Source organism: Nicotiana sylvestris, chromosome 9 (genome assembly GCF_000393655.2).
Source record: "Nicotiana sylvestris chromosome 9, ASM39365v2, whole genome shotgun sequence".
NCBI lineage: Eukaryota > Viridiplantae > Streptophyta > Magnoliopsida > Solanales > Solanaceae > Nicotiana > Nicotiana sylvestris.
In genome coordinates, this window is record NC_091065.1 from 76,561,882 (window position 1) to 76,633,970 (window position 72,089).

The window sequence follows — 72,089 nt, forward strand, 5'->3', positions numbered from 1 at the left end:
CCCAGGAACCATAGATGCAGGTGAGGATATGTACCTGCGAACGTGCAAGTGCGATGGAGGAAACCGCAGAAGCGGCCAAAGCCACAGGTGCGTCATGCACGTCGCAGCAGGTGACCCGTAGAAGCGGGATACTGGTCTGCATGTGAGGAAGTAGGACAACTGGGCAAGGGCTGCATCTGCGATGATTTTTCGTAGAAGCGGCCGTCCCTCCACAGGTGCGAAAATCGCTAGAGGCAATTTTTTTTTAATTAATGCGGGACTTAGGCTATTTTGGCTCATTTTCTTTCATCTCTTGGGCGATTTTGGAGCTCTTGGAGGGGGCTTTTCACCTAGCATTTTGAGGTAAGTAATTTCTATATAATGTGATTTAAATACATAGATTATGGGTAGATTTTAACATGTAAAATTGTGAAAATTATAGGTTTAGATGAAAAACCTAGGTTTTGATAAAAATGGGATTTAACCACGAAAATGGATATGGAATTGAGTGAGATTTATATATTTGAGTTTGTGAGGTTATGGATAACAACTTTCTTCAAAAATTTATGAAATTTGGGCACAGGGATGAATTTTTGGAATCCTTCAATTGTGGCTGGGTAATCACTCTAATAGTTAGAATATGAACTTTTGAACATGTATTGATTATTTTATATAACATTTGACTAGTTTTGGATTATTCGAAACCGAGTTGAAGCGTTAGAACAAAATTGTGACCGGAAAGTGAGTTTGAGACGAGGTAAGTCTCTTGCCTAAACTTGTAAGAGGGAATTTACCCCATAGGTGATTTAATTTCATATTTTCTTACGTACGAGGTGGCGAGAGTCCATCCGTAGCTACTAAGTATGCTTATGTCAGGGTAGTTTTGGACCCAAATTATGAAATACTTATAATATTGTGCCCTACTTGTTAATTAAATTATCTAAATCATATTGGAACTTGATAAAGGAATTGTAAGACACCGTTAATGGAAAGTGTATTACATTGTGTATTAGCCTTGTAATAACGTTTAAGTCAAATGCTTATAAATTATTCTTGTAAATATCTAATTTTTTGCTCTTTATACTTCTCCTACATTATATTTGTTTAGGTTTATTATGTATATTTTTGTAGATTTTAGAATTAGATAAATAAATAGTGTGTTAAGGAGTTAGGGAATGAGTATTGTCCTTTTTAAGCCAAAATTGGCCCAAATATTGGACCAAAATTGGTGGCCCATAACCCCAGGACCCGGTCCATATGCTTTGGCCTGGAAGACGTCAAAATGATGTCGTTTTGATTAGTTTGCTAAGATTCAATCTCATCCATTCAATCCGACGGCTAGTATTACATCCCCACCCCAGGTATTTAAAGCCTTAAACCCCTAAATTTTGCCCTCATTTTCCCCTTATTTCTCTTCTCACCTCCCCATTTCTTCTTCCTCTCTACTCCCATTCCCCTCTCTACCAGCTCCAGCCGTCACTGCCCGTCGGAATTCACCACCGGTGGCGGCCAACCTCCAATCCACCCCAAAATTTCACCACTTCTTCCGCTCAACCTCTTCTCCATGAATCCGAACCCCAAATCCCTATAACCCTTCTCAATCTCCATAAATCTAAGCTTAACCGAAACCCTAGCCGCCGCTCACCCCCCAAACTCCGAAAATTTTATACCACCGGCCTCCTTTCACACTCATCTTCTCCATTACCCGCCGCAAAACCTTTCAAACTCCTCCAAAAATCGGTGAACTTTGGCCAACCACCATCGACCACCCCACTACCTGCCGCCTGCCACCACTGCCTCTCCATCTACATTTCTTTCACCCGAGAATCCTCTTTTCCTTCTGGCATAATGTTGGAATCCCTTTGTTTTAGCATTTTCCGAAGTGAAATGAGTGTTTCAGGGTTGGGCAGTTACAACTTCACATCTCTGGCGTCTTCTCGTGGCTCGAACAGTTCAAGTATGTTCGATTGGTATAAGCGTCATACGTTAATTCCTATTTTTTTTAAAATTTTTCTGTTTTGGTTTGTTGTTTGTTATTTAGGGTTTAGGTTTATTTAATTGGTTATCACTATCTACCTTAGTTTTTTATCAGATTGTTATTAACCAAGCTAATCTTTAGTGTTATCAAATCAGTGTTCATCTAGCAAGTTGTTTTGTCGATGTTATCTTTCGGCGACGATTCAATAATTTTTGTTTAACTTCTGCTTCATATAATAGGTTATAGTATTAGTCGCTTTATCTTAACTTGCGTAGGTTGAACTAATTTGATCTAGTTCATTTGAATCCTCATTCTACTTGCAATCTAATTGTGTTTGTTTTAGCAGTTCAATTGGTGAATGGTTAGTTTCTTTGTTTACTTGGTTTAGTTTGAATCAAATAGGGTGGTACTATTTTGCTTAAAGTTGAAAGTTAGAATGTGTTAATCATGAAATAAGTACATGTTAGCTTGCTTTTACTATTTAGGCATGCTGAAAAATACAACTGCTCTGCTTTGTGTCAGCATTTGGTGAAAAGTGGACTGCTTTGGCACACAAAAGTTAGTCCTTTTGGACAGATTTTTGGTGAACCAAAATCTGTTCAAAAAGACTTATTTTTCCTACTTAAAGAGGTCATTCTTCACACTAAAATACGCACCTTGAGAGTTGTTTGAATACACAAAAGTTGAGAGAAAAATTAGCAGCTAAAAATATATAATACTAAGCTGAAATTGTGAGGTTCGTGAAGGTTTCTTAGAGTGAAAACTCTTTCCAAAAGATAAAGTCTTTTAGAATTTGTTCTGGGCTTCTACTCTAAGATTTTCAGGCTGTTCAAACGTCCCTCTTGCTGCTGTTTCCTTGTTGTTCTGCTGCTGTTTCTGCTCGCTTTTCACTGTTGCATCATATTTCTGCTCTTCAGGTAACTTTTGAACCTTTGTAATGCAGATTTTCATAGCAATAAACCAAGATTTGAACCTGTTTTGACTGTTCGAATAGAGCTGAATTCATTTGGCCATTTGTTTATGTGTTTTAACGTAGTGTGCATGACGCAACCATGTGAATGTATAACTGTTAGTTTGAAATTTCTCCTTACATGTTAGCTGAAATACTACCTTGTAGTATTATTTAGTTCTTGGAAAGATAAGCTATCATAGACTTACCACTATGGATTGGATGTGAATATTTTTTTTCCTTGTTTCTTTTAAATTTTGGAGTTCCAATATACTGGTAGGTTGTTTGAGTCTTTGTTATCATTATATCCCTTTCATACTGATAAAGTCCCATTTGAATTATCAAGGTATTTTATTAAAGAAGATAATCGCTTCGCCTATTTCTTTCCATTGTGCCAGTTTAAGCAAAAAATAGCATTTAGAAGTTTCTATCAATCCACTTTATAATTGTTAAATGAAGAAAAAATGAGTTTTCTTTTTGTGAATCTTCCATGACTAGCATGTTATTAATTTAGAGTGTTTGTTAGTACTTGAATGAATTTTATCAAGGTAAATGTTTTGGATTTAATTTTGACATATGGACTGAGCAAATTTAGTTAAAGAAAATTAAGAGGCCACTGATTACTCGTGTTGAGTGAATTGGGCCAAGGGAATAGTGTGCACAAATGAAATTAGATTTAATAAAAAAGGGGGTCACGTTAGATCTTCAGTATACATGGGGGTTGGTCTTGAATTATAATATATTGGGCTGGTTTAATAAAAATGCATATTGACCCAATGCTAATAAATAAGTTAGTGACCCATATTTTCTTTCAATAAGCTGTTGGCCCATTTTCTTTATTCAACTGTTGGTGATTCCTCTGGTGGCTCATTTCCTCAAAACAAATAAAGTTGGTCCAAATTCATGTGCCGTATTTGTCTAAATAATAAATTCAAATAAGTTGTTTTATTTAACTAATTAAAATAATTTAATTGCTTTCTTAAATTAATTAATTTAAACGCTAGGCAATTAGTAGGCGCGCTTTAACTCACGGAATCGCTTGCGTAACGTGATGTTTAACATTCAATAAATTAATTCAATAATCTCATACCATACCCATTAGTTTAAGTTAATTTTTAATTTAGTTAATCCTCTGCTAAAATCGCAGATTCGCTTGCGTAGCGCGATAGTTGAATTTTAATCTTCAAGAGCCAATTTTCTCAAATGTAGTAATTTCTCAAAAGTACTATAAATAATTAATTGTCATGATTTCGCATTCGCTGGCGAAGCGCAATTATTATAAGTTAATTTTGTTATTCGATCACGCATTCGCTTGCGTAGCGTGGTTATGGAAACGTAATATTATCAAAAGCATTTTAATAATTCTAATAATCAAGAGATAAAAGCGGATAGGTAAAACATGAAAATCATATAAATCAAATTTTGTCCAAAATTATTTTAAGCCAAGTTTTAGGTCAATGAAGCGACCGTGCTAGAACCACGGGACTCGGGGAATGCCTTGCACCTTCTCCCCGGTCAACAGAATTTCTTACCTGAACTTTGTTTTCGCGGACCGATAAAAAATAGAGTCAAACCTTCCTTTGACTTGGGATTCAAATAAGTGGTGACTTGGAACACCGAAAAATCAATTCCAAGTGGCGACTCTATAAATAAAATAATCCCTACTTAAATTTGTTACTTCAATTGGAGAAACTCTTTAACCCACAATCCATAACAAATACTACTTATCTTTTTAGGGTAAAAAGGGGTGTGCCAGTTCTGGCGACTCTGCTATGGATTAATTAGAATTCGAGCTTGTACATGTTGAATTTTTATTTGGCTTTATTAATTATGTAAATATTATGATTTATTTGTGCCTAATGTGCTACCTGTTTGCTTTTTACCATTTTTGATATTGTTGAACTGTACATATAAACTATTTTCTCACGCACCCCTTCCGAGTCTTCTTGAAATTAAAAATTGAGCATTTGCTTGACATAGCCTACTTTCTTTGAGATAGCCGAGGTGCTTGTCACCCGGTGAAGGATTTTAGTCACACATTTTTAGACGGGGAGCACCACCAGTTAAGCCGGAAATCAATGCTACCGGTACACTCACCCTCCTCTGCCCGAGTTGTCCGCTCGAGTAAGCTAGTATAGATACCTTCTCCACCAGGATTTAAACCTAGAAGAACAAACCTCATGCCGGATATCCCTAGTAGGTTCGCTTTATTTGCATCACGTGCATTTGACTTAGCGAAATCGGCACAGGGGCCGGGTCCGTAAAAGATAGGTATCCTCCTTGAGACCATCATGTCCACTTATGTGCTACTTTATACATCATTTGGAAGGCTTACTTGCATTATCGACCGGCTTTAGAAAATTAGTGTAGCGGAATTATTAAAAAAAAAAGAGAAAAAGGAATCATTCTCCTAGTTTAGTGCAAATAAACCTTTGTTTTAAAAAAAAATTGTAGTGGTCTGGCATGAGGCGTAAATATTAATTTTCATAAAAATCAAAAGAGAAAAGTATCAGTTTCACCGAACTACGCTAGTTTGATTCTCACCGGATGTGAGATACGTAGGCAACATCCATCGTGTTCAGCCCACATTTTTCAAAAAAAAAAAAGAAGGAAAAGGAGCATAAAATTCTGCATGTGCATAAAATTTTCTAAAAAAAATGCTATTTTTGGTCATCATCCTTTTACTGTTTTGCCCTCGTATTCCGGCTGTTTCACCAAGACAGCCTTAAAATCTTCCTAGGAAGTGCCGAAGTGCCGTTTTTGTAAAATAGTTTTTATTTATTTATTTTGTCTATTTTTATCATTTTGCTCCCATATTTGGCTGTTTTTGCCGAGACATCCTTTATGCCTTCTGTGGAAGTATCAAAGGGCCGTTTTCATAATAATAGCCATTCTTCCTGCTTTTATCATCTCAACTTTTGTGTCCGGTAATTTTAATATATATATATATATATATATATATATTAATAATAATAATAATAAAAAATAAATGAGTCCTAAATTGACAACGAAAAAAAAGGGGGAAAAAAGAATGATGAGAAGTTGCATATACTTTAGTAAGTCCTGACCCTTTCAAAAATTCGGCTAAAACCCCCCCTCTCTAAACGCTCCAGCTTCTCTCTAGGAAAGCTGCTGTGAATAGTACTGCCATCACTATTCACGCCTCATAACTCGGACGTCCGGCAAGGTAACATCACAAGATTGGTATAAAAAGAAGCACCTTCTCTTTGCGAACAATCCCCAGTTGGTTTCATCCTTAAACTCATTTCCATCTGTTATAGATCTTCAAAAGAGTGCGACAGTTACTGTAGCAAAACGCCCAGATTTCAACTGGTCAGTTTCTTTTGAAGTTTGTTTTCACGATGTAGTGTTGTAAAATAGTGTAACGTCATAGTAGCTTCCATGGATGCCATCGTCTCTCCCCAGCTCCAAGCTGTGGGAGAGGCTATTCAAAACACCATTGAACACTTCCAAACCATAACCCAAAATTGTCATATGCATCGCAACTCATTTCAAATCAAGCTGCCGCAAAATTGTCAAAGGTCGAGCTGTACTGTAACGTTTAAGCATGGAGAACCAACTATACAATTTACCATGGATGAGGTTAATGAGTTCATAAAAGAAGAAGGACTACATCAAGCTGTTGTAATAAAGTTTTCATACGGAAAACCAGAGCTACAGGAATTTAGAAAAGTGTTCTCGTCGCAATTCGATGTTCAAGGTCATTGTAATATTGGACTGCTGGATTATCGACATTTGTTGATTAGATTTGATCTCTACAATGACTATGTTCAGTTCTTATCAAGATCAACTGGATATGTCAAGGCAAAAGGTGATGAATTCTTTTTCAGAACTTTTCCATGGACGTTAGGATTCAATCCAAAGGAGGAACCGTCCATGGCAGTTGTGTGGATATCGTTTCCAGGTCTGTCACCTAATTTTTTTGTGAAGAGATCGTTAATGTCAATTGCTTCAGCTGTGGGTAAATCTATTGCTGTAGACAAGGCAACATAAGAATGAACGTGACCTAGTACCGCAAGGTTGAAGGTTATACTTGATCTTTTGGACAAACATCCTAACAAGGTTAAGCTTCTTATTGTGGACAGAGTCTCGAGTAAAAATATCGTGCATTACCAAGAGGTGGTGTATGATAATCTTCCTAACTATTGCACATATTGCAAGCATTAAGGACATGATGCAAAAGTTTGTCGAGTGATGAAGGAACGAGTAGGAAAGGAGGAGATGGCAGAGGAAGTAGTAGTTGGTCGTAATATGCCTGTTGTGGAGGTGACAAATCTTGAGAAGTTGCAAGGGGATGCTAGGGATTATTTGAATGCTAAAAGAGTAGGCCAAAAGGTTGTAGAATCAATAGCAAAGGACACCATTAATGGGCAGCAACAGGTATTGATGAGGCAACCTAATGAAGTTCAAAATGATATGGCTAATGCAGAACATGATTGTGAAGGGGTTATATCAACTGTTACTGGTGTGATGGACAATTCAACAACACCACATGCTTCAGCTCCTATCGTGCCTCTAGAAGAGGTGTTAAATCTCGACAAGGGGCCAACTAAACCTTCCAAAGATGTTCCTGCCACTACTATTTTTGAAAGAATGCATCTAGCTACTGCTGGTGCAATGCAGGCTGATGCTGATCGAGCAAAAATAGTATGGTACCTGGTGGTCAAAATTTTATGGGGCAAGATAAGATAGGTGTAGGGGCATTAGGTTCTGCAACTACTACTGGTGCTAAGACAGATGGTGATCGAGATGCTTCTGGGGTGGCTAAAACTAATGCTGATCGAGCAACCAATGCCAAGAATAATGCAACAGATGTAGTAGTAGGGCATGTTGAGAAATCTGGAATTGAAGCAGTTGCTGTATGTTCAAAGTTGGAGGCTACTGTTGCATTGACTGCAACTGGTGATCGACATATGGTTGGGGCTCCTAAAACTACTGCTGCACTTGTTAATTTAGTTGAAAAACCAATAGGTGACGTGCAGAAACAAAATTATAGGGCTGGGCAACAGGAAACCACAGGAACTTATCAACATAATAATATGCAAGAGGAGTTTTTGAATCAAGCAAACATTGGTAATAATCAACTAAAGGTAGCATGGGAAGGACATATTGGTGTAGGTGCAAATTTGGAGTCTACTACTGCATTGAAAACAGTTGTTGACCGAGTTGGTGCACTTGTTGAACTAGTTGAGAAATCAGCAGCAACAGGTACAACTACTGTAGATGTATCTACTGCTGCTTTAGTTCCAGCTGAAGTTACTTCAAAACCTACTGATGCTGGACAAGATACAAAGGAAGCTGGGCAGCATATTATTAAGGATAACTGGACAATGGTTTCCAGCAAAAAAAGCACTCCAAACAGCAAAAAAATGATACAGATTGAGCAGATTTTGAGAAATTGTTCGAATCCTTTCAATGCTTTAGCCAACGTGAATGACTATCATGAGAAGATTTGGAACACAATATCCTTAAATGATGGTTCTTTTAACCAACAAATAGTCCCAATTTCAAGCAGTAACAAGGGAGGCAGAACCAACAACCAGTTAGCTAAGGTTTTCGAAGAGCGACAAAATGCTATAAATAGCAGCGTAGTAGAAGTGTCAAAGGGCGAGCATGTACCCAATTTCAGCACTCTTACGACTCTTTTTTCCAGTCCACAAGTGAAGAAAATTATCAAAGAATCACAGATTGAAATGATGATGTATGCCAATCCTATATTCAAACAACCATTGGTAACCTTGAACACATCATCGTATGACATTCCTTCTCAATCATGCGAGTCATTTGATGAACATGGGGGTGAATCTGGGCAACCCATACTGTCCACTAGCAATAACAAAGAAATAATACAAGCAAATGTGAGGGACATGGTTAGTAAATCAAAGCTTTGGGAAGAACAATGTGAGGAGGATGATGATGAAGAGAACTTTGCTGGGAATTCGAGTGAGGATGATGATCAAGATAGCGAAGAGGAAAGTGTGCTTTCAGTTGGCTCACCACCATTGCAAAAAACTGGCAGCTCTCCGATTTTAAGTTCCAGCAGCAAACTTAATGCAAAAGCTCCAGTTTTTATGCCTAAATCTGGGCAGAAACAGTTGAGAACAAGCACAACAGGTGTAGGTCGGATGAAAAATGCAGCACCAACTACATCGGGGCAGCAACAGAATAGTAGAAGCACACCAGCTTCCATTCTTGTCAAGGATCAATATGCAGCAACAACTTCAGCTTTTGGACAGCAACAACAAATTGCAAACTCACCACATGTTTTAACATCAAATGATAAACAAAAGCGTCATGATTTGGCACCAGCACTGTCACTTGCTGGACAGCAGCAACATAACGCAAACACTTCAAATACTTTAGTATTACCTTCAAACGATGGAAAGGAGCAGCAGCACTTAAATGCAACAAAGATCATGTTGGAGGACAGAAAACTACTGGACGCGATGGTAAGTTCCAAACCTGTAAACTCGCTAAACAATTCTGCTTTTAGCACTAGTCGTTTGGCTAAAGACAGGAAAGTGATACAAGGAGTAGAACATCAACAAAACAAGTTAATTTTGGCAACTACACAAGGCAGAAATGCCTTGATGACACATGATCTTCCTCAAGCTTTTCCAATGCCTGTCAATGTGGGAAGAGATATTTATGAAGACAGAGAGGAAGATGCAGTCTTGCAAGAATGTTGCGCATATGCAGCAAAACAAGGTGATTTATCACCAATGCACTGGACAAAGGAAAAAGAATCATACAAGAAAGAAAAGTTGGGATGGCAAGGTGAGGAGGAAGCAATTGTTAGGCGATTTCCAATGAGAGTTGCCAAACAAAAGTAGGCTGCCCCAACTACATCCACGAGGTCCAACCGTTCAAAAAAGAAATGATGTTTTTTAAATACATTTTGAAGTGGGTTGATGAAGACGACAAAGAGGTACAACTTGAAGAAGTTGCGAGCATGAACAAGAATTTAATTCCTACTACATTCTATTTTATCATTTTATAAGCATTATCATTTGTAATATCATCACAGAGTATTTTATAAACTCTGTGATGATCATTGAATATTTGGTACTTTCCAGTTCTTATTTTTTACATGCATGCTAGTAGGTGAGGCTTTTTATGCCTCAATAGGATTAGTAAGGTAAGGTTTAGCCCGGTTTGTGTTGCCTTGGTCCTATGCCTTTGGAACTGATCCACACGGCTATGAGATTATATGACCTTGTGAGACTTTGCCGGCAGCTACACCATGAATTCTCTACATAAGGCTGCCATCATAAGGCAATGTGAGGCGCAGAGGAGTGATTATATAGCCAAGGCATATAGGTAACAATATCAGTGCTATTGTCCCCCTTATTTGTACTTTTCCTAATTGTTGTATTTTTATTTTTTTTATTAATAAAAAAACTAGCCCTAGGTGCTTGCCTAGAGGATTTCCAAAAAAAAAAGTCCGGACCCTTTTTATCTTATTCTTAGGTTTATCATGAGTTCTCCACAAAGAAGCAGTCAGAAAAGAGTAAGGGACGAGACATCTCCTATGTTCTTGATCAGAGATAAGGCCCCGAGTAGTCCCTGTAATTGGTTGGCTAGTTTTGCTACATGGACATGGAATCAAGTATTTAAGCACCTCAAGTTCCTCACAAACATCATGAGAATTAAGCCTAACAGAGATTTAATCGAGGCTCTAGTGGGTTTTTGGGACCCTGTGAACAATGTCTTCAGGTTCAAAGATTGTGAAATGACGCCTACATTGGAAAAATTAGGTGGGTTCACCGGATTGGGGAGAGACCTTCGTGGGAAAAAGCTTATTGCTCCGAGAAAAGTTGGTGTGAACAACTTTTTGAAGAAGTTATGCCTCCGTCGAATTCCAATGGTTTGCTTAAATGAAGGTTGGGTTCTGTTGGAATATCTTTATGACAGATTTAGGGACAAGAAAAGGTTTGAGAACTTCTCGGGCACAGAATTCGTCAACCAGTTGAGTTACGATGCTTGGAGGGAGTTGAGAATCTTCGCGTTCATGATATCATTTCTAGGGATCATGGTCTTTCCAGAGCGTGGTGGACGCATCGAAATTCGATTGGTTGTGGTAGTCTCGTATATTCAAAGTAGCGAGGATCATACCATTCCTCCCATGATTTTGAGAGATATTTTTCGAGCTTTGACCCGTTGCCAAGAAGGTGAAGATTACTTTGAGAGATGCAATATCCTACTGCAGATGTGGTTCATAGAGCACCTTTATAATCATCCAATAGTAGTAAAATTCAATGATAATTGGCTGAACTACATTGGATGTCACCCAGACAGAGCTGCGACTTCTAATCTTCCAGAGGGGGTGAGGGCCTACCGGGCAGTACTCGGTTCATTGAGTGCTGATAGAATCACTTTGAACTATTATTGGTTCCCTTCTGCTAGGGTCATGCAAATGTCGACATATCGGCCGTTCTTTATACTCATGGGTTTTAGAGGTTTCCATCCCTACACACCCCTACGCGTCATGCGCCAGCTAGGGAGAGAGCAAAAGAGGCCCCCGATTGAGGACATGCATCCGTTTGTGTGGGAATTCAAGGGAGAGGAACCTCCAAGGGAGTCATATTCACAAAAGGTTTGGTTTGGTGGTCGATTTTCTGATTTGGACGAGATGGTAGCTGATCATGAACGGGGGTGGGTGGGGGTGGGGGTGGGGGTGGGGGTGGGGGGAGGTAAGCCTTGCATACCTTGAGTGGTTTCATAACCAGGCTATCCCCGAGCAAAGGCTAGAAAGATCCATATGACATGTAGTTGATTGGGAGGAGGAAATCGAGGCCAGAGTTAGAGAATCCAGAAGGGAAGTGGAACAAGAGTTCCAATCTCGTATTGACATTTTACAAGAAGATAAGGGCATTCTGGATACATCCATGGACATACAACAGGCTGATTTTGAGTGGGAAAAGGCTTAGTGGGCACAAGAGAGGCGAGCACTCAAAGCTCAAATTAGGCAAAAAAAAGTGATCACTACCGCTCAACAACAAGAAGAAAGAGAAGCCCAGTTCAAGGTGGTCCGTGATCATGAGCGTAGAGGTTTTGCTCCATTAATCCAAGGCTGAAGGAGCAGATAGGGAGATTTGAGTCAAGCAAGGAGAGCCAGATTGTGGAGTTTGAAGTAGAAAGACATCACTACCAAAGTATGATCAATCGGTTGGAGGGGGAGTTACTAGAAAATCGGCGCCAGAAAGATATGGCCTTAGACCGCGAGCGTGATGCGCTGGATCTAGCTGAGACCTGTGGTTAGCAAAATCAAGAGTTGCATGTGGCATAGGAATACATTAAGGGAAAGATTCTCGAGGTAGCCACATATACCTTAAGAGCATGCAGGAGTTGCCAGGGAATGACGCCCAAGCGGTTTGCAGAAGTATTATTGAACGTTGCTCGTCATATATCTGTAGACTTAGAGAGGATATACCGCAATGTTGGGGGTCAGCTGTAAGAACAAGCACCTTGATTACAGTGATACTGGTGGATTCTACTGCAGAGATCAAAGTCTTCTTTTAGTTATCAATCCCTTTTCATTAATATTTTGTTGTTTTTGAGTCTGTAAGAGTCTTTTGGTATTTTGAGTCATGTTATTTTGCCTTTTATCCTAAAATGTTTGTTTGAGTTAGGTTTAGTCTTGTTTATCTTTATGTAATTCTTGCCTTTTGAGTCTTGTATAAAAAAATATATATATTGAAAATCAATGAAAATGATTTTGTTTAGAAAAATGAACCAAAAGATGTTTGTTTTGTAAATAAAAAAAATGGCCATGAACTACGTAATGATCTGATTCATGCAGCGATATGATATGTAGGCAACCCACAAAAGGTTCGATCAAATATTTGTTAATAACTCTAAAGTAAGGGATCAAAATAAAAGTGAAAGAAAAAAACAGAAAAAGAGAGAGAAAGAAATAACAGTGTCAGTAAGCAACAAACTGATAAGCTGGAATGAAACATGAAACCTTCCAAAAGCATGTTAGAGATGGTGATATTTTAGGAGCATAACATATCTACGTGTGATTCCTATTTGTAAAATACTTAACCCTAACACATTTGTTTCCACTTATATAGTAAGCTTAAGGTGGTTAGTTTGTGGTGAAGCTGACAACACATCATTACTTCACAAGATCTAAGGGAGCGGTAGTAATGGATAACAGTGATGAAATCGAGTTGGTCAGTGACAATTCGCAAGGTCAGTCAGTTGATCAAGAGTCGGAGGAAATAAGAAAATTGAGACAATAACTGTCAGATGTATATCAAGCTTGGGTTGCCGATCGACCTCCACCCCAGGGTCCCTCAGAGTGAACTTTTACTATACCCCAGGCTACTCAACCACCGCTCCATGTAACGAGTGATCCCATTCTACCACCAGGGTATATACCAAACTATAGCCTCCATGTTGCCCCCAGTACATCTAATATGCGACCTCCAGTTACACCGGTCAAGAACACCCCTCTCATCGTGTCTAGCACACCAGTATATACAATCTCGCCACCACCTCCTGTGATAAGTCCAAACAATGAGCCACCATCTCATGCTTATGATGGCCAATACTATTCTCCAAAAACGGCTTTCAAGGTCTCGACTCCATACAATCAGACTCTTCAGTACGAGTCATTAGTGGAAAATGAAAAGCCTGCCATGACGGTTGAACCAGATGAGATGGCCAGGAAAGTGAAAAGTCTTGAACAAAATATAAAGAACATACAGGGACCAGGAGGTCATAGAAGTGTTTCATTCAGTGATCTATGCATGTTCCCTCACATCCATTTGCCACGAGGGTTCAAGACCCCAAAATTTGAGAAATATGATGGACATGGCGACCCTATCGCCCACTTGAAAAGGTACTGCAACTAGTTGAGGGGTACAGAAGGACAGGAAGAGTTGCTGATGGCTTACTTTGGGGAAAGCCTTGTGGGGGTAGCTTCCGAATGGTTCATTGACCAAGACATCTCTCACTGGCATATTTGGGATGACATGGCCCAGGCATTCGTCAAACAATTTCAGTACAACATTGATATTGCGCCGAATCGTAATTCCTTGTCCAATATAAAGAAAAAGTCGACCGAAAGTTTTAGGGAGTATGACATCAAGTGGAGGGAGAAAGCGGCTAGAGTTAAGCCACCCATGGATAACCACGAGTTGATCATTGTTTTTCTGGAGGCTCAAGAGCCTGACTACTTTCAGAACATGATGTCCGCGATGGGTAGACCTTTTGCAGAAGCAATCAAAATAGGGGAGATTGTCTAAAATGGCCTCAAGACTGGAAGAATTGTAAGTCAAGTTGCTCTCAATGCCACCACCCAAGCTATCCAAAATGGGTCGGGAGGTTTGACAAATAGAAAGAAGAGAGATGAAGGGTCCATGATGGCTTCGGGATCTAGGGAAGTTCAAAGAGGGGCATCATACCCTTATGTGCAAGTTTAGCACGGGCAATCCAGCTACCCTCAATATTATTATCCCCCACCAATTCCTCAATACTTTGTGGGCCCACCACTATATACTATGTTCAATGCTCAATCATATGCTCGACCTCTCAATCAGCAGGTACGAGCACCAGCTCCAAGGGCCCCCGACCTCAGCAGCAAAATTTTTGGGCACCCTACAATGCTCGTCCCAGGCAGGATTATGGTCGAGAGCAGAGGCTGGCAGAAAAATTCACTCCATTGGTTGAATCATACTCTAGTCTATTCCAAAAGCTGAAACAAATGAGTATGATTGGAGCCATCGCTCCCCACCATATGCATCCTGATTCAAAATGGATTTTAAGCAAATGCTAGATGTGAATATCATTCAGGTGCCCCGGGGCATTGCACCGATGACTGTTGGACTTTGAAAAGAGCCATAGAAAGACTCATTTTTGAAAAATTGATTGTAGTGACGAATGGCGAGGACACTCCTAATATGACAAAAAACCCGTTGCTATCCTACAATGATGTTCATTTTGTGGGAATGATTGACCGAGATCAAGAATACAAGCCAGTCGGACAAGCAGAAATGATAGTAGGGGCAATTCAAGAAGGAACAAGTCTGGAAGTAAGTCCTAGCCGAGATGTGCCATTGATTGTGAAAAGCGCCCCGAGCTTAGAAAAGGTAACTTTGTTTGTGCCCAAGGTCTCGAGGTTGGAGGTTCGCTCCAATGTTCCAAGCCCAAAGTTGTATGTCCTTGGAGGCCACCCCATCACAAGGCAGAATCAAGATCAACCTCATAATGACAATTGGGTTGGTTGACTTTGAGGTTGTCTTCCAAGTAGTGGACATGGCCACTTCTTATAACTTTCTTCTTGGAAGGCCATGGATCCATACGGACCGAGCTTTGCCATCCACCTTGCATCAGATGCTCAAATTCGAACATGACAGGCAAGAAATTATTGTTCACGGGGAAGACGAGTCTTCCATTTATAAAGACCCGTTAATCCCCTGTATTGAGGCCAATGAAGGATGTGAGTCCATTGTCTATCAGGCTTTTGAAGTGGTTGCTATGGACCATGTTGAGGAAGGAAAGACCATTCTGTATCCGCGTCTTTCTGCCGCATCTGTAATGGTGGCTGCAGTTATGTTGAGACAAGGTTATGAGCCATGAAAAGGCTTGGGAGCATCATTGCAAGGAATTTCGGAGCCTATTTCTCCGTACAGTAACTAGGGTACTTTTGGCTTAGGCTTCAGGCCAACACAAGCAGACGAGAACAAAGCCAAGCACCACAAAAAATATGGATGGGTCTTGCAACAACCTATCCCTCATTTTTTTTACACTTTTGTCAAGCCACGAATCCAAGAGGATCAAAATTCCTCGGCGCATGCAAACATTGATGAAATTTGCCATGGCCTTAGCCAGATGTTTTGTGAAGTAAATATGATCCAGGATGGTGAAGGCACTAGTCATGCCGATATGCAACTAATTGGCCCTGACACCAGGCTCAACAACTAGGAAACAACTCCTCTCCCCACAAGGAAGGAGTCTTGGTAGTTTGCTTTTGCAACTTCTTTTTGTATTTTGGGTTACTTTCAGGGTTTTAATCCAAACATCTCAGTATGATTGTTTTGTTTTGATGTTAACCCTTCTATCCTTTCGAATTCAATGAAATGCAGTTTAGTTTCCTATTAAGTTTTGTATCTTTATCTTTTGAAAAGTTCCTAATTCCTGTCATTTTATTTCCATTTCAGTTTTATTAATTAATAACATGACATGCATGCGAAATTCACGCCCAGATAGCTGTCTAATGTCGAAATAATGCATCAAGAGGTTGAATATGATGAAGATGAGGTTGTTGAGGAAATAAAAAAAGAGTTGGAACAATTTGATAATAAGCCTAAGCCCAACCTCAATGAGACTGAGCCGATTAATATCGGAAGTCATGAGGAAGTTAGGGAAACAAAGATAAGCATTCACACTGAACAAAAAACCAGAAATGCCTTGATTTCAACTTTTATTTGAATATAGAGATGTGTTTGCTTGGTCTTACGATGATATACCGGGTTTAAGTGTTGATCTATTGGTTCATAAGCTTTCTACGTATCTTGATTTTTCACCAGTCCAACAAAAGCAACGAAAATTTAAAACAGACATGAATGACAAAATTAAAGAGGAAATAATGAAGCAACTAAGCTCCAATGTGGTCAGAGCTGTCTGATACACCACCTGGGTGGCAACTGTTGTGCCAGTGCCGAAGAAGGATGGAAAAACCAGAGTCTGTGTTGACTATAGGGACCTACACAAAGTAAGTCTGAAGGATAATTTTCCTTTGCCAAACATCCACATTCTTGTAGATAATTGCGTAAAGCATGAGATATAATCGTTCGTGGATTGCTACATTGGATACCACCAAATTCTAATGGATGAGGATAATGCAGAAAAGACCGCTTTCACCACTCCATGAGGTACTTATTGTTGCAGGGTCATGTCATTCGGTTTAAAGAATGCAGGGGAAACTTACATGAGGGCCATGACCACCATTTTTAACGACATGATGCACAAAGAGATTGAAGTATATGTCGATGATGTCATCATAAAATCAAAGACACAGGTTGATCACGTGTGCAATTTGAAAAAGTTCTTCGAACAGCTTCGAAAGCATGGCCTTAAGCTTAATCCAGCCAAGTGTGCATTTGGGGTTCCACCTGGGAAATTCCTCAGTTTTATAGTCAATCGGAGAGGCATTGAACTGGATCCATCTAATATAAAGTCCATTCGAGATCTGCCACCCCCGAAGAACAAAAAGGAAGTCATGAGTTTTCTTGGGAGGTTGAAATACATCAGTAGGTTCATTGCTTAGCTCACAACCACGTGCGAGCCCATATTTAAGTTGCTGAAAAAGGATGCCGCTATCAAGTGGATAGGCAATTGCCAAAAAGCTTTTGACAGGATCAAAGATTATCTGTCAAAACCCCCCGTACTGGTCCCACATGAAACTGGTAGGACTTTATTTTTATATCTATCGATGATGGATAATTCCTTTAGATGCGTTCTGGGGCAACATAATGCAACAGGCAAAAAGGAACATGCAATCTATTATTTAAGCAAGAAGTTCACCAATTATGAGGTTAATTACACCCTTTTAGGAAAGGACATGATGTGCCTTGACTTGGGTCACTCAGAAGCTAAGACATTATCTTTTAGCCTACACTACTTACCTCATATCCAGAATGGATCCTTTGAAGTACATTTTCCAAAAGCCAATGCCTACTGGCAGACTCGCAAAATGGCAAATCCTACTCACAGAGTTCGATATCGTCTATGTCACTTGCACCACGATGAAAGCACAGGCTTTGATAGATCATTTGGTAGAGAATCTAGTGGATGATGAGTACATGCCACTTAGCACATACTTCCCAAACGAAGAGGTCAACTCAATAGATGAAGTAGTTCTAGACGATAACCTTGTATGGAAAATATATTTTGATGGGGCTGTCAATATCAAAGGAGTTGGGATTAGGGCAATCCTCATCTCACCTATTGGACATCATTACCCTGCAACGACCCGACTTCGATTCTTCTGTACCAATAATACGATAGAATACGAAGCTTGTATCATGGGTTTGAAAATGGCCATCGATCTGGATGTGCATGAACTATTGGTTATGGGAGATTCCGACTTGCTTATCTGGCAAGCCCAAGGCGAATGGGAGACTCTAGACATCAAGCTTATTCCGTACAGACAATGTGTGCAAGAATTGAGCAAAAGATTCAAATCCATCAAGTTCAGGTACATTCCCAAGTTTCACAACGAGCTAGCCGATGTCTTGGCTACTTTAGCCTCGATCCCTTATCTAGGCAACACTCATATTGTTCCACTAGAAATCTAAGTTCGGAATCAACACGGTTACTACAATACAATTAAGACAGAACTAGATGGTGAACCATGGTATCATGACATAAAATGATTTCTGAAAATAAGAGAATATCCAGAGCATGCCAAAGCGGATAAAAAAAGAACTATAAGGCGGCTTGCCGGTGGTTTCTTCCTGAATGAGGAAATTTTATACAAGAGGACCCCAGATTCAAACTTGTTGAGATGCATAGATGCCACGGAAGTGGAGCGGATCATGAGTGAAGTGCATTCGGGGGTATGTGGACCTTACATGAATGGATATGTTTTAGTGAAGAAGATTCTGCGGGCAGGGTATTATTGGCTTACTATGGAGCGAGATTGCTTCAGTTTTGTTCGCAAGTGTCACCAATGCTATGGTGATCTAATTCACTCGTCTCCTTTGAAGTTGCATCCCATGTCCTCTCCTTGGCCTTTCGTTGCTTGGGGAATGGATGTTATCGAGCCAATCGAGCAAAAGGCTTCAAATGGGCATAGATTTATTTTGGTTGCAATTGATTACTTTACCAAGTGGGTAGAAGCCGTCACTTTCAAAGCAGTCACCAAGAAAGTAGTGGTAGACTTTGTTCATTCCAACATCATCTGTCATTTTGGTATCCCAATGACCATTATCACTGACAATGCAGCCAATCTAAATAGTCATTTGATGAAGGAGGTATGCGAACAATTTAAAATTGTGCATCACCATTCTACCCCTTACCGGCCAAAAGCCAATGGAGTTGTTGAAGCGGCGAATAAGAACATTAAGAAGATTCTTAGGAAGATGATCCAAGGTTCCAGGAAATGGCATAAAAAGTTGCCTTTTGCTCTTTTGGGATACTGCACGACTGTTCGCACATCTGTTGGTGCAACTCCTTATCTGCTTGTATATGGAACTGAAACTGTAATACCAGCAGAAGTCGAAATTCCCTCTCTCCGAATCATTGTGGAATCGAAGATTGAAGACAATGAGTGGGTCAAGACCCGATTAGAACAGCTAATGTTGATTAATGAAAAACGGCTAGAAGCAGTGTGGTTTGTCCAATTATACCAGCAAAGAATGGCACGCGCTTACAACAAGAAAGTGCGTCCAAGGCACTTCGAGGTAGGCCAACTCGTTCTAAAACTCATTCTTCCACACCAAGCAAAAGCTAAAGGAAAGTTCGCCCCAAACTGGTAAGAATCCTACATCATGAAGAAAATGTTACCAAAAGGGGCCTTGCACTTGGTAGATGAAGAAGGACGAGTACCAGACATGACTATTAATGCAGATGCAGTCAAAAGATATTATATTTGATATATGGCCACTGTAGAACTTTCACACATTTATTTTCTCAGATCGAGATGACGAAGGCTATCATTTGCTCGCTATTCCAAATAGGTGTCACTATTTTGTTAACTCTTTTGAGGCGTATTTGTCTTCTTTGTTTTGCACCTTTTGGAACCTGTGTACTTGTTAAAAAAAAGAAAAAAAAAAGAAAAATAGTCAAACAACAGATTTTTTGAGTCATTGAACTACATCCGACCTGATTTCAAAAGGATATGTAGGCAGCCTTACCCTAGGTTTGGTTCCATCAGAACAAAAATTCCATCTTCCCAATACTCCAAAACTGGGGCAGAAGTTTGTTTTATTTTACAATTTTTCTGTAAAAACGATTCCAAAAGTTGTAATTCAATTCAAGGTTCATTTTGCCTTTTTACCTTTCAAGAACTTCTGATCGATGTTTTTTGAGAATGTTTGAAGTCTTCATGCCAAGGACATTGGGCAACCTCCCTCATGCAGTATCTTAGTCAAAAAAAAATGAGAGAGTCTTATCAGTGAAAACCCGTACGGGCACTATAAGGTGACAGTGAGCAGAGAAATGAGAGAGTCTTATTGGTGAAAACCCAGATGGGCACAATAAGGTGACATTTATTAGAGAAATGAGAGAGGTTAGTTAGCGAAAACCTGCAAAGGGCGCTACTAGCCGAATGAGGGTCTTCGATTCTCCGGCATGAGCACAACCAAGACAATTTCAAGATGAATATTTGCGGCGGATTTTGAGAATTAGACAGCTTAGACGGATCAGGCGTCCAGTCTAAAATGCATGTCATGATTCATTAAAGTCGGCACATACCTCTAGATAAGTCTCTCTATTCCTTTCCACAAAAGAGACACCTTTTGTTTAAAGCACAGTTCTTTTTCGCTTCCAATTATTATTCTGTTTTTACCCATAATTTTTCTTTGAGTCCCTTTCGGTCTAATCCTGCATCAAAATCGAAGCAAAGAAAGGGCTGCAAAACTGGCTACAATTTTCCCGTAATGTCGAGCACAATTTGGTGCATATATGGCATTGACGAAGGCACGAATTCATCTGTGATCTCATTTGATAAGGGGAACAAAGTGTCTCAAAGAAACTAAAAAGGTCACCTAAGCAAGACCTGCTTCATGAGAAAAGTTGATAAGCACTACGGACACAAACTGATACTGGGTACAAGACAATTGAGTTTGATTTTAAAGAAAAATTGCCTTGCCTTAAAGACCAGGGTAGTGGTGCCATGGACATCTGGGTATGAAATGGTTGGGGGCAACATTGGAAAGCCAAGGTCTCCAAAAAATGATACAAAGTAGCAAAGCATCTCGGTACTACGCTGAAAGAATTGGTTCTTCGACAGCAGTGGCCGTGAATCAAACTACTCAAGGCATCAACGCATCAAGGCCACAAACCAACCACCACTTTAAAAACTCACCAATTTTTCTTTGTTTGAAATAGGAACAAAGCAATGTAGAATGTCTATTCTAAAAGAACGAATGTCACCAAACGTAAGCTCATTAAAATCTCCATTTTCTTTTATTTTCAGCATGTATCACTATTGTTCACACCTCAATTTTTGTAGATTAACTCAGGTAGAGCCATTTCACCTAGGGGGATCCAGCTCATATTTTCGGGTAGAAGTACTTTTCGCTCAGGGTGTTTTACGCAGCTTAACTCAGGTAGAATCCTTTCACCTAGGGGGATCCAACTCATATTCCGGGTAGAAGTACTCTTTGCTCCGGGTATTTTACGCAGATTAACTCAGGTAGAATCCTTTCGCCTAGGGGGATCCAGCTCATATTTCTGGGTAGAAGTACTCTTTGCGCAGGGTGTTTTACACAACTTAACTCATGTTGAATCCTTTCGCCTAGGGGGATCCAGCTCATATTTCCGGGTAGAAGTACTCTTCGCTCAGGGTGTTTTACGTAGCGTAACTCAGGTAGAACCATTTCGCCTAGGGGGATCCAGCTCATAGTTCCGGGTAGAAGTAATCTTCGCTCAGGGTATTTTACACGGCTTAACTCAGGTAGAACCATTTCGCATATGGGGATCCAACTCATAGTTCCGGGAGAAGTAATCTTCGCTAAAGGTGTTTTACGTAGCTTAACTTAGGTAGAATCCTTTTGCCTAGGGGGATCCAGCTCATAGTTTCGGGTAGAAGTACTCTCCGCTCAGGGTGTTTTACGTAGCTTAACTTAGGTAGAATCCTTTCGCCTAGGGGGATCTAGCTCATAGTTCTGGGTAGAATTACTCTTCACTCAGGGTATTTTATGTAGCTTAACTCAGGAAGAATCTTTTCGCCTAGGGGGATCCAGCTCATATTGTCGGGTAGAAGTACTCTTCGTTCAGGTTGTTTTACGTAGCTTAACTTAGGTAGACCCTTTTCGTCTAGAGGAATCCAACTCATAGTTCCGAGTAGAAGTACTCTTCGCTCAGGGTGTTTTATGTATCTTAACTCAGGTAGAACCGTTTTGCCTAGGGGGTTCCAACTCATAGTTCCGGGTAGAAGTAATCTTCGCTCAGGTTGTTTAATATAGTTTAACTCAAGTAGAACCTTTTTCACCTAGAGGGATTCAACAATTTATCAATAATACATGGTGCTAATGCCTGATTCCATTTCCTTTCAGTATTACAGGGTACCGATCCCTGGTTACACAATCATTCGTTGCCAAATTCTATCTCTTTTAGCTAGTTTATTCTACTATTTCTGTTTGCCTTTCAATAAATTAGATAGTTTATAGCTTTCGCTGATAACTCACAAAATTTTCCTAGTCCAAACTGGGGCAGACAATTTTTGTTCGTTTTGTTCGTCTTTGATGGCTTTGCAGGCCTCGCCACAGAGCACAGGTTATGACTATCGAAACTTGCAGTTTCAGTTATCATCAGAAGGACGATCATAGGATAGTTTGGAGTTAACTTTGATAACGTGTCAGCAACCCATCTTCTCAAGATTCATCTTCTCAAATTCTGATCCAGAAAGCAAGCAATCGAGATTGAGTCATAATCTTTTCTTCAAAGAGAATCAAGATCCAATCTAAGGTCAACACAAACGAGCAGGTCAAGAATCAAGATTTGGCTCCTGAAGACACATATCGATAGGAATTTTGTACTCTTAGTTTGCAGACATATGTAGTTCTATCCTCTTTTTATTTTGATGTAAGAAGCGAATAACAATAACAGTAAGAGTAACAACAACATCAACAACAACAACAGTCTTAACTCCAGTGTCTGGTAGTCCCAACTACCAAAATTTTCAGAACTACACTAACTTGATTCCTTTATAGCCAGGGATATGTAGGCAACCTCGAAAGTAAGGTTCAGTCATCTTTTATAGAAATGCTTTCATTGGAGTGATACATGAGCAAAAATTAGCTATGGCATTCACTTTCTTTGCATGAAAACTCTTCATGTTCTCGAGCAAAGAGGGGCAGCTGTAAATATCTATTTTTTGCTCTTTCTACTTCTCCTACATTATATTTGTTTAGGTTTATTATGTATATTTTCGTAGATTTTAGAATTAGATAATTAAATAGTGTGTTAAGGAGTTAGGGAATGAGTATTGTCCTTTTTAAGCCTAAATTGGCCCAAACATTGGACCAAAATTGGTGGCCCATAACCCCAGGACCCCGTCCATATGCTTTGGCCTGGAAGACTTCAAAATGACGTCGTTTTGATTAGTTTGCTAAGATTCAATCTCATGCATTCAATCTCATCTAATCCGACGGCTAGTATTACATCCCCACCGCAGGTATATAAAGCCTTAAACCCCCAAATTTTGCCCTCATTTTCCCCTTATTTCTCTTCTCCTTTCCCCCCCTTTCATTTTCCTCTCTACTCCCTTTCCCCTCTCTACCAGCTCTGCCCGTCGCCGCCCGCCAAAATTCACCACCGGCAGCGGCCAACCTCCAATCCACCGCAAAATTTCACCACTTCTTCCGCTCAACCTCCTCTCCATGAATCCGAACCCCAAATCCCCATAACCCTTCTCAATCTCCGTAAATCGAAGCTTAACCGAAACCCTAGCCGCCGCTCACCACCCCAAACTCCGAAAAGTTTATACCATCGGCCTTCTCTTACCCTCCTCTTCTCCATTCCCCGCCCCAAAACCTTCCAAACCCCTCCAAAAACTGGCGAACTTTGGCCAGCCACCATCGACTACCCCACTGCCCGCCGCCTGCCACCACTGCTTCTCCATCTTCATTTCTTTTGACCCGAGAATCCTCTTTTCCTTTCGGTATAATGTTGGAATCCCTTTGTTTTAGAATTTGCCGGAGTGAAATGAGTGTTTCAAGGTCGGGCAGCTACAACTTCACATCTCCGGCGTTTTCTCATGGCTCGAATAGTTCATGCACGTTCGATTGGTATAAGCGTCATCCCTTTAATTAATTTCTGATCTTTTAATAAGTAGTAGGTTAATTTCTGATTTTTTTTTAATTTTTTCTGTTTTGGTTTATTGTTTGTTATTTAGGGTTTAGGTTTATTTAATTGGTTATCACTATATAGCTTAGTTTTTTTATCAGATTGTTATTAACCAAGCTAATCTTTAGTGTTATCGAATCAGTATTCATCTAGCAAGTCGTTTTGTCGACGATTCAATAATTTTTGTTTAACTTCTGCTTCATATAATAGATTGTAGTATTAGTCGCTTTATCTTAACTTGCGTAGGTTGAACCAATTTGATCTAGTTCATTTGAATCCTCATTCTAGTTGCAATCTAAGTGTGTTTGCTTTAGCAGTTCAATTGGTGAATGATTAGTTTCTTTGTTTACTTGGTTTAGTTTGAATCAAATAGGGTGGTACTATTTTGTTTAAAACTGAAAGTTAGAATGTGTTAATAATAAAACAAGTACATGTTAGCTTGCTTTTACTGTTTAGGCATGCTAAAAAATACAATTGCTCTGCTTTGTGTCAGCATTTGGTGAAAAGTGGACTGTTTTCGCATGCAAAAGTTAGTCCTTTTGGACAGATTTTTGGTGAACCAAAATCTGTCCAAAAGGACTTATTTTTCCTACTTAAAGAGGTCATTCTTCACACTAAAATACACACCTTGAGAGTTGTTTGAATAGACAAAAGTTTAGAGAAATATCAGCAGCTAAAAATATATAATTGTAAGCTGAAATTGTGAGGTTCGTGAAGGTTTCTTAGAGTGAAAACTCTTTCCAAAAGATAAAGTCTTTTAAACTTGTTCTGGGCTTCTACTCTAAGATTTTTGAGCAATTCAAACGTCCCTTTTACTACAACTACCTTGTTGTTCTGCTGTTGTTTCTGCTCGCTTTTCACTGTTGTATCATATTTATGCTCTTCATGTAACTTTTGAACCTTTGTAATGAAGATTTTCATAGCAATAAACCATGATTTGAACCTGTTTTGACTGTTGAAATAGAGCTGAATTCATTTTGGCCATTTGTTTAAGTGTTTTAACGTAGTATGCATGACATAACTATGTGAATGTATAACTGTTAGTTTGAAATTGCTCCTTACATGTTAGCTGAACACCACCTTGTAGTATTATTTAGTTCTTGGAAAGATACACTACCATAGACTTACCACTACGGATTGGATGTGAATATTTTTTTTCTTTTAAATTTTGGAGTTCCAATATACTGGTAGGATATTTGAGTCTTTGCTATCATTATATCCCTTTCACACTGATAAAGTCCCATTTGAATTATCAAGCTATTTTATTAAAGAAGATAATCCCTTCGCCTATTTCTTTCCATTGTGCCAGTTTAAGCAAAAGTGAGCATTTAGTAATTTCTATCAATCCACTTTATAATTGTCAAGTGAAGAAAAAATGAGTTTTCTTTTTATGAATCTTCCATGACTAGCATGTTATTAATTTAGAGTGTTTGTTAGTACTTGAATGAATTTTATCAAGGTAAATATCTTGGATTTAATTTTGACATATGGACTGAGCAAATTTAGTTAAAGAAAATTAAGAGGCCATTGATTACTCTTGTTGAGTGAATTGGGCCAAGGGAATAGTGTGCACAAATGAAATTAGATTTAATAAAAAAGGGGCCACGTTAGATCGTCAGTATACATGGGGGTTGGTCTTGAATCATAATATATTGGGCCGGTTTAATAAAAATGCATATTGGCCTAATGCCAATAAATAAGCTAGTGGCCCATATTTTCTTTCAATAAGCTGTTGGCCCATTTTCTTTATTCAACTGTTGGTGATTCCTCTGGTGGCTCATTTCCTCAAAAAAAAAATAAAGTTTGTCCAAATTCATGTGTCGTATTTCTCTAAATAATAAATTCAAATAAGTTATTTTATTTAAATAATTAAAATAATTTAATCACTTTCTTAATTAATTAATTTAAACGCTAGGCAATTATTAGGCGCGCTTTAACTCACGGAATCGCTTGCGTAACATGATGTTTAACATTCAATAAATTAATTCAATTATCTCATACCGTACCCATTAGTTTTAGTTAATTTTTAATTTAGTTAATGCTCTGCTAAAATCGCGGATTCGCTTGCGTAGCACGATAGTTGAATTTTAATCTTCAAGAGCCAATTTTCTCAAATGTAGTAATTTCTCAAAAGTACTATAAATAATTAATTGTCATGATTTCGCATTTGCTGGCGAAGCGCAATTATGATAAGTTAATTTTGTTATTCAATCACGCATTCGCTTGCGTAGCGTGGTTATGGAAATGTAATCAAGAGATAAAAGCGGATAGGTAAAACAGGAAAATCATATAAATCACAGTTTATCCAAAATTATTTTAAGCCAAGTTTTAGGTCAATAAAGCAACGGTGCTAGAACCACGGGACTCGGGGAATGCCTTGAACCTTCTCTCCGGTCAACAGAATTTCTTACCCAAACTTTGTCTTCGCGGACTGATAAAAAGTAGAGTCAAACCTTCCTTTGACTAGGGATTCAATTAAATGGTGACTTGGAACACCGAAAAATCAATTCCAAGTGGCGACTATGTAAATAAAATAATCCATATTCAAATTTGTCACTTCAATTGGAAAAACTCTTTAACCCACAATCCATAACACATACTACTTATCTTTTTGGGGTAAAAAGGGGTGTGACAACTCTCATTTCTCTTGGAGCGGGCCGAGCGCATCGGCAGCAGAATAGATACATCTATAGATCGTGTTGCACGTCCCTCGGCAGTGTAGACATTATTCTAGATCAGGTCGTACGACCTCGGCATAAATCGTGCTTAATAATACTTGGAGCCTAATTATACTTGATATTATTTTATGGCATGTGAGCTTTTGATTATTAATGATAGGAACTGACTTAGAAATTACTAAATATGGAAAAATTATTCACCTTTGCTTGTTATTGAGTTATTATTATTATTATTATTATTATTATTATTATTATTATCATTTACATGACCTATACTTATTTAGAATTTCTGTATTATTATTATAATTAGCCCATAGTAAGTGTCGATGTCGACCCCTTGTCACCACTTTTTTGAAGTTAGACTTGATACTTACAGGGTACATATTGTTTACGTACTCACGCTACACTTCTGCACTGACCGTGCACGATCTGAGGCAGGTGCATCTGGCAATCACATCGGCGCGCATTCCCGTTACCAGGAGACCTAGTGGTGAGATGCTTCCTGAGCCATTCCGCACCACCTAGAGTCTCTCCTTTACATTCTTTTCTGTCTATTTTTATTTCAGACAGTAGCTAGAGTATTTTATAATCTATTATACTTGTGACACCAGGTCTTGACACACATATTAGCAGACTTGTGGTTTTGGATTATTACTTTGGTTATGATTGCACTCAGCTGCTTTTGTTTTATTTATATCAACCTATTGTTTCCTTAAATCTTTTAACTAAGGAAAAATTTAATTACTTGGGAATTTATTAAAAAGGTAAGTCACGTGGTTAGTTCACTATTGGCTTGCCCAGCGGCCGCACTGGGCACCATTACGGCCTATAAGAGAATTGGGTCGTGGCAGATACTTAGATTGATCGTCGGTTGTCGAATCCACAGATACTTAGATTGATCGTTAACTAAGCAAACTAAATCAATTAATTGTCCAAGATAATCAAGAGTGATGTTTTTCTATTAATCTACTATTGCAAAAATTAAACAAGTAATAACTAAATCAACAGGAATGCAAATGGGTATGGTGAGATTTTAATCCAGAGGAGATGAAGATTCTAGGGTTGTGGTTGGTTTAACAATCTTATAAAGTTCAATAATCACACTCGTTAATCTAAATTATTTATGATTACTAGTTGACTGAATTGTTTATATAAATAGCATGTTCCCACAATACTATCCGTCTATCCATAATATATCAACCCTATATTCCTATGGTCTTGAATCTATCATGAACGAATATGATACGGTATTCAACTAAGTAAGACTGTTAGGTATATTCCTATCTTGACCACGAAATCTTTCCCCGAGCCACAGATTCAGAACAAGCTCTCTTTGATTATATTCTAATCTAAATACGGCTTTCCCATGAATAGCATAGATAGTAGGGTGAATTGGTAGCTACAACAATTCACAAGTTAAAACGAGAATTAAAGAAACAACCACTAGATGATAATCCGAATTAACAGAGATGTAATTAATAAACGTTAATTCAACCACAACCCTAGAAACTAGAGTGTTTAGCCACTCATGTTTGTAACAACAATTTTCCAAGTATTTTGCATAAGCAAATTACAAAGAAACTATGAAAGAATGAAGAACTCGATGATTTTCTCCTCCATAGAATGCTCCAACGTCTTCTCCCTTTCAAAATAGTTTCCCTAGGTCTAAGATGTGTTAAAAGTCCTCAAAATAGCATTTTACATGTATTTATATCAAGTAGGGTCGGGTCCAAATGAACCACCTTTTCATGCGCGAAATAGAACTCTGGCTCTATAATATTTTCATAGGCGCGTCACATGGGGTGACGTGCCACGCGGTGTGCTTGTGGGAAACTTCAGAGAGCATGCAATGTGAGTGCAGCAACAATTTACACAGCCGCGGCGCGCTACGTGGCGCTGCTGTGGAAATTTGGAAAAATGTAAAACATGAAAGTCGTAACCCTTTTAAATTACGATATATTGTGGAGCCCAAATGGATTTCTGAGCGAAAAATATTGTGCATTTTACGAGACAATGTGTGTCACACCTCCTTTTTACATACCCGAGAGGGTACAAGGGAGTTTTTTCCAATTAAAGGACAATCGAAACGGAATTTGCTTATTTACTTCAAAGTCGCCACTTGGGAGATTTAGGGTGTCCCAAGTCACCAATTTTAATCCCGAATCGAGGAAAAGAATGACTCCATATTACAGTCTGCGTACCAGAAATTCGGATAAGGAATTCTGTTAACCCGGGAGAAGGTGTTAGGCATTCCCGAGTTCCGTGGTTCTAGCACGGTCGCTCAACTATTATATTCGGCTTATTTATCTGATTTTATACGAATATGAACTTATGTGCAAATTTTAACTTTTAACCGCTTTATTATTATTGTTTTTACAAGAATGTGAACATCGCTTAAAACACGTCTTTGGACTGCGTCACATGAAATGCACCCACAATCCGGAACGCATTTTATTTGATGTTTTGAGATTTGGATTTGGGTCGCATGAAATGCACACCCAAGCTTAAGAAAGTAAATTATTAAACACGCGCCTAAAGAGACTATCGCGTTATTATTTTGCGGAGGCCGTGAAATTCGCTAAACGACCCTCCTGAATTCTAAGTAATTTTAAACAAGTATTTACTGAGGGCCCCGCAATTTGTGTTTTTATTCGGCGAGGCTCATCTCGTTCTATTTTTTAAAAAAGGATATCCTATAGCAACTACGTTTCTTGTCGCGTTTGTCTCTACTAATTGAAAACAGAGATAGTCCTAGTTAATTACATGCTTGCAGGTTATTTACAGCAGGATTCAAAATGCTTTTATAGAATAAGAAAACGTGACTACGCACACGGACAGCTGATTGAACATTACGGGTCCAAATCCAGCTCATGCGGGATGGGCCAGACCTGGGCCACTGTTTGTTCGATGCGGGCCTGCTTGGTCTGTTTCGACCTGGGCTCGACCTTCATGAGGTTGAGATTGCAAGCTTTGTGTTCTTTGTTCTAAAGTATGGTTTACCAGTTATATGAGACAATTTATCAGAAGGGAAAGAACTTAACTAGTAGTGGATAGTTTTCATGCTTGGCCTACATTACAGAATATACTACACAATTAAACTAAGTCTAAGATACAACCTACTGCATTGGGAATACTTTTATCTACCAGCCTGCATATACAAACTAACATTTAATCACCCTACATTGATATCTACTAGGCATGCAAGCTATCTTCAGTATCCAAACAAAACTGCAAACTATTGTACATTACATGAGGTTTAACATAACAGTCTACGTATGAAAAACATCTTCAGATCTTCTCTTTTGTATTCATGCTCAACTTTCAAGTTACATTGATAGTTTATTAGTCGTGTACCTGGATAGAGAAACAAAAGAAGAAGGAAAATGATCAGCTGAGTGGTACGCAGCAAGCACAGCAGCGGCAGATAAATAGCACAACACAGCAACAACCAAACAGCCACAATGATGAAACTCAACAAGTGATCGAGCAATGAACAGGCAATCCCAGAAAACAGAGTAGAGAGACAGCAGGAAGCCCAGGATGTCGAATGTAACAGCAATAGAAATCCAATGACCACAAAAAGCTTGGCAAACAACCAACAGCAAACAACAAAGACAGCCTGACCACCTTGAACTCTTACACAGTTTTTTAGACAATACTCATTCACAGTATTCTGAAATTTATTTCTGTTTTTCCCTTTTCAGTTTTCTTACTCACAGAATCTCTCTGAAGACTAAAAATGTCCAGCCCCTTTTAAGTTCTGAAAACAACTCATTTATAAGCGAAACAAACCAGTGCAGTCAAGTTGCCTGGATTCTGCCAATTGCAGACTGCTCATACCTATTAAACCCCATGCCTAAGCATCTTCTTGATGCCCGCCATTTTGTTCCCCACGCCTGGCTTATTCCTTTTGTTCAAGAGTTATGGGTTCATTTAAGTATTCATTTTAATTCCCATGCTCTTATGTCTTGTTCCCCATTGACATTAATTTAATCCTAATTCAATACCCTACTTGTCAGCTCACTAAAACTAAGCTTTTTCTGTTCTTTTCGAACCCCAGACTACCCTTGTTAAACCTTGATTATTACTGCCCTAAACCCATTGCAGCATCAGGGCATTTTGAACTTCTGAAAGTTCAAATTCAGAACTGCCCTGGACTGAATCTTTTCAGTCGTTTTGCAATGCAAACACACCCATTTCAAAACAATGTCGGGCATTCAATCAGTGACATGGTTCAATTAGTCATGTGAAATTATTAGTTCATTTGAACATTTAGTCATAGAAAACTAATCGACGACGTTTATCGAGTCGACTATACTAAATATAACAGGTAATAATCAGTCGTTCATATAAACAACACGTACAGGGTCCCGAATGACTTCAAACATCTTTTGTTCAATTACTGGGAACCTATATGAGTTAACTTATTTGGCGATCAATCTAATTGACGAGCATGTATATCACAAAATACATTCAGAATACACACAGAAAAACCAATCAACCAAATAAAGGCCTTACAAAGGTGGAAGGAATTAAGAAAAATACCAGAAATAACAAACAAACCCAACAAAACATGCTAACAACTTAATTATCACTCGAATAAAACAGAAAGGCAAAGAAAAACTTACCGAAAAATGTCCAAACAAAATTGACCCAAGTCTGACTCAACTTTGACCATTTGAGGTCGAACAAACTTTAATCAGGGTGTTCTCAAACGAGAACACCTTGATTAAGGTCTATTAGACCTCAAACCCCTGTTAAGACTAGCCGGATTCCCCAAGTTCTTGTGTTCTAGGGTCTGGATCTTCAGATCTGGTTTTTAGGAGTTGTGGGTAGATTTGGACCAAACCAAGCCTGGTTTGGTCACGAGGGAGGTCATGGGAGTGTCTGGTACGAAGATGGTGAGGTTTGGTATAGGTCAGAGTTCGACTCGAATCTTCAATTGAAGATTCGAGATGAAGGAAGGTGATTCGAGGCAAAGGGATAGCAGATCCATGTTCAGGACAGTGAGGTGGTCCTAGGGTGTTCAGGAGGTGGTCACCGGCGTTCATGCCGCCGGGTTCTGGTGAAAGGGAAATCAGGGCGACTGCTAGGGTTTCGGGGGTTTCAGGGTTTGGTGAAGTGTTTGGTGAAGGGGGTTCGGATAGGGGGCGTGGGGTACGATAGAAAGCTTATATACGATCTAGGGGTTCAGATCCTGGCCGTTGGATCAAATGAGATCTATGGCCAGGATCTATTCACTTAGGGAAGACGGTGTCGTTTGGATGTGATGGTGGGTGAGACCGGGTAAGGCTGGATCGGGTCAAAATTTGACGGGTTTAGGGGGAAGGCCTGGGTCCATTAGATAAAGGGGTTGGACGGCTCATATCAATTGCCAAAGACGACGTCGTTTGGGGTTGAATGAGTGGCCTGATCGGGACCGTTCATTCGAATCAAATCAACGGCTCAGCACAGGGACGCGGATACGGCGTCGTTTGGGACGTACCTGAGCAGCTCATGTTTGGACTGGACCTGTGTCCTGGTTTTGGGCCTGATTTTAATTCATTTTGGGCCCAAACCAACTTCATTACTCTTTTCTTTTTGTTTTCTAAAAAAATGAAATTAAAATCATCATTAATTTAATTACTTAACCTAATTATCACACACATATCACAACCCAGCATAAAAGATGCATATATATTTTTGGATTTTCTTTTAGTGATCGAATTACGGTTTAATTACCATGACATACATACTTTGTATTTTGATCGGTAAGATTAAATGCAAAATGGGCCGAACCACGAATGACTAATAGCACATGTCATGAAAAATTGAAAATTTGTACAGCGAGGTCACTGGTCACTATTTTTGTTTTCTTTTGGAGCGTTTGTCCGTGAAGCAAAAATCACGTGCTTACAACTGCCCCTCTTTACACGAAGACACGAAGGGTTTTCACGCAAAGATAAAGCAGGCGATTTTTGCTCGTCTGAGTACTCCGTGTGAAGCATTTTTTGAAAAAGATTTGACCGAACCTTTGCTTCAGAGGTTTCCTACATATCCTGGGCTGAACAGGAATCAGGTCAATGTAGTTCGGGAAATTTTTGGTAGCTGGGACTACCGTGTGACTGTAGTGCTCGCTGCTGTTGTGCGCTGTTGCATGCTGCTGTAGGATGCTACCGCTCACCGATCTCCTTGTTACATTGTTCTAAAAGGAAAAACAAGAAGCTAAGCTAGACTATGGATCATGAGATCTCATCTATCTTCAACTTGTTCTTGTTGCCTTGCTTTCTTGTCGGCTAGCGCTTTCCTCCGATGCCTTTATTTTGTGAACTTGGGGGATGATACTAATCCTTCGCCTTTTCTGAATGCCAGTTTTCATCACTTCGCTTGATCTGCTGGGAACATGGCCCTCTTCTTTAAGCCTTTCAATGGTTTCTTCAGTGGTATGGCTTTCTTCATCAAAATTGTTATGTTGGGCATGCTATAACGTTCCCAAGCTGCTTCTTTCGAGACGCGTTCCTTCTTCCTTTTGAATCGCGCGCTTGCCTTTGCAGCCTTCTGCTTCTTGGTGCTGGGGATTTTATCGTTTCCTGCTTGGGGATCTCTGTTGTACCCTTCCGCCTTCTGGTGGGGTTACTGATTCCAAATTTGTAATGTAAGACCAAAAGTTGTTAAAGTGCAAAATTACGAAATGCATTCCCGCATTTTACTGGTGGGCGACCTAGAACTTAAATGTATTCCCGCATTTTACTGGTGGGCGACCTAGAACTTAAAAGTATTCCCGCATTTTACTGGTGGGCGACCTAGAACTTAAAAGTATTCCCGCATTTTACTGGTGGGCGACCTAGAACTTAAAAGTATTCCCGCATTTTACTGGTGGGCGACCTAGAACTTAAAAGTATTCCCGCATTTTACTGGTGGGCGACCTAGAACTTAAATGTATTCCCGCATTTTACTGGTGGGCGACCTAGAACTTAAATGTATTCCCGCATTTTACTGGTGGGCGACCTAGAACTTAAAAGTATTCCCGCATTTTACTGGTGGGCGACCTAGAACTTAAATGTATTCCCGCATTTTACTGGTGGGCGACCTAGAACTTAAAAGTATTCCCGCATTTTACTGGTGGGCGACCTAGAACTTAAAAGTATTCCCGCATTTTACTGGTGGGCGACCTAGAACTTAAAAGTATTCCCGCATTTTACTGGTGGGCGACCTAGAACTTAAATGTATTCCCGCATTTTACTGGTGGGCGACCTAGAACTTAAATGTATTCCCGCATTTTACTGGTGGGCGACCTAGAACTTAAATGTATTCCCTACTGGTGGGCGACCTAGAACTTAAATGTATTCCCGCATTTTACTGGTGGGCGACCTAGAACTTAAATGTATTCCAAATTGTTTCCTCGTTCTTTCGAGAAATTTTTTGACAATCGGCAGAAAATTTTCTGCCCCGGTTTTTTGTGATTTCCCTGGCGTTGCGTCTTGCTGCCATCATCAATCCTTTGTTTTCCTGCAGCAGACAAAAAGGGTTTAGTTAGTTTTAATCATGGTGGGAGGAGGTGCCTTTCCGGTGGATGATTTTTCCTCTCTTTCTCTTTTCTCGCTCTGTGCCCCCATAACTGGTTGGTGGACCAAGTTGCTTGCTGGGGGTTTCCGGCCTGCTGGGGGTTGGTTTTCAATTTATCCCCTTTTCTTCTTTCTCTTTACAGTACATGTTGTGGGAGTCTGCTTTTACTCCCGAAACCACTCCCTTTAGGAGTTTACTTCCTCCAAAACTGCAGGGCACAACATTGCATTGCCTGGGGCCAGCCTTTAGGACTGTTGGGGTTATCCTGCATTGGATGAATCCCCCTTCGGTCTCTGGTAGTAAGCTTTGAAAAATCCTTTTCAAGACAAATTTTTAGAAAGAGAAATAAAAGATAGAAAAGGAGAAAATCTTTCTGAACCAATATTTGGTGGGAAAAGAAATTTAGAAGAACTTATCTGGATGACATGACTGGTCCCCGTGATCATGACGTGCGCCATAGATTCCCGACCCAGTCTAGTTGTATCAATCGACCTGCCCGATGGTCTGACTTGCCGGGGATAAATGAGTGTCCATTTCTTTGCGAATGTGGACGCTTTTGTTGATCTGTCTTGTTGCCTCATAGTGCCCTTCGAGGGGTTTTCACTAATGAGACTCTCTCTTTTCTCTCATCTCCCGGCGCCTTATGGTGCCTGTGAAGGTTTTCACCAATAATACTCTCTCATTTTATATCTCTCATCTTACGTCGCCTTTCGGTGCCTGTGAAGGTTTTCACCGATAAGACTCTCTCATTTTATTTCTTCATCGAGGAATCGGGGTGTTGTCGATACGACCCTCTCTTCTGGAGATTCCTTTGACCATCAATTCATTCCCAGTCTTATGATCCTCTTCTTTGCTGGGGATCGGTGTATTATTCTCGGCTTTATTTGCCTGACTTGGCATCTCTTGGATATTGATCGGGAGGTCTTTTGGACGTCGATGTTGGTTTTGGTGTGGGGCTAGAAGAAAGGCTTATCAAAAATGAAATAATTTCGACCGGTGATCTGCTACAACTTTTGGAATCAAACTTTTGTTGGAATTTTAAAACATAGCCTCTGCCCCAGTTTTCTTGCTTGGGGGATTCTACTTTTTACTCAACACTGTGCCTTGTTATGCGTATTTATGTACACTATGCATCCTACATACACTATGATGCACACTATGATCGAGCCGTGAGGCACCTACGTATCCTCTTTGAGGAATCAGGTCAAACGTAGTTCCCACCGGTTTGTGGTTTTTATCTTCTTCTTCTTCTTTTTTTTTTCTTTTTTTTTCATCTTCCCTTAAAAATTTATTTTCTTCTTTCCCTTTTCATATCTTTTCCGTTAGTGATTCCAAAAGAGGGGTATGAAAGAATAACTTAAGGCTCAAAAGGGGAAACAAGGGTTAAAAGTGTTTGGATAGAAGAAAGAATTGCCTCTGTCATCTCATTATCCAATAAATACCAGATACAAACAAACGCACCAAAAATTGCCATAATTAAAGAAATTACGCATAATATCTCTTGACTGCATCCGAATTGATAGCCATGTCGACACATCTCCCCTCGATATCTGTCAAACACAAAGCACCATTGGACAATACTCTGGTCACGATATAAGGCCCTTGCCAATTTGGGGCGAATTTGCCCTTTGCCTCGACCTGATGTGGGAGGATCTTCTTCAATACCTGCTGCCCTACTTCAAACTTCTTGGGGCGCACCTTCTTATTATATGTTCTCGCCATTCTCTTCTGATACATCTGACCATGGCACACTGCTGCCAATCTCTTCTCGTCTATCAAGCTCAACTGTTCCAATCGAGCTTTGACCCATTCATCATCATCAATCTCGGCTTCAGCGACAATCCGGAGGGATGGAATTTCGACCTCCGCCGGTATTACGGCCTCAGTTCCGTACACCAACAAATAAGGAGTTGTACCTATGGAAGTCCGGAAGGTAGTGCGGTAACCCAACAAAGCAAAGGGTAATCTCTCGTGCCATTGTCTGGACCCTTCCACCATCTTTCGCAGTATCTTCTTGATGTTCTTATTGGCTGCTTCGACCGCTCCATTCGCCTTGGGACGATATGGGGTGGAATTGCGGTGTGTAATCTTGAATTGTTGGCATACCTCTCTCATCAGGCTGCTGTTAAGATTCGCACCGTTATCCGTGATGATCACTTTTGGGATTCCAAATCTGCAGATGATATGGGAGTGAACAAAGTCCACCACTGCCTTTTTGGTTACCGACTTGAAGGTTTTAGCCTCAACCCATTTGGTGAAGTAATCAGTGGTCACTAGAATGAACCTATGACCGTTGGATGCTGCCGGCTCGATAGGTCCAATGACATCCATGCCCCATGCCACAAACGGCCAGGGTGCTGACATCGCATACAACTCTGTTGGCGGAGAATGAATCAGATCTCCATGTATCTGGCACTGATGGCATTTCCTCACGAAAGTGATACAGTCCTGTTCCATGGTGAGCCAATAACACCCTATTCGAAGGATCTTCCTTGCCAATACATATCCGCTCATGTGTGGACCACAAACTCCAGCATGTACCTCTGCCATAACCGTCGTGGCTTGACTGGCATCTATGCATCTCAACAATCCCAAATCCGGGGTTCTTTTGTACAATACCCCTCCGCTGAGGAAGAAACCATTCGACAAACGCCGAAGGGCTCTTTTTTGGTCTCTAGTGGCCTGTTCTGGATATATCCCTATTCTGAGGTATTCCTTGATATCATGAAACCAGGGTTCTATGGCGTTGTAATAAGCGTGCTGATCACGGACCTGGATGTACATAGGATCAACATACATTTTGTCAGGGTGGTGCAACATTGATGCTAAGGTGGCCAATGCATCTGCAACCTCGTTGTGAATTCTCGGGATATGTTTGAACTTCACCGATCGAAATCGCTTGCTCAGATCATGCAAGCATTGTCGATATGGTATGAGCTTTAGATCCCGCGTTTCCCATTCACCCTGAATCTGATGTACCAAGAGGTCCGAGTCTCCCAAGACCAAGACGTCTTGGACATCCATGTCCGCAGCCAATCGTAGACCCAAAATGCAAGCTTCATACTCGGCCATATTGTTGGTGCAATAGAAGCGTAGTTGAGCCGTAACAGGATAATGGCGTCCTGTTTCAGAAATGAGTACTGCTCCTATTCCAACCCCTTTCGCGTTTGCAGCTCCATCGAAGAAAAGCTTCCAACCCGGTTCTTCGGGTAATTCCAACTCATTTGTATGCATTACCTCTTCGTCGGTAAAGTACGTTCTTAAGGGCTCGTACTTTTCATCAACGGGATTCTCTGCCAAATGGTCGGCCAGCGCCTGGGATTTCATGGCTGTCCTCGTCACATAGACGATATCAAACTCTGTGAGCAGAATTTGCCATTTTGCTAACCTTCCCGTGGGCATAGGTTTCTGAAAGATATACTTCAATGGGTCCAAACGGGATATGAGATAAGTAGTATATGAAGACAGGTAGTGCTTCAACTTCTGAGCTACCCAAGTTAGGGCGCAACATGTTTTCTCGAGTTGAGTGTACTTGACCTCATGTACTGTGAATTTCTTGCTAAGATAGTAGATGGCCTGCTCCTTCCTTCCTGTGTCATCATGTTGCCCCAGTACACAACCAAATGAATTTTCCAAGACCGTCAGGTAAAGGATTAGGGGTTTCCCGGGCTTAGGCGGGACCAATACGGGTGGATTAGACAGATACCCTTTGATTTGGTCGAAGGCCTCCTGACACTCTGCTGTCCAACCTACTGCAGCGTCCTTTCTCAGCAGCCGAAATATGGGCTCACAAGTTGCTGTGAGTTGAGCGATGAACCTGCTGATATAATTGAGTCTACCCAGCAAACTCATTACCTCTGTTTTGTTCCTTGGCGGTGGCAAATCTCGGATGGATTCAATTTTGGATGGGTCTAACTCAATCCCCCGTCGACTGACGATGAACCCTAGCAGCTTTCCTGATGGAACCCCGAATGCGCATTTGGCCGGGTTGAGCTTGATATCATACCTTCGGAGTCTTTGGAAAAATTTCCTTAGGTCTGCTACATGGTCCTCCTGACGCCAAGACTTTATGATCACATCATCGACGTACACCTCGATTTCTTTGTGTATCATGTCATGAAATACAGCGGTCATTGCTCGCATGTACGTTGCCCCGGCGTTCTTCAATCCGAACGGCATTACCCGATAGCAGTAAGTTCCCCATGGCGTAATAAATGCTGTCTTTTCCGCATCCTCCTCGTCCATTAGGATCTGATGATAACCCGCATAGCAATCTACAAAGGATCCGATCTCGCGCCCAGCGCAATTATCGATCAAGATATGGATGTTGGGCAATGGAAAATTGTCCTTGGGACTTGCTTTGTTGAGGTTGCGGTAGTCGACGCACACCCTGATTTTCCCATCCTTCTTTGGAACTGGTACCACATTGGCCAACCACTCGGGATATCGAGTGACCCGAATGACCTTCGCCTGCAACTGCTTAATCACCTCTTCTTTGATCTTTACACTCATTTCTGTTTTAAACTTCCTTAGCTTTTGCTTGACCGGAGGGTATGCCGGGTCAGTGGGCAATTTGTGAACCACTAAATTGGTGCTTAATCCAGGCATATCGTCATATGACCATGCAAAAACATCTTTGAATTCCATGAGGGTTTTGATCAATTCTTCCCTGACATTCGGCTCAATGTGGATGCTAATTTTGGTCTCTTGGACGTTATCAGCGTCTCCTAGATTCACAGCCTCAGTGTCATTTAGGTTAGGCTTGGGTTTCTCTTCAAATTGGCACAGTTCTCGGTTTATCTCTTCGAAGGCTTCACCTTCGTCACATTCAGATTCATCATCACAAACGACCTCTTGCATCATTGAGTCGGATTCAGATTGATTTATTAGACTAGGTCGAAGATCCGCTGTGCATGCCATGTCATTAGAACCAGTAAAAAGAGAACTGTTCAGAAAGAAAAAGAACAAAACAAAATTAAAATGGGACAAAAGAAGAGAACTTTATTAAACTTGCGGGATAAAAGGGTTCACACTTTTACAAAACAAAAGTAAAATTTGGATTACACCCTGGAATAATCCGAACAAAACAAAACAAACAAAACATAAATCAAAGCCTACTACCAAGACTCCCCTCGGACAGGAAGAGGAGTAACTGTCCAATTGTTGGTCTTGGCCTCAGGCCCCACAAACTGTATCTCTGCTCTACTGGAACTTTCTCCAGCTTCTACCATACTGACATCAGCGAATAGCCTCTCGAAACTCTGATTCAGGTCCCCATTCATACCAATCAATGGTCCTAGGATCTTCGGGACTGGAGACCCCTTGGCACTTGTTCTGACAAAAGACCTTGAGAGACGTGGCACCGGTTTGGGCAGAAACCAAACCCTCTTCTTCATTTTTCGTGCTTGCTTCCTATCTGCTGCGGTTGGTTTGAACCCCAATCCGAAAGTTTCCAGATTTTTAGGCAAGGTGACAGGTTGGACAATCCCCTGAAGCTCAACTCCCAGGCCCTTTCCCGGTACGAATCCATTACCCAGCATTTCCGAGACAATCATGACTGTTGCGGCAGCGACTCTAGGGTGCGGGATGATTTCTCCTTCAGAAATTTTGTTTGCCGACCCTGTATCGAAAATCTGGTAGACCCAAGGACCTTTGTCATCATCGGTCTCTATGAAAGGTACAATGGCTCCGCCCATGGTGCACGTTGTGTCCTCGCCGTGTAACACGACCTCTTGTCTTTCCCACTCGAACTTCACCATCTGATGTAGGGTGGAGGGCACTGCTTTGGCTGCATGAATCCATGGTCGTCCTAACAGCAGGTTATAAGATACTGTGGCATCTAACACCTGGAACTCCATGGTGAACAGGACTGGACCGATGGTCAATTCAAGTACAACATCCCCTACAGTGGCTGTTCCATTTCCGTCAAATCCTCGGACACAGATGCTATTCTTGTGGATTCTTCCGCGATCGATCTTTAACTGGTCCAGAGTGGATAATGGGCAAATATTGGCACTTGAACCGTTATCCACCAATACCCGAGTCACTACCGAGTTTTCACATTTGACGGTTAGGTAGAGAGCTTTATTATGCTCTGTACCTTCCATCGGCAGGTCATCATCTGAGAATGTTACCCTGTTCACCTCGAAAATCTTGTTGGCAATGGTTTCCAAGTGGTTTACAGAAATCTCGTTGGGCACATGAGCTTCGTTCAATATCTTCATCAGGGCCCGACGATGCTCCTCAGAATGGATCAGTAATGACAGCAGCGAGATCTGGGCCGGTGTTTTCCTCAGCTGTTCGACCACGGAGTAGTCCTGCACTTTCATCTTCCTCAGGAACTCCTCAGCCTCTTCCTCGGACACAGGTTTCTTGGTTGCAGCTGGGTTGGTTCTCCTTAGTTCCACCGGAGCAAAACATCGACCTGATCGAGTCAGCCCTTGCGCTTCACAACTAACTTCTTCCACCTGTTTTCATTTGTACATCACCACCGCCTTTTCATATTTCTAAGGCACAACCTTGCTATCAATCATCGGCAGCTGGACTACAGGCTTTATGGTGACCAGTTCTCTATATGCCCCCTTCAACACAACTGCTGGTGCGGGCGAAATCCCTGATATTACCAACTTGTTTGGCTCGGGTTTGCTTGTTATGGCGGACGGGCTCTTTCCCAATATCACTACCGGCTTGACGCCTTCTCCCTGCGACTGTACACTCGTTCCTCCACTGGTTGAGACTTCTTTCGGGGCGGCTTGGATCATCATCACTGTTTGTGAGGGTTTTCTCAATTCTCCTCCCTCACACACCAACTCAATCATGTGAGTTTCGTGGTGCGCTGGCAGTGGGTTTTGGTTGATGTTAGGAGCTTCTGGTGTCTGGACCTCGATCTTATTGGTGTCGATAAGATCCTGTATGGCATGCCTTAACTTCCAACACTTCTCGGTGTCATGCCCGAGCATCCCTGAGCAGTATTCACAACTTATTGATCGATCCAAATTCTGAGGTGGGGGATTTGGTTCTCGAGTCTGGACAGGACTAACCAAACCCAATTGCCTCAGCTTGTGGAACAAAGCGGTGTAGGTTTCTCCCAACTCCGTGAAAGTTCTCTGCTTCCGCAACCTGTCATTCCTAGCATCTGGATTTCCCCGGAAGCCTGCCCCTGAAGGGTTTCTATACGCCCTCGGTGGAGGATAGGTGTTTTGTGGTGGTGCATATATGTTCTGGGGAGCCGGCGCGCGCCATTGTGGGCGAACCGGAGGCTGAGTGTATGCCTGGTCCTGGTGTATGGAGCAATGTGGTTCTCGGGGTGGATAGAAATGTTGTGGTGGGTTGTATGGGTAGTTTGGCCTGTGCGGTCTGGGTTGGTTGTAGTGTGGCTTGCCAGCCCTGGACCAACTGCTTGCCTCGATCGTGGCAACCTCTTCTTTCTTTCTTCTCAGCGCACCTCCCGTGCCGCTCTGAATAGCCTGGGTCGTGGCCTTGAGTGCCGAGTAGTTCAAGATTTTGTCAGACCTCAGACCCTCTTCTATCATGACCCCTATCTTGACCACCTCGTTGAAGGATTTTCCAACCGTTGTCACCAAGTGACCAAAGTAGGTTGGATCCAATGTTTGCAAGAAATAGTCCACCATCTCTCCCTCTCTCATGGGAGGATCGACTCTAGCTGCTTGTTCTCTCCAGCGGAACCCGAACTCGCGAAAACTTTCCCCGGGTTTCTTCCCAGTTCTCAATAATGTGAGACGGTCAGGGACTATCTCGAGATTGTACTGGAAATGACCTGCAAAAGCCTGCGCCAGATCATCCCACGTGTACCACCTGCTGGAATCCTGCCTGGTATACCATTCTAGTGCAGATCCGCTCAGACTTTGGCTGAAATAAGCTATTAGCAGCTCATCTTTGCCGCCTGCCCCTCTCATTTTGCTACAGAATCCCCGAAAATGTGCCATGGGATCACCGTGCCCTTCGTACAAATCAAACTTAGGCATCTTGAACCCAGCCGGGAGTTCGACGTCCGAGAAAGGGCATAGATCTTTGTAAGCTACGCTGACTTGGTTGCCCAATCCGTGCAGGTTCCTGAAGGACTGCTCCAGGCTTTTGAACTTTCTCAATACCTCATCCTGTTCAGGGGCTTTAACCGGCTTTTCAATCTCTGCCGGTACTTCCAAGTGCGGATTGTAGGCCTGTGGTTCGGGGGCATGGAATGTGGGCTCAGGGGGATAGTATTGCGTATCGTGAGCCTGAAACAATGGCTCACTGGTCGTTCTTTGCAAGGGGGCTGATGTGGGTCCCACAAAAGTGGGAATATTGGGTGTTGGGAGAGGTTGATGGGGTGGTGGGGCTTGGGAATCATGAGGGCTTCTTTCTTGATGATAACGGGGATTTGGGAGGCTTGTGGAAGGGCCGGAGTGAGGGTATTCCGGCATGTGCCCTAGTGGCTCAGGGCTCTTTTGTGCTTTAGCTAGGGCTAACTGCATTGCATTCATCTCTAGTCACATCCTTTCAATCTTTTCCATCGCTTCTTTTAGCAACTGGCTCATCGGCCTTTCTTCCTCATTACTATTTTCTGAAGTAGTCATGCTTGTTGCTACCGGTCCTTTGGATCTGGTTTGGTAAGAGTGTGTTGCCAGAATTCTTTAACAACTAACTGTCTGGATTCAGACAACAACAAACTTTGTTAGTGTTAGAGCTTAACAGATTTGATCATAACACATAGAGGATGCAATGCTCCTAGGCAGTTAACCGTTTCTACATGTTTTGCTTCAAACAACATGCGTCATCCCGGCTTGCTCATTTGTCCCCTTTTTATTTATTTTTGTATTTTGCTTCTTTCTTTATTAAAAGTGGTCGAATCTTATGGGGATTGCCTACGTATCACGTCCCCGCGCGAATCAGACCAGGCGTAGTTCTGCCATAAAGTAAAGACACATAGAAATTCTTTTGGAGTCACTTAATTTTATTATCAAAATTTGCTATTACACATTACTTCAAACAAGAATAGAAACAATACAGACTCCACAATTTTTAACTTGGTTTGACTAAACGAAAAGAAAACAACATATGGGAAAGCAACAAAGCCAAATAAGCAGGACTCGACCAAAGACTAATTTTCCAACTTAGGGGCCCACGAGGCATCTTTTGGCCCTTTCGAGGCCCTAGGTGTAAGGTCTCTTTGCAACCTCTTCAACTCGTTCATAATCCGGTGGACGCAGCCCATGATGGAAACAAGGAGGGTCTTCCGAGGTGTTCGCTCACATGCCAGGCATTTCATGTAGATGTAATGCCCGATTTCGTCAATCCTTGCTCGAATGTTATCCCTTTCAATGAACAACTGCCTGATTTGTCGGTTCTTCAATCCCAGTGCCTGAGCATTGTCGGCAAGTCGATCCTGGAACAACTCCATTTGTCTTTCCATGTAGGCCATTGCATCGTAACAATGTCTTCTGTCGGCCTGAGCGTCTCGTGCTTGTTTGACGATCCGATCATGTAGAGTGGAGTTCGTCTCCCTTAGTATCCCGATGCTCATTTCATAATCCCTTATGACCTGTTGCAGACGCTGCTTTCGGGCCATTGTGTATTTTGCCCATCTGACCTTCATCCTCGCTATGCAAGCTTCTGATTGTTCTAATTCTTCTTGGCTTTGGATGACCTGATTTCTCAAACTTGCTATCAATCTTTCGTCAGAGCGACGCTTCTGTCGGTCAACGTTACTCTTACTGGCTTGGCGAAGGCGGGCCTTCAGGGTTTGGTTCTCTTGGGCTAGCTTGTTTCTTTCAGCCTGCTCCGAAGCGACTTGCACGTTGTTCTCAAATACAAGCCTTTCAACTTGTTGCTTTAGCTTCCCGATTTCAATCCGGTAACCTTCCTCCCTTTTTAACCATCCCCATTGCTCCTGCGAATCATCTGTGAATTGTTGGACGTGGGCTCTTTTAGCAGGTCTTCGCCGAATCTGAAACCTTCTTTCGAACCAAGCATCGTACTTTGGGTCTACGTCACCTTTAGCTAGTTCTCGCACCATGGTCTTGGGTTCCAAGAATCTACATTCGTGCCACAGCTTTCTAATCTTCCCCTCGGGAAATATGACTCCCGAGCTCAGCTCCAAGGCATGCTTTCTCAAATCTTCATCCGTAGGGATTACTTGAAACCTGCCCAGCTGTCGTAATACCCGATGAGGGGCATATGGCTGGATGCTGCGAAGTCCCATTAAGAGAACATGACATTCTTCGGCCGACATGTAGATCACCTCAGTATCAATCAACCAACCGAATGCCCATTCAATTTGGTCAGCTGTCGTTGACCTTAACCGTGTAAACCATGCCTCGACACCTTCAGGAAATCTGGCGCCTGTCATGCGCTTCTCGAAACTGCTGATACAATTCCTCTCGGTCAACCCGTGGTTCATGTATCCTACTCGGTGATGGAGATGTTCTTGCATCCATAACTGAAGTAACAGATTGCAACCCTGGAAGAACTTGCCCCCTTCTCGGCATATAGTCAAAGCTCGATAGATTTCAGACAAAATCAAAGGAACCAAAGTACTGTCGGCTCTTTTGATTGCGACGTCGGCCATCCCTACAAGGCCTATCTCTATCTTTTTATCCTTCCTTGGACAGACCATGACTCCCAAGAATGCTGTGATGAAAGCCAAAGTACGTCTTGCTTCCCATTTGTTTCTGTTCCCGCCATGAATTAGTCCAAGGTTTGGTTCCTCGAAACCTTGCGGAGCTCCGTACCGCTGATACAAGAAATGGAGATCACAACATCCTCTTGATAAATCATCATGTTGTATCTTCCGACTGATGCTTAGCAGATCCAGAAACGCATGCGGAGATACTGGCCTCGGCGAAAGTAAATATTGCCCTCTTAACCTCTCATTCAATCCCGCATATCCGGCGACTTCCTCAAGTGTTGGGGAAAGTTCAAAGTCAACAAAGTGGAATACATTGCGGGTTGGGTCCCAAAATGGTATTAGAGCTTCCAGAATATCTGCCCTCGGCCTAACACTCAACAAATTGACAAAACCTCCCAATACTCTTCCCACTATCCCTTTGCTATCGGCTTCCAAGTCATTCCACCACATGTGGAGTTGTAGAGGGACCTCGCTGAGGGCCGAGAATGGTTCGTTTTGCTCTGTGCTCATCCTGCACATTTATTAAGGTGACTTTTTAGGCGAAAACAAAAACCTTTATTTTGACTCTAAACAAAAAAAAATCTTTGAAAACAAACAAAAAAACAATATATGTATTTATATATGTATATATATATAGATATACATACATATATATATATATATATATATATACATATATACTTTATGGTATATCATTATTGGTAAAATGAAAAAGGGAGTTGGACCCGATGAGGGTTGCCTACGTATCCCACATCCGGTGAGAATCAAACCGACGTAGTTCGGGTAATAAACTAACTAGCTTATTTATTTATTATTATTATTATTATTATTGAAAATAAAGTAAACTAAAATAAAAACTCATTCCTCATTCTCAGCTTGCTATTTTTCTCTTTTCTCTTTTCCTTTGTTTTTAGTAAAACAAACTATTAAAATAAATATACCCATTTTCTCTTCTATCTGAACTTTGTCCCAACATTCAAAACCGGTCATCATGCATGTTTGAAGCAAATAAATGAACAAGCAGTGAGCAGGATGCATCAGGATGGCCTTTTCTGTTTCAGGTTGCTATTCCTAGACGGACCCAACCCCTGTGTTGAGTCCCCTAAGTCAAAAATGCACATGATGCAAATAAGCATTCCTACTAGGGATCCGGCATGAAGTTGAGTTATTCTAGGTTCAGAACCTGGGTGTTTGTTCTAGACCTGGCTTACCCGAGCGGACAGCTCGAGCCGAGGGGGGGCAGCGTACCGGGAATACAGAAGCTTCACCGGCTTAGCAACTTGTCCGAACCTCGTTCTAAATTGGGATTTGACACTATACAGAAAAGAAGTCGTACGAAGTACACCCTTCTTCATGATTCAGAAGACTCAGAGAGGATATGGGTTTCGGCACAGTTTATATACAGTTCACAAAATATCAAAGCGGTAAAAGCAGTTAGTTAGCACATTAAGCACAGATCATATAACAAAATCAGATAAAGCTAAATATAACAATTTATTATAAGCTTGATTTCTAACCCTGAACCAGTGGTTCTGGGTTTTGGAATCCCCAGCAGAGTCGCCAGAGCTGTCACACCTCCTTTTTACATACCCGAGAGGGTACAAGGGAGTGTTTTCCAATTAAAGGACAATCGAAACAGAATTTGCTTATTTACTTCAGAGTCGCCACTTGGGAGATTTAGGGTGTCCCAAGTCACCAATTTTAATCCCGAATCGAGGAAAAGAATGACTCCATATTACAGTCTGCGTACCAGAAATTCGGATAAGGAATTCTGTTAACCCGGGAGAAGGTGTTAGGCATTCCCGAGTTCCGTGGTTCTAGCACGGTCGCTCAACTGTTATATTCGGCTTGATTATCTGATTTTATACGAATATGAACTTATGTGCAAATTTTAACTTTTAACCGCTTTATTATTATTGTTTTTACAAGAATGTGAACATCGCTTAAAACACGTCTTTGGACTGCGTCACATGAAATGCACCCACAATCCGGAACGCATTTTATTTGATGTTTTGAGATTTGGATTTGGGTCGCATGAAATGCACACCCAAGCTTAAGAAAGTAAATTATTAGACACGTGCCTAAAGAGACTATCGCGTTATTATTTTGCGGAGGCCGTGAAATTCGCTAAACGATCCTCCTGAATTCTAAGTAATTTTAAACAAGTATTTACTGAGGGACCCACAATTTGTGTTTTTATTCGGCGAGGCTCATCTCGTTCTATTTTTTAAAAAAGGATATCCTATAGCAACTACGTTTCTTGTCGCGTTTGTCTCTACTAATTGAAAACAGAGATAGTCCTAGTTAATTACATGCTTGCAGGTTATTTACAGCAGGATTCAAAATGCTTTTATAGAATAAGAAAACGTGACTACGCACACGGACAACTGATTGAACATTACGGGCCCAAATCTAGCTCATGCAGGATGGGCCAGACCTGGGCCACTCTTTGTTCGATGCGGGCCTGCTTGGTCTGTTTCGACCTGGGCTCGACCTTCATGAGGTTGAGATTGCAAGCTTTGTGTTCTTTGTTCTAAAGTATGGTTTACCAGTTATATGAGACAATTTATCAGAAGGGAAAGAACTTAACTAGTAGTGGATAGTTTTCATGCTTGGCCTACATTACAAAATATACTACACAATTAAACTAAGTCTAAGATACAACCTACTGCATTGGGAATACTTTTATCTACCAGCCTGCATATACAAACTAACATTTAATCACCCTAAATTGATATCTACTAGGCATGCAAGCTATCTTCAGTATCCAAACAAAACAGCAAACTATTGTACATTACATGAGGTTTAACATAACAGTCTACGTATGAAAAACATCTTCAGATCTTCTCTTTTGTATTCATGCTCAACTTTCAAGTTACATTGATAGTTTATTAGTCGTGTACCTGGATAGAGAAACAAAATAAGAAGGAAAATGATCAGCTGAGTGGTACGCAGCAAGCACAGCAGCGGCAGATAAATAGCACAACACAGGAACAACCAAACAGCCACAATGATGAAACTCAACAAGTGATCGAGCAATGAACAGGCAATCCCAGAAAATAGAGTAGAGTGACAGCAGGAAGCCCAGTATATCGAATGTAACAGCAACAGAAATCCAATGACCACAAAAAGCTTGGCAAACAACCAACAGCAAACAACAAAGACAGCCTGACCACCTTGAACTCTTACACAGTTTTTTAGACAATACTCATTCACAGTATTCTGAAATTTATTTCTGATTTTCCCTTTTCAGTTTTCTTACTCACAGAATCTCTCTGAAGACTAAAAATGTCCAGCCCCTTTTAAGTTCTGAAAACAGCTCATTTATAAGCCAAACAAACTAGTGCAGTCAAGCTGCCTGGATTCTGCCAATTGCAGACTGCCCATACCTATTAAACCCCATGCCTAAGCATCTTCTTGATGCCCGCCATTTTGTTCCCCACGCCTGGCTTATTCCTTTTGTTCAAGAGTTATGGGTTCATTTAAGTATTCATTTTAATTCCCATGCTCTTATGTCTTGTTCCCCATTGACATTAATTTAATCCTAATTCAATACCCTACTTGTCAGCTCACTTAAACTAAGCTTTTTTTGTTCTTTTCGAACCCCAGACTACTCTTGTTAAACCTTGATTATTACTGCCCTAAACCCATTGCAGCATCAGGGCATTTTGAACTTCTGAAAGTTCAAATTCAGAACTGCCCTGGACTGAATCTTTTCAGTCATTTTGCAATGCAAACAAACCCATTTCAAAACAATGTAGGGCATTCAATCAGTGACATGGTTCAATTAGTCATGTGAAATTATTAGTTCATTTGAACATTTAGTCATAGAAAACTAATCGACGACGTTTATCGAGTCGACTATACTAAATATAACAGGTAATAATCAGTCGTTCATATAAACAACACGTACAGGGTCCCGAATGACTTCAGACATCTTTTGTTCAATTACTGGGAACTTATATGAGTTAACTTATTTGACGATCAATCTAATTGACGAGCATGTATATCACAGAATACATTCAGAATACACACAGAAAAACCAATCAACCAAATAAAGGCCTTACAAAGGTGGAAGGAATTAAGAAAAATACCAGAAATAACAAACAAACCCAACAAAACATGCTAACAACTTAATTATCACTCGAATAAAACAGAAAGGCAAAGAAAAACTTACCGAAAAATGTCCAAACAAAATTGACCCAAGTCTGACTCAACTTTGACCATTTGAGGCCGAACAAACTTTAATCAGGTTTTCTCAAACGAGAACACCTTGATTAAGGTCTATTAGACCTCAAACCCCTGTTAAGACTAGCCGGATTCCCCAGGTTCTTGTGTTCTAGGGTCTGGATCTTCAGATCTAGTTTTTTAGGAGTTGTGGGTAGATTCGGACCAAACCAAGCCTGGTTTGGTCACGAGGAGGTCATGGGAGTGTCTGGTATGAAGATGGTGAGGTTTTGTATAGGTCAGAGTTCGACTCGAATCTTCAAATAAAGATTCGAGATGAAGGAAGGTGATTCGAGGCAAAGGGATAGCAGATCCATGTTCAGGACAGTGAGGTGGTCCTAGGGTGTTCAGGAGGTGGTCACCGGCGTTCATGCCGCCGGGTTCTGGTGAAAGGGAAATCAGGGCGGCTGCTAGGGTTTCGGGGGGGTTCAGTGTTTGGTGCAGTGTTTGGTGAAGGGGGTTCGGATAGGGGGCGTGGGGTACGATAGAAAGCTTATATACGATCTAGGGGTTCAGATCCTGGCCGTTGGATCAAATGAGATCTATGGCCAGGATCTATTCACTTAGGGAAGACGGTGTCGTTTGGATGTGATGGTGGGTGAGACCGGGTAAGGCTGGATCGGGTCAAAATTTGACGGGTTTAGGGGGAAGGCCTGGGTCCGTTGGATCAAGGGGTTGGACGGCTCAGATCAATTGCCTAAGACGACGTCGTTTGGGGTTGAATGAGTGGCCTGATCGGGACCGTTGATTCGAATCAAATCAACGGCTCAGCACAGGGACGCGGATACGGCGTCGTTTGGGACGTACCCGGGAAGCTCATGTTTGGACTGGACCTGCGTCCTGGTTTTGGGCCTGATTTTAATTCATTTTGGGCCCAAACCAACTTCATTACTCTTTTCTTTTTGTTTTCTAAAAAAATGAAATTAAAATCATCATTAATTTAATTACTTAACCTAATTATCACACACATATCACAACCCGGCATAAAAGATGCATATATATTTTTGGATTTTCTTTTAGTGATCGAATTACGGTTTAATTACCATGACATACATACTTTGTATTTTGATCGGTAAGATTAAATGCAAAATGGGCCGAACCACGAATGACTAACAGCACATGTCATGAAAAATTGAAAATTTGTACAGCGAGGTCACTGGTCACTATTTTTGTTTTCTTTTGGAGTGTTTGTCCGTGAAGCAAAAATCACGTGCTTACAATGTGCAGTATGCCTACTCGATTCTTCGTTTCGTTCTTAAAGTGCACTATCATCCGTTGATCCCCGAACACGATCCTGTCACGACCCAAAATCCATCAAGCCTCTGAGGGCATCCCATCATATCATCTCAGCAACTGTGGACAAATCATCAATGTGTACCAGTTGATCAGGTAGTGGCGTGTATATAACGCCGTAACCTTTTCCCATATCCTATATACATATAATATACATATATATATGCGTATATAACTCCATATGATCATGGGTTAATGTACATGTATAAATGAATGCAATGCATGAGAATTATGTCAATAAAATCTCTTGGAATGTCATAAGACCATTATGCCCTTGAGTAATATCATGAAGTAAACTTTTTTCAACTTACGTATTTTTCTGAGACCCATGAACAGATGATAAAATAATAGGACACATGGGAATTCAAGAACATAGGCACCTCTAGTACTTATATGAATAGAGTCATTTATGGAAGTTGTGCATTTTCTCATTTCGTTTGTGTCATATATATCATGCCAAAAGAAAGAAAGGATAGCCTTAACATACCTGTTATATCAATCTTATGTGAGATTCATGCAGTAGTCAAAGACTTTGAGATTAACTTGGCAACTTCTTCATATTGTTGATTTTGAACTAGTGGAAAAATAGTGCATTTGATGGGAGCCACAAGTGGTGGGAAGCGGAACACATTTAGCTGCTCATCTTCACCTTTACTTAGCCTTGTGTAAAATGAATGCTCATAAAGACAATATATTATTCACCCAATTTCAAATGATGGCTCAATCACTGAAGGTGTAAACACCCTTTTGTGGCTTTCCATCCAAATGATATAATGTAGTTATCACTTCAAGTATTGACACCTTTACAAAGTGAATTAAGAGTCATTAAATATAAGATGTATTGCTGCCACGTCACTCTTTCCAACTTTATCCAAAGTTTTTCAATTAATTTAATTAGGTAGTATTCCGCTACCGGTAATTAATTAATTACCCGCATAATTAAGAATTATTTCAAATTATGTAAAATTCTACTTATTTTTAATATACTTTATATATCCCACTATAATGGTCATATGGTACCTTGTATGGTACTAGTCCGTAAATATTGGGTATTAACGCTCGGCCCGTATTTCATCCCCACATGCCAAACTTGGACGAAAATTCATTTTCTTTAACTTGCTTCCCCTTTCACCTTCACGATTTTACTCATCACTTGTGAAATATCATAATCCTTATAATCTCCAAATAATCTTTTTCTTGGACTGATATCAATTACCTTACGACAAATTTAACGTAAAATACTACAAGGTGTGGCATCATCGTAATTTAATACTGCGAAACGTAACATCATCGTAATATAATACTGCAAGACGTAGTATCAACGTAATATTACGGGGCGTAACATCATTCACCCTTTGGAACATTCGTCCTCGAATGTTGGCTGATATCATTTTCATAACCCATAGCTCTTGTGAATACTTTACTATTTTCCTTTTCATTTAGGCAACTGTTCTTTGAATAAATCCAAAGGCCAGGGTATTCCCTCTTTTAGGCTTCTTTCCCATGCCATGACTTGTGATCAACTTCCTTTCAATCTCGTAACTATTGCTACCTCCTATGCAACCTCTATGATACTGACCTTGTAAGTGTTCCTATGCGACTCTTTTCTCCTTTTTCCTCCAGCTTTTAGCCAATCTCTAGTCTTTACTTTGTAAACATATATAAGGCTTAATAGGATGCCTCTCTGGGCATCTATAGGTGTACTGAAGTTCTTTGCTCAGTACTTTGTAGAACTTGTGAATATGTCTATATCTTATTTCATAGACTTGGTTATCCATTCGTATAACTCTACTACATCTACGTAGGTCACACTATATCATAATTCTTACTTCGATTTATCGTTACTGAGGTCTGCAACCAACTCCAAGTTACTCTCGTTGCTTACCCTTAAGACTGATGGTCTAATCTCATCTCACACTATTGAAGTTTTATTCATCTATTGTTGATTCACCTTAATGTTGATTTATCATTTACCACTGATAACTTGATCTTTTATGTAACATCGCCGCTAGGGCTTGCATCTCATCGGGGACATCTAGAGTAATTAGATTGATCCACCTAGGGGTGATACTATGCTTTCATAACCGTATCTCACAGCATCCCAATGTGATTCACCTTGCGTGAGTATTTTAATTCTGTCCAATTCATGATATCCCTTTCTTTTCTTTGTCAAATCATTACTCAATCGAAGACCAAATGTCATTCTTTGTCTATAACAATTACACCCTCATTCTATTAATAGGGCAACATTCCATCTCTTCTAAATGTTATTAGTTTTAGACTCATTTGAGTTCATTCAGGGTATAGTGAGCTTTGTATAACTTAGAGAAGCCCTTCTTATTTTCATGTGCTTAATCCTGAGGACTTATCCATTTTGTTACTTTCTCACTTGCTTGTTCTTATCCTTACTCATGTCTTCTAGAACCTTGTTGCTTCACCATACAATAGCTTGCGACCTACACATCTCTATTTATACTACTTGCAACCTTTCAACTTGCTTGCATCAAAGATTTCCTTATGTCATTTTGGAATATCAAGCGAGATATCACATTATCTCTAACACTTCTTTACTCTCTTAGTCAGGCTTTTCGATACCTAGACCATAGGCTGGAAGATATGCTACTAAAGATGTCATTATTATTCCTAGATAATGAATCCTCGCGCTTCTAGCCCTTTTATCCGAAATATAGACTATTCGCGATCTTTTGCCTTTGATATCTCGTACGTTGTTAACATTTACCTTACTTACCTTAAAATCTCACATTGTATCTTCTATCTCTTTCATGACCTCCTTCCACCTAGGTGTAATTCACGTCCATAACTTGAAGCTCTATTACAATACTTGCACATCTGGTGCATACACAATCCAGTGGGAGCTTCATACTTACTTCTTATGAGGCTGGTACTCTTCTAACTGGCTTTATCGTAGAGCCATTATAGAATATAGTTTTCTATCTCTATCGAACCTCTAATATTAAGAGTGATTCTACTATGTTCTCAATCATGATTCCTATAACTTTTGGGTCCAATAATCAGATTCCTAATTTACTTCATTGATGTAACTCTTTAGTTTCATCCTTCTTCTGATTAACCTTTATGTTGGCTTAAGTCGTCTTCCAATCTGCGGCTCATGGTATTAGTTATTTTGTTTACCCTTTCATGGGCGTTGAGGAATATGCATAATACAATCCTTTAACAATTTAATCCTACGTTTATGACCTGGGCTGAATTCTTCCTTTTAACGTATACCAGAATCTTCTACGGCTATATATGCTGCATGTATAAAACTCTGAACCCTTAAGTGAATTCATAGCATAACCAGCTCTGGATCATTGATTGATTAATTTCTTTCGTTCCATCTTAACTTTCTTTCAACGTAGGCTATTACTCTTCCTGGCCTTTCTGCCCCTTGTTGCGTCCATACTTAGCTTATCTTAGTGGTCACACATGCCAGAGTTTTCGTGCAACTCATATGATCTCGATTATTACTTTTAATTTTTCTTCCCGTTCATTAGCCACGGTAGGTGCCACTTTCCTTTGGAGTACTTATAATGTTGTTGTGAGACTGTTGTTACGCGACCATTTCCTCTTTAGGTCGTTGTGCTTAGGTTGAAGTCTTCTTCCTTATTTCCTCAGCTAGTCTTTCGTTGTAGTACTTAGGGAGAACCCTTGACTCTTGTAAAGATGTGAGCTTATTATAGACCTTTTGATGTCCTTCCTTGCCTATAATTATCCGTAGTTGCTTACCTCCATGCCCTTGTGCTTGTAGGGTTGCTTCTGAACTGATATTTTGACTATCTTCCCAGTGGCACTGTCTTTTATTCTCGTAACATCCATACAGTACCTTTAACTACCTCGACTCCTATTTGAATATATCTCAAGTATTATAATGATGTTACTGTGAGGCTGTATTCTCCATGTTGGGGTTCACTATATTTATCTTCCATGATCTACTAATTTGTTTGTAACCTCTTGTCTGGTCATGTCTAGGCTCTTCCTAAATCAACTACTAACTACTCGTTGGCCCATTCTCATCTCGTATTCCGCATAATCTTTCTTGGGTTATTTTCTTTGTTTTAACTTACCTCACGTACTGGCTCCTTATCTATCAATAACATCTCGAGCAGGAACTCTTACTTCATTTTCTTAACGTCGTGCTTACATAATGTTCTGGAATCATAGCATATCTGTAACATTTGAATACGTGTAATCTCATCCCTTTCTCATTTTTATCGCATTCGTCCTTTATCATTCCATAGTTACTAGCTCCATTTAATTCTGACTTAATGCCACACCATTCCATATTCCCCCTTTATGGGAGTACTAAGAGATTGAGCTACAACGACCTGACTATAGATATTTTTCCTCTTCATCTTTGGTGTCCTTTCACATCATCAATGACCCTTACTTGCCATGCAGTAATACTTCTATCCAAGGATAACAAAATTCCTTACTCGTGATGGTGACACTTAGTGTAATTGGCATATACAATCCCTTAAGATTAAATTTACTCACATTGCTTGCTTTAGGGAAGCGTCTTCCTGAGTGATCATTCTTTGAAATAATTATGTATCTTCTTCTGTTGTCCATTCTATTATTGTCGGAACGCAATATGAAATCCTCATGATACTGATTATTATCAAATCACTCAGTCCCTAATTCATTTTTAGTTTATCTTGTTCATCAGTCCATGCTGATTTCTATTACTCTATGGTCTAACTTTTCCTTCTGTTAATCACGTTAGAGTTGCGAACTTATTTCTTGAAATGGGGATGTGACTGTATGGACTATGCTCTTTTGTTGTCTTAAGGCCCATTACCTCTCGCCTCTTTCTTCATTTGACTATAGATTCTGTAACACTCTACCGTTGTCAGCCATGTATCACATCTCACTCATAATTCTTCCTTATCCCTCTTCTCATTACTCTGCTAATATTTCTGCCTATCCTTTTATTGTGAAAACTTCAACAAGACATTCTTTCGTTTTTCCTAGCTCTCCTTGCTTCATTCATCAACTCTTTGGGTTGATCAACGTCCTCGCTCTACTAGGGATGAGAGTCACACTAAGGTAATATTTATCCCTTCCAGGCTTTCAGTGCCTATCTTTGGAATTTTTTTGATCATGCTAGTATTCACATCTAATTGTAATATTCTAGAGTGCATCACCTAGGTGTCTTACAAGGAGATCAATTAGCACATATGTAATATCCTTTGGAAATGTCAGCTAATACAAACAATCCATTAACCATTTTGGGTTACTCTAACCCCAATCAGATTCTGATGTTCCGTCCTTTTCTTAAACTACACCAGCTAACCCCTATAGGGCATAACTGAGATGGGTGCGGCCAGTTGTACATACCTTTGTTATTAATGAAGGTAACTCAAAATGCTTATATCTCTCTTCCTGAATTGTAGGTAATGTTCATCTCTACTAATTAGGTACCTCGTACCCTTCTTCACCTTGCTTCTTCTATTTGTTGAAACTTGTGTCTACCTTACGATTCTCTTATTCCTTTTTTTACCGTAAGAGTGGATAGACATTCTTGCCTTAGGAATCTTTATTAAGAAACTTACATATCTTAGTACACACATGATCTGCTGGATTACCTCATATTTATTCATCATAAGCATCATGAAAAATCACATTCTCCTGACTCAACTCTTTCATAGCCACATTCAATCTCTTACCAACTGTCTTTCTGGATATAAGTATCATTTTATTATGAATAGAAGTTAGGAGTTTGAATTCTTATAATTGAGATCTATCACACGATCTAGAGTAACAAGAAAGAGTGATAGTCCTAAATGCCCTGTAGCCTCCTGCTTATAAGTGTGGTGCACAACACACCCATAAACAAGAATTTACTAGACATAGCTTATAGAATCCTAGAACAGAACTGCTCTGATACCACTTTTGTCACGACCCAAATCGATGGGCTGCAACGGGCACCCGGTACCTTACTCAATCGAGTACCTACGTAACGTATCTTTCGTATCATACTATCATAGCTACATGATCCAGAGAGGCTGTCGTGAGATAAGTATAGTAAAATATGGAGAAATACTCGACATTGGACGATCCAACATGTAATCCAAACTTATACATATGACGGGAGGGCCTATAAGGCCAAAATAACCACTCGTATACTGAACATAGGCTGACAAGGCCACACAATCTTTTATGTACATGACATCCGTCTACAAGCCTCTAAGAATACATAATTTTCATAAAGGTCGGGACAGAGTCCCGCCATACCAAACAATACACGTCTAAATCATACTAACCAAACAAACAACTCCGAAGCAAATGGAGTGCACCAACATCTTCCTCTGAGTTGATTGGGACCTGCGGGCATGAAATGCAGCGTCCCCAAGAAAAAAGGACGTCAGTACGAATAATTTACCGAGTATGTAAGGCACATAAATAAGTACATAACAGACATAGAAGAAATATAGAGTAAATGACTCAACCTGTAAGTCTGGATAACTCTGTAAATCATGAAATACTTATAGTGTCATGAATATGCGTATGAATGACATGTCGTGTATAGGTACATGTGCTCATAACATCATCAAGCCTTTGAGGATATCCTATCATATCATCTCGACCACTGTGGACAAATCATCAACGTATACCAGCTGATCAAGTGGTGGTGCATATATAACGCCGTAACCTTTTACCATATCCCATATACATAATATATACATATATACACGTATATAACGCCATCTGGTCATCGGTCAATGTACATGAATGCAATGCATGAGAAGTACATCAATAAAATCTCTTGGAATGTCATAAGACCATTATGCCCTTGAGTAATATCATGAAGTAAACTTTTTTCAACTTACGTATTTTTCTGAGATCCATGAACAGATGATAGAATAATAGGACACATGAGAATTCAAGAACATAGGCACCTCTAGTACTTATATGAATAGAGTCATTTATGGAAGTTGTGCATTTTCTCATTTCGTTTGTGTCGTATATATCATGCCAAAAGAAAGAAAGGATAGCCTTAACATACCTGTTATATCAATCTTATGTGAGATTCCAGCAGTAGTCAAAGACTTTGAGATTAACTTGGCAACTTCTTCATATTGTTGATTTTGAACTAGTGGAAAAACAGTGCATTTGATGGGAGCCAAAAGTGGTGGGAAGCAAAACACATTTAGCTGCTCATCTCCACCTTTCCTTGGTCTTGTGTAAAATGAATTCTCATAAAGACAATATATTATCCGCCCAATTTCAAATGAGGGCTCAATCACTGAAGGTGTAAACACCCTTTTGTGGCTTTCCATCCAAATAATATAATGTAGTTATCACTTCAAGTATTGCCACCTTTACAAAGTGAATTAAAGTCATCAAATATAAGATGTATTGCTGCCACATCACTCTTTCTATCTTTATTCAAAGTTTTTCAATTAATTCAATTAGGTAGTATCCCGCTACCCGGTAATTAATCAATTACCCGTATAATTAAGAATTGTTTCAAATTACGTAAAATTCTACTTATTTATAATACACTTTATATATCCCACTATCATGGTCATATGGTACCTTGTATGGTACTAGTCTGTAAATATCGGATATTAACGCTCGGCCTGTATTTTATCCCCACGTGCCAAACTTGGACGAAAATTTATTTTCTCTGACTTGCTTCCCCTTTCCCCTTCACGAATTTACTCATGACTTGTGAAATAGCATAATCCTTATAATCTCCAAATAATCTTTTCCGTGGACTGATATCAATTACCTTACGACAAATTTAACGTACAATACTACAGGCGTCACGACCCTAAACCGGGACCCGGTCGTGATGGCTCCTCTCATGAAGACAAGGCTAGCCAACTACTCCCAGTTCAATCTTAAAGTAGTTAAACATTAAGAAACAATAATAAGCATAATCAATTAAACCAAGGTTTAAGTAGTTAAAAACATAGTTTGCGGAAAATAACCCCAACACAGCTCGATACCGGGGTGTCACTAGTAACAAGCATCTAACAACACGGAATACTCCAAAGCAACTATAGAGTTTAATACAAAAAAACTAGAGACATGAAGAGATAAGATAGGGATGAGCTCCGGGCTGTGAACGCCAACAGCTACCTAAAGACTCCTCGAATCCGCCTGAAGCTGGAAATGATCAGCACTCGGGAGCGGGACCAACTATGCCTGAATTTGTACACAGGGTGCAGAAAGTAAAGTGAGTACTCCAACTCAGTGAGAAACAAATGTAAATAAAGACTGAAAGCAAGAAATCACATAAGGCACAAAATATTCTATAATGAAGTAGTAAAAACATTTCAAAATAGTAAATCAGTGAAAGACAGGTAAATCCTTTAACTCAAATGTAATTTCATGAAAAGTCCTTTTCAACAGTTTAACAGTAAATTAACAGGCAATTAAGGAAAATAAACACATCAAGGTTCGCCCCTCGGGTACTGTATCCACAAATCCGCCCCTCGGGCAACATGTCAGAACAATACCAGCCCCGCAGGCTCAATCTCACATCACAATGGGTACCCACGCTCACTGGAGGTGTACAGACTCCTAGAGGGGCCCCTTACGGCCCAAGCGCAATATCAAGCCACCTCGTGGCATCAACACTAGGACCTCGGCCTCATATCAATCAAGTCACCTCGTGGCGTACATATCTCAGGCCCTTGGCCTTATAATCAGTATAAAATGTTTCCTCACAACATAGGCCCTCGGCCTTACTCAATCAAAATCCTCACAAGCCACTCGGTCAATAGTAAAACATGTTTCTCAGCCCAAAAATATCATTTAAAAGATCCTGTAAGTGTTAAAAACAGAGTAAACATGACTGAGTATGAAAAACAGTGAAATATAACATGACTGAGTTCAAGTATAAAGTCAAAACAGTGAGGAAATACCAGTAAAAATCCCCGAAGGTTTCAAATAGTTGGCACACGGCCCAAATATGACATTCAACCCAAATCATGATGATAGTAAATAGATTTCTATCAAATACGCGGTAAAACCATCAATCGGGACGGACCAAGTCATGATCCCCAATAGTGCACGACCCCATGCTCGTCATCAAACGTGTGTCTCACCTCAATATAGCACTACGATGTGCAATTCGGGGTTTCAAACCCTCAGAACATCATTTACAATCATTACTCACCTCGAACCGGTCAAATCTCTAGCTCGCGATGCCTTTGCCCCTCGAATCGGCCTCCACTCATGTCAAATCTATCCAAAATCAGAACGTGGACATCCGATCTCAAGCGAAGATAACCAAAATACGACCCAAATCCCGAAATTATCAAAACCCGACCCCCGGGCCCACGTCTCGGAATTCGATAATTTTTACATCAACCGATTCCTTATCTTCCCACGAGTTCATATATATCAAAAGTTCTGAAATCCGATCTCAAATGGTCCTTCAAATCCTCAACCAAAGGTCTAAATTTCCACTAGTTCTTTAATTTTTGGCTTAATTTCCATGATTATTTAGGTGGAATTCACATCAGAATCGAGTTTTATGTCCAAGAATCTTACCTCCAAGTGGTTCCCCTTGAACCTCTCTTCAATCCCTTTCAAAAAGCTCCAAAAACGACCAACAATGGAAGAAATAAACCCCACATTCGCGGACAAGACGACCTTTTAAACCTTCTGCCCAGGCCTTAATTCCTTCTTCGCGAATGCGGTCAATGTCTCGTGTTCGCGAACCACAAAATGACTTTGACCAAAAATTCTCTTACGCGAACGCGACATGCCCCTCACGAACGCGATGGTTCCTCAGACTTACCTTTCGCGAACGCACTCCCTCTCTCGCGAACGCGATGAACAACTCGACCTCAGACCCAGCTGACCAAATTACTCTACGCAAACGCGTTGCCTTTCTCGCGAACGCGATGCACGAACATCCAGCCCTTCGCGAACGCGGAACCTTCCTCGCGAACGCGAAGGCTAAAATCCCACCTTCCTCTACTGACTCTTCGCGAATGCGACGGTCCACTCGTGAACGCGAAGAGTAAGATACCTGCAATAGCTGAAACCAAATTCTGCAATTTTTCTTAACTTAGAATGATCCGTTCAACCCCTCAAAACTCACCCGAGGCCCTTGGGACCTCAACCAAAGGCACCAACATATCCTAAAACCTTATTCAAACTTGTACCAATCTTCAAAACAACTCAAACAACATCAAATCAACCAAAACACATCGGATTCAAGCCTAAGTTTCCAAAATCTTCCGAATTCCGCTTTTGATAAAAAACCCAACCAAAGCATGTCCGAATGACCTGAAATTTTGCACACACATCCCAAATAACATAGCGGAACTACTGCAACTCATGGAATTCCATTCCGACCCCTATATCAAAGTCTCGACTACCAACCGGAGATTGCCAAAATATCAACTTTGCCAATTCAACCCTAAATCTACTCCGAACCTCCAAAACTCATTCCGATCACACTCCTAAGTATAAAATCACCTCCTGAAGCTAACCGAACCACCGGAACTCGCATCCGAGCCCTCTAACATATAAGTCAACTTTCAGTTGACTTTTCCAACTTAAACTTCCTTAAAAGAGACTAAGTGTCTCAAACCTTACCAAAATCATTCCAGATTCGATCCAACCAACCCGATACCACAAAACACAGATAACCAAGCATAAAGAAGCAGAAATAGGGAAAACGAAGTGGTAATTAATGAGACGACTAGACGGGTCGTCATATCCTCCCCAACTTAAACAAACGTTCATCCGCGAACGAATCAAGAAACATACCTGTAGCCTCAAATAGGTGAGGATATATGCTCTGTATCTCCCGCTCGATCTCCTAGGTAGCCTCCTCCATGGGCCGACCTCTCCACTGCACTTTCACTGAAGCTATATCCTTTGACGTCAACTTTCGAAACGACCCAAAATAGCTACTGGATCCACATCATAGGTCAAATCATCATCCAACTGAACCATGTTGAAATCCAAAATATGAAACGGATCCCCAATATACTTCCGGAGCATAAAAACATGAAATATCGGATGCACACTCGACAAGCTGGGTGGCAAAGAAAGCTCATAATCCACCCCCCAATCCTCCGAAGCACCTCAAAAGGCCCAATGAACCGCGAACTCAATTTCCCTTTCTTCCCAAATCTTATAACCTCCTTCATGGGCGAAACCTTCAATAGAACCTTTTCACCAACCATGTAGGAGACATCTCGAACCTTCCTGTCAGCATAACTCTTTTACCTCAACTGCGTTGTACGAAGCCTCTCCTGAATCACCTTCACCTTTTCTAAGGCATCCTGCACTAAGTCTGTCCCCAATAGCCTAGCCTCACCGGGCTCGAACCAACCAACTAGAGATCTACACCGCCTCCCATACAAAGCCTCATATGGAGCCATCTGAATACTCGACTGGTAGTGTTGTTATAAGCAAACTCTGCAAGCGATAGAAACTGATCCCATGACCCTTCAAAATCAATGACCCAAGCACGCAACATGTTCCCCAATATCTGAATAGTGCGCTCGGACTGCCCATCCGTTTGAGGGTGAAAAGTTGTGCTCAACTCAACCTGAGTACCCAACTCTTGGTACACAGACCTCCAAAACTGTGAAGTAAACTGAGCGCCCCTATCTGAAATGATGGAAACTGGGACACCATGCAAACGAACAATCTCCTAGATATACATCTCTGCCAACCGCTCTGAAGAATAGGTAGTACACACAGGAATGAAGTGTGCGGACTTGGTCAACTGATCTACAATCACCCAAATAGCATCGAACATCCTCAAAGTCCATGGAAGTCCAACTACAAAGTCCATAGTGATCCTCTCCCACTTCCACTCTGGTATATCTATCCGCTGAAGCAAGCCACCCGGTCTCTGATGCTCATATTTCACCTGCTGACAATTGAGACACCGAGCTATAAATCTCATAATGTCTTTCTTCATTCTCCTCCACCAATAGTGCTGCCTCAAATCCTGATACATCTTTGCGGCTCCCAGATGACTGGAATACCGCGAGCTATGGGCCTCCTCCAGAATCAACTCCCGAAGCCCATCCACATTAGGCACACATATCCGGCCCTGCATTCTCAACACCCCATCATCACCAATGGTCACATCTCTGGCATCATCATGCTGAACTCTGTCCTTAAGGACAAGCAAATGCGGATCATCATACTGGCGCTCTCTGATGCGATCATATAAAGAAGACCGAGAAACCACACAACCAATACCCGACTGGGCTCCGAAATATCTAACCTCACGAGCCAATTAGCCAAGGCCTAGACATCAACTGCAAGAGGTCTCTCCCCAACTAGAATATATGCCAAACTCCCCATTCTCACTGCCTTTCAGCTCAAAGCATCGGCCACCACATTGGCCTTTCCCGGATGGTACAATATAGTGATATCATAATCCTTAAGTAACTCCAACTACCTCCGCTGCCTCAAATTGAGATCCTTCTATTTAAACAAGTTCTAGAGGCTACGATGATCAGTAAACACCTCACAAGACACACCATACAAGTAGTGTCTCCAAATATTCAATGCGTGAACTATGGCAGCCAACTCTAAATCATGAACGGGGTAGTTTTTCTCATGGGGATTCAACTGATGAGAAGCATAAGCAATAACTCTATCCTCCTGCATCAAAACACAACCAATACCCACTCTCGAAGCATCACAATACACGGTATATGAACATGAAGTTGATGGCAAAACTAACATTGGAGTTGTGGTCAAAGCTGTCTTGAGCTTCTGAAAGCTCTCCTCACACTCGTCCGACCATACAAATGGAGCACCCTTCTGAGTCAACTTGGTCAAGGGCGATGCGATAGATGAGAATCCCTGAACAAAACGACTATAATAACCTGCCAAACCAAGAAAGCTACGAATCTCTGTGGCTGAGGACGGTCTGGGCCAACTCTGAACTGCCTCTTCTTCGGATCAACCTGAATACCCTCGCTAAACACCACGTGTCCCAAGAAAGCCACTAAACTAAGTCAAAACTCACACTTGGAGAATTTTGCATAAAGCTTCTCCTCTCTCAATCTCTGCAACACAACTCTTAAATGCTCAGCGTGCTCCTCCTGACTACACGAATATACCAGAATATCATCAATGAAGACTATGACAAACGAGTTAAGATAAGGCCACAACACACTGTTCATCAAATGCATGAACGCTGTTGGGGCATTGGTCATCCCAAAAGACATCACCAAGAACTCATAATGACTATATCGAGTCCTGAAAGCTGTCTTAAGAATATCCGAGTCCCTAATCTTCAACTGGTGATAACCTGAACAGAGATCAATCTTGGAGAGCACTCTCGCTCCCTGAAGCTGGTAGAATAAATCATCAATGCGAGGTAAAGGATACGTGTTCTTAATTGTCACCTTGTTCAATTGCCTATAATCAATGAACATCCTCACAGTGCCATCCTTCTTCTTCACAAATAGAATCGGCGCACCCCAAGGTAACACACTAGGTCGAATGAACCCTTTATCAAGGAGTTCCTGAAGCTGCTCCTTTAATTCCTTCAACTCTGTTGGTTCCATACGATACGGTGGAATAGAAATGGGCTGAGTGTCTTGCACCAGGTCATTACCAAAATCAATATCTCTGTCCGGTGGCATACCCGGCAGGTCTGCAGGAAATACATCGGGAAAATCTCTCACAACTGGAACAAAATCAATACTGGGAGTCTCAGCTCCGACATCCCTTACAAATGCTAGATACGAAAGAGAACTTTCCCAACCATACACTGGGATTTCAAGAATGAGATCACTCTATTGGGAACATAATCAGTCACACCTCACCTCTCGATCCGTGGCACACCCGGTATAGCCAATGTGACTGTCTTAGTATGACAGTCCAGAATAGCACGACACGGAGATAGCCAATCCATGCCTAACATGACATCGAAATCCACCATACACAATAATAAAAGATCCACACGGGTCTTCAGACCCCCAATAGTCACCACACACGACGGTACACACAGTCTACAACAACAGTATCGCCTACCGGGGTAGATACATGAACATGTGAAGTAAGAAACTCACGGGGCATACCCAAATAACGAGCAAAGTATGATGACACATATGAAAAGGTGGAACCAGGATCAAATAATATAGAGGCATCTCTATGGCAGACTGAAATAATACATGTAATAACAACATCTGAAGTAATAGCATCGGGTCTACCTAGAAGTGCATAAAAATGGGCCTGACTGCCACCTGATCAACCTCACCCTCTGGGGCGACCCCTAGATGACTCACCTCCACCCCTAGCTGGCTGGGCGGGTGGTGGTGAAGTAACTGGCGCTGAAGCCAATGACTAACCCCTCTGCTGAGATGAACTCGCAAGATGACGAGGGCACTGCCTCCACATATGACTCATCTCACAACACTCATAACAACTCCCAGGTGCTAGAGAAGGGGACTGAAGGGAACCACTCGCACCGGAGTGACTAGTAGATGCACTCAGCATAGAAGAGCCCTGAATTGATGGAGCACGGGACGAACTCTGAGCTGGAAGGGCACTAAGTGATGACTGGCCCTGATGAGAACTGCGAGAACCATGACCCGACGACGCCCCACGATAACCTGGGTGAGCTGGTTGAGCATGCCTGAATAGGTACTGAAACTAACCTCTCAAAGGAGTACCACTGTAACTACCAGATCCTCGAGGCCTCTTGGCCTCCCTCTCCTCGTGCTCCTGGTGATGAATAGACTCAATCTCATAGGCAATATGCACAACCTCCTCAAACATAGCACCAATCACCCTCTCCCTGGTTTTGAGAATACGAAGCTGATAAGTGAGGACATCAACAAACCTCCTAATCCTCTCTCTATCTGTCGGAACCATCCAAATAGCATGACGAGCTAACTTGGAGAATCTCATCTCGTACTGCATCACCGTCATCTCTCCCTAACACAACCACTCAAACTCCTTACGCAACTCCTCTCTGCGGGACTACGACACATACTTCTCCATAAAGAGAATGGAGAACTGTTGCCAGGTAAGAGGTGCTGCACCAACAGGCCTACGCCTCTCAAAATCCTACCACCAAGTGAAGGCAGCTCCAGAAAACTGATAGGTAGTGAAAGTGACCCCGCTGGTCTCCAGAATACTCGCCGTACGAAGCATCCTTTGACACTTGTCCAAAAAGCCCTAGGCATCCTCACCCTCTACACCACTAAAGGTCGGAGGCTGCAGTCTACCAAACCTCTCCAACCTACGATGCTCTTCCTCCGGCATAGCGGAACTACATAGTCCTGAGTAGCTGCAACCGGCTGGGCTGGATGTGCCCCCGGTGTCTGAAGTCCCTGCATGACCTGCTTAGGTGTACGAGCGGAGGGAGTCTGATTGCCTCCCCGACCTGAGAAGTAGCTGCGGCTGTAGTGGCTGAAACCGCCTGAGCTAGGCCAGTGCAAACTAATAATATCTGAGCCAAGGCCTCCTGAAGACCCGGAATCACAATGGGCACAGCTGGTGCCTAAGCTGGTGCTACTGGAGCGTCCATAACTGGGACCTGATCCTGAACTGGGGCAGATGGTAGATCTATATGTGCTGTCTTAGCTGCTCTGCCCCTACCACGACCACGACCGTGTCCTCGGTCTCTGGTGGCCACAGCTGGTGGTACTGGTGGTCGTCCATCCTGACCAGTAGCGTGTGTCCTCACCATTTGTGAAAGAATAGAATAACAGAAGTTTAGTACTCGGATCAACAAATTCGCACGACAAGAATTTCAAGGATATGAATTTTTCCTAAAGGTTCTGCAGCCTCTCGAGGATAAATACAGACGTCTCTGTACCGATCCACGAGACTCTACTAAACCTGCTCATGACTCATGAGACCTATGTAACCTAGGCTCTGATACCAACTTGTCACGACCCTAAACCCCGACCCGATCGTGATGGCGCCTCTCGTGAAGACAAGGCCAGCCAACTACTCCTAGTTCAATCTTAAAGTAGTTAAACATTAAGAAACAATAATAAGCATAATCAATTAAACCAAGGTTTAAGCAGTTAAAAATATAGTTTACGGAAAATAACCCCAACACAGCTCGATACCAGGGTGTCACTAGTAACGAGCATCTAACAACATGGAATAGTCCAAAGCAACTACAAAGTTTAATACAAAAAAACTAGAGACATAAAGAGATAAGATAGGGATGAGCTCTGGGCTGTGAACGCCAACAACTACCTAAAGACTCCTCGGATCCGCTTGAAGCTAGAAATGATCAACATCGGGAGCGGGACCAACTACGCCTGAATCTGCACACAGGGTGCAGAGAGTAAAGTGAGTACTCCAACTCAGTGAGAAACAAATGTAAATAAAGACTGAAAGCAAGAAATCATGTAAGGCACAAAATATTCTATAATGAAGTAGTAAAAACATTTCAAAACAGTAAATCAGTGAAAGACAGGTAAATCCTTTAACTCAAATGTAATTTCATGAAAAGACCTTTTCAACAGTTTAACAGTAAATTAACAGGCAATTAAGGAAAATAAACACATCAAGGTTCGCCCCTCGGGCACTGTATCCACAAATCCGCCCCTCGGGCAACATCTCAGAACAATACCAGCCCCGCGGGCTCAATCTCACATCACAATGTGTACCCACACTCACTGGGGGTGTACAGACTCCTAGAGGGTCCCCTTACGACCCAAGCGCAATCTCAAGCCACTCGTGGCATCATCACTAGGCCCTCGACCTCATATTAATCAAGACACCTCATAGCGTACATATCTCAGGCCCTCGGCCTCATAATCAGTATCAAATGTTTCCTCACAACATAGGCCCTTGGCCTTACTTAGTCAAAATCCTCACAAGCAACTCGGGCAATAGTAAAACATGTTTCTCAGCCCAAAAATATCATTTAAAAGATCATGTAAGTGTTAAAAACAGAGTAAACATGGCTGAGTACGAAAAATAGTGAAATATAACATGACTGAGTTCAAGTATAAAGTCAAAATAGTGAGGAAATACCAGTAAAAATCCTTGAAGGGTTCAAATAGTTGGCACACAGCCCAAATATGGCATTCAACCCAAATCATGATGATAGTAAATAGATTTCAGTCAAATACGCGGTAAAACCATCAATCAAGACGGATCAAGTCACAATCCCCAATAGTGCACAACCCAATGCTCGTCATCAAGCGTGTGTCTCACCTCAATATAGCACTACGATGTGCAATCCGGGGTTTCAAACCCTCAAAACATCATTTACAATCATTACTCACCTCGAACCGGTCAAATCTCTGGCTCGCGACGCTTTTGCCCCTCGAATCGGCCTTCACTCGCGTCAAATCTATCCAAAATAAGAACGAGAACGTCAAAATGTGCTAAGGGAACGAAGCCCAAGCAAAAATAATCAAAATACGACACAAATCTCGAATTTACCAAAACCTAATCCCCCGGGCCCACATCTCGGAATTCCATAATTTTTACATCAACAGTTTCCTTATCTTCCCACGAGTTCATACATATCAAAAGTTCTGAAATTCGACCTCAAAGGGTCCTTCAAATCCTCGACCAAAGGTCTAAATTTCCAAGCCCTAGTTATTCAATTTTTGGCTTAATTTTCATGATTATTTAGGTAGAATTCACATTAGAATCGAGTTTTAAGTCCAAGAATCTTACCTCCAAGTAATTCCTCTTGAATACCTCTTCAATCCCCTTTAAAAATCTCCAAAAACGACCAACAATGGAAGAAATAAACCCCACATTCGCGTACAAGATGACCTTTTATACCTTCTGCCCATGCCTTAATTCCTTCTTTGCGAACGCGGTCAACGCCTCCCGTTTGCGAAGCACAAAATGACTTTGACCAAAAATTCTCTTACGCGAACGCGATGGTTCCTCAGACTTACCCTTCGCGAATGCACTCCCTCTTTCGTGAATGCGATTAACAACTCGACCTCAGACCCAGCTAACCAAATTACTCTACGCGAACGCGCTGCTCTTCTCGCTAACGCGATGCACGAACATCCAGCCCTTCACAAATGCGGAGCCTTCCTCGCGAACGCGAAGGCTAAAATCCCATATTCCTCCACTGACTCTTCGTGAACGCGAGGGTCCACTCGCGAATGCGAAGAGTAAGATACCTGCAACAGCTGAAACCAAATTCTGCAATTTTTCTTAACTTAGAATGATCCGTTCAACCCCTAGAAACTCACCCGAGGCTCTCGGGACCTCAACCAAAGGCACCAACATATCCTAAAACCTTATTCAAACTTGTACCAATCTTCAAAACACCTCAAACAAAATCAAATCAACCAAAACACATCCGAATGACCTGATATTTTGCACACACATCCCAAATGACACAACGGAACTACTGCAACTCTCGGAATTCCATTCCGACCCCTATATCAAAATCTTGCCTACCAACCAAATATTGCCAAAATATCAACTTCGCCAATTCAAGCCTAAATCTACTCCGAACCTCCAAAACCCATTTCGATCACACTCCTAAGTCCCAAATCACCTTCCGAAGCTTATCGAACCACTGGAACTCACATCCGAGCCCTCTAACACATAAGTCAATTTCCGGTTGACTTTTCCAACTTAAACTTCCTTAAAAGATACTAAGTGTCTCAAACCTTACCAAAATCATTCAGGATTCAATCCGACCAACCCGATGCCACAAAACACGGACAACCAAGCATAAAGAAGTAGAAATGGGGAAAACGGAGCGGTAATTCATGAGATGACTGGTCGGGTCATCACAACAGGGTGCGACATCGTCGTAATTTAATACTGCAAAGTGTAACATCATCGTAATATGATACCACAGGACGTAATATCGACGTAATATTGCGAGGAGTAACAGGGAATGTCGAGGCGTATGGCCCAATCTAACATAAAAGTAAATTGTGCACTGTTGTGGATCGAATGGTGCGAACCATAGATACATTTATTAACCTGCCGAGGCGAATGACCGACTCCCATAAAAGTGTGGTACATAAATCCTACCGAGGCGAACGATCCGATCCCATAAGAGTAATAGAAGAAAATACCCTGCTTGCAAATCATACGTGCGACACGGTAAAATATAAATTTAAGGAATCATCCCGCTTGCGGATCATACTTGCAACACGGTTAAATATAAATTTAACATTAAAATCATATCTCTTTTTTGATTCTTTTCAAAATAAGGGAAATTCAACTTGTAGCTTTTTAAGGAAATTACCCTGCTCGCAACATACATGCGACACAGTTACACATAGATTTCTTAAGCTATTATAATATTCCTTCAATTCTTTTCAAAAATATGAAGTTCAAATGAAAACTTTTAAGATCTAAATTCCTCAATTTCTACCTCTTTTCAAGACATTTACTAAGCAAACTCAATCTCGCTTCTTCTCAAGGCAAACAATAAACATAAATCAACAACAATATCGACAAGACATGGTGTAAACCTAAAACTACCCGGACATAGGCATAGCTAGTAGCTACGTATGGATTCTCGTCACCTCGTGCTTATGTAGCCCCCACAAATAGAGGCACATAGTAATTTAGTTCACCTATGAGGATAATTCCCTCTTACAAGGTTAGAAAAGAGACTTACCTCGCTTCGAAGTTCCATAGCCGGCTCCCAAGCCTTTCAAACAACTCGACTGATGCCCAACGCTCCAAAACTCGCTTTCGCTTTATTAACATTCACAAGATTTTAATCCTCCTCTGACATCATAACATTGAGTAAAATGCTCATACGCCACAACAAATTGATATCTACAATTACAATTCCAATTACAATCAAAATATGACTCAAAAATATTTATCAATATCCATTTATGGCTCACAAGTTGGCTACAAGCCTCCAGCTCAAATCGTCTAATAGGTTCACTTACTAGCACATTCAACTCCGCTCTTATCATTTAATACCCATTTGAAGTCATCAATGATACTACATTAATTCTCCAACACCGCCAAATTACTATTTATCGTCTTCCTTAACCAACATTGCCAAAACATTCAATTTGGTGATTACTTAGTTGAATACTTCCAACTAAACTAGAAAATGATTTCATAGGTTCATTGCATCCTTTAATTTCATTCTAAGAACACTATTTATCTGTCCCTCGTTTTCTCAAGAACACTATTCATGCCATGAACTAGGGTTTATGAAATAAATTATCCGACCATAACAACTTGAAATAAATATTAGAATTACTCTCACTGACTCATAAGAAATAAGCTTGAAGCATTAGTATTACCTTCTTGAAGCTTTTCCTTAAAAATCCAATGTTTGGGAAATTTGGTGTTCTTGAACAACTTTAAAGATTTCTAGGGATTTCAAAGATTAAATGATGTTAATACTAGTGTTCATAGAATGTTATTAACTTAAAATATCTAAAAAAAACTCACCTTGTATTCTTAAGTAGTCCCCAAGGTCGAAGACCATGAAAGAACCAATCCCTAGCTCAAGAAAACCCCCAAAAATGGTTGCTACATGTGACTGCCTTATATAGGCACAAGTGCTTCAGCAAGTTATACCTTGCGCTATGCAGGTTGTACCTCGTGTTACAAGTTTTCCCCTGCTGGACACCTTTTACGAAAACGTCCATAACTCGTTGTAGAAATATCGAAATGACGAACGATTTGAAACGTTAGAAACTAGAATCGAAAATCTTTCATTTGATAGGTTATCCACCATATAACTTCTTATATATATATACAGGCATGCTCGTCCAAAGTTAGGTTTTATGTGTACTCATTTGGAACTTTAGTCTATCATGTAATTTCCAACTTGACTTAAACTTAAGGATCTCCTTAGACCCCACATCACTTATAATATGACTCGTACACTTATTATCATACGAACCTTCTAGAACCTTCATGTCCCGATTCTAAGGTCGTTTACTCAAAAATCCAACCTTAGTCAATTCTTCCAACTTAAAGCTTCCGAAATGAGAATTTTCTTTCCAAATCAACTCTGAACTTCCCGAAATTCAATTCTGACATGCGTACAGGTCATAATACCTGAAGTGAAGCTACTCATGGCCTCAAACTGTCGAACGACACGCTAGAGCTCAAAACGACCGGTCGGGTCGTTATAGATCCCAACTTAATCCTTGGTTTTTTACTCAAACTTCAAAGCTCTAGAATAGCTTGAATTCATTCTTCAGCGTCTACATAGATCGGAATCACTCCTACAAGGCATAAAACATATATTTGGTGCAAAACACTAGCGATTAAATCTCAAACTCAATTAAAGTGCAGTAAATTAGAGTGTAATAAGCGACTAAAATACGTAATAATAGTATATCATTAATTAGGTATATTAATTGTCCTAAATATAGTTGAGATTAAGGATTTTAAGATTTAATGTTTCTAGTTTAGATTTCTTATGTTTGGGAAGAATTCAAGAATTTTACAATAACTCTGAGAAATCTATGTCCACTCGCATCGCAAGTATTTCCACAAGCGAGGTAAATTCCTCTACTCTCATGGGAGCGGGCCGTTCGCCTCGGCAGGTTAATAGATGCATCTATGGTTCGTGCCGTTCAACCTCGACAATGCACACAGTATATATTTTGGATCGGGCGGTACGACCTCAGCATAAATCGTGCGTGATAATACTTGGAGCCTAATTATACTTGACATTATCTTTTAGCTTGAGAGGTTATAGTTTATTTAATAAACAAAATGAATTGGGATTAGTAGGTGATGGTTATAGAATTAAAATTTATTATCAGTTAAGGAATCATTTATTCACTACTTGTTATTGTGTCATTATCCTTATTATTTTCATGCTTCATATCTTCTTTTTTTTGG

The 72,089-nt window shown here is 40.9% G+C and overlaps 1 protein-coding gene across 1 annotated transcript; it reads left to right on the forward strand.

Moving 5' to 3' along the window:
- Positions 1-17,575: 17,575 nt before the first annotated feature.
- On the forward strand, positions 17,576-22,432 carry LOC104221278 (uncharacterized). The gene is made up of 3 exons (XM_070157433.1): positions 17,576-18,135; positions 18,328-19,342; positions 22,361-22,432. Exons 1-3 carry the CDS (start codon positions 17,576-17,578, stop codon positions 22,430-22,432), a joined length of 1,647 nt encoding a protein of 548 aa, XP_070013534.1.
- Positions 22,433-72,089: the final 49,657 nt, after the last annotated feature.

Coding starts and splice junctions, on each gene's coding strand:
- LOC104221278 (XM_070157433.1), top strand. CDS start 17,576: ATGGATCCTTTGAAGTACATTTTCCAAAAGCCAATGCCTACTGGCAGA. Junction 18,136..18,327: donor TTCAAATCCATCAAGTTCAG/GTACATTCCCAA, acceptor TCTGAAAATAAG/AGAATATCCAGAGCATGCCA. Junction 19,343..22,360: donor TGCGTCCAAGGCACTTCGAG/GTAGGCCAACTC, acceptor ATGGCTTTGCAG/GCCTCGCCACAGAGCACAGG.